Here is a 72089-nt window from a genome sequence, read left to right on the forward strand (position 1 = left end):
AGTATGAATATGAACAAATACTAACTTATAATCATAACATACTTTTCAAAAACATTATTGAACCGTAAAGTATCCGACATTTACTTTTGACCTATAAAGCATTCAATAAAGTATTTGGTTTTTAAAATTTGTTATACCTCTGGAGGTCACTTCCGGAAACTACTAGTTTTTGTCAGACAAGTCCTCGAAAAAAAAAATCCCTTCATTATTGAAATCTTCAAAGAACTATGACCTCCTTTCATAGGAGTATCAGAATCTTCAAGCTAGCTACAATGTATAGATAAGATATGTGACAGGCTCACATGATCTATTAGAGTGAATCTAAAATCTGACGATGATATCTAATTATCATGTTGATTTACGAGCGACCAAAATGACTATTTGTTTAGGTTCTGTCGTCTAGAGTTATTATAAATACCTCTCAACTACAATTGAGAGGCGATTCCTCGACTGCCTTCTTCACTCTTATATCCCCACAAGAAAGGACCAATCTAGAAAAATGAACTGTCAAGGTATATGAGACAAACATGTTCCATCAAGAAAAACAAAAATAAGTTAAATGTACTATATAAAAATTATTAATTATTTTTGAAATATTTATGAAAAAGTTAAAAAAAAATAACATATGTCAAAAAGCATAACTAAAGCTATTTTCGGAAAATTAATTTAAAAAGTTAATTTAAAAAATTAAAGATTAATAAATTAAATTAATTAAATTAAATTATTATAAACGTTTAAAATTTAGAAGAAAAAAACAAATATAATTGAATGCACCCAATTTTAATCTCCTTTGAGTCACTGATTCTGAAAGCACTTTAATTGCTCTTGTGCAAAACTAATACATATTGTCTAAGCTGTTCCATGTTGCGTATTAAAAGTTACTTATTGTTAATTATAAGTGCACCAGAATTTTAAATTTTATTACTGTATGGTTCTATGCTGATAAAAGAATTAGCTTAAATAGGTGAGTGGCTAAGGTTCAGATAATTAAGGTAGCATTTATCAGATTGGTGTAACTTTGAGTATTAATAGCTAATTTAAATTAAAAGATAAAAGTTTTTATAAGGTATGTTACATTTCGAAAGAAAAATCTAATTTCAAATAAAGAAGATATAATTGGCATAACATTAGTAAATTACAAATATAAACTGTAAATAAACATAAACTAATTGTTATCTCATGGATGTTTTTACCAAAAAAAATTTAATTAGTGTCGACCTCAACCTTAAAATCCAAAACGAAATTAAAAATATTTGAGGGTTATTTTTCTATTAAATCAATTTATAATTACGTAAAATTTTAAGCGAATATCTACATAAAAAATATTCCATTTATGGGGCCAAGGCTAATGCCTGGTCCCCTCTAGCTTTGTCACTGCATTTTTGTTTTTGACAAAAGTTTCGTCTTCGCTTAAACACTAGCGATTCTATGTGTAGATTTTATTTAGTAGGGCTAATTCATCAAAATTTCTAAACTATGCTTTACACATTATAATTGGCCTTTGGTTTTAAAAATTTTCAGATTAAAATTTTAAAATATTTTCGAACAAATTACAACATGAGATTAAAGTACTAGAAGATCATCGATGATTGTAAACCAGAATCGAGCGCAGTGACAAAACTATCATTAAACGCAAATGGTGTATTTAAACCCGATATGAGGGTTTAGAATATGAAAAATACCATGTATAACAAATAAGTGTTATCTTCATCAGTTGATATAACATTAAATCTAATCATAAGAAAAATAAATGAAAATATAAGCCAAACAACCGATAAATCAAACTGAAAATATGTTAAAAAGTAGATAAAAACGTGACATAAAGATAGAGTTATTAAAAAATTAAAAATAAAAGAAAAGCAAAGATGCAATATAAGAAAGTAAAGAAAATAAATAAATAAAATCAACGGTCGATGACTAACATTAAAAGTGTTGCCACTAGGGAAGGACACGTGATTTTAGAACTAATAAAATTTAAAATATAATAGAATTTAAAATTTTAGTTGGAGATGACTTCCTCACCTACTCCTTCCTCTATTCATTTGTGATGCCATCAATCAAATAAATATAAAAAGAGGTGATAAACATAGTAAGTTGAGATAACGTTTTATGGTTTTTTTATAAACATTTTTTACTGTCATTTTTTTATTAATATATGGTAATTATAAGTTATAATATAAAAATTATTAATCATTTGATGATGAATACTCAGATATCTTATAGCCGTTGACAATTGAACCCAAAACCTATAAAACCAATAATCATCGCTTTAACCATGAAATATCACTTTTGAAAATTACAATTAAAATATTTTTAAAATTTTTAGACTACCTATGAATATCTGTAGAACTAACCCTGTTATTAATAAAGAGGACGATTAGTGTTCACAAAAGTCGATGAAGATCGCGAGAATTTTGAAGTTAGATAAATTTTGTTTATTTATTATATTTCTTAAATTTAATAAGAGATGATGTGTTAATAATAATTTTAAATAAAATTAATTATACATTTTTAAATATGGCCATTGCCTTTGGGTTAATATATTTCTTAATAAAAATTCTAGTTATAAGAGAAGTTTTATATTTTTCTTAGTCATAGCTCTCATAGTCTGATTTTATTTTGTTATCAATGCAAGAAAATTGTGAAAGACGTTTTTGCCCTTACCAACTATTGCCATTCATGAATATACACAATGATTAGCTATAGTGTTTTGGTCATTTGAACGTATAGAAGGATGGTGGCAATTTGGATCATTGAAATGACTTTGTACTGACCTTATCTTTATTTTATTCCGTAGTTTGCTTTGGTTTCCAAAGGACGTCTTTTTAAATTACAATAATACCCCACCTTTCAGCGTAATAATTATTTTTAAAAATCCAACAATTAATTTCCCAAAACACACCCCTGTAAAATTATATTTAAAAAACATAATTATTTTTTTATAAAAATAAATTTAAAATGTTATCCTATGTTATTTTTACAAAATATAAAGTAACATTCTAAATTTATCTATAGAGTATTTTATTCTATAATCTTAAAAAAATTGATGAAATTAAAAGTTTCCACCAACTTATATTTTGTAGACTTCTATTTTTTTCTTATTAAATTTATTTCATTATCATATAGCAATAAAATTAATTAAATTATTTAGTTCTCAATTAATAAAAATAAATGAGGAAAAAGCACATAGTAGCATATAATAGTGAGGAAAAAGTGGCGAGTAAGAAAGAATAGCGTCCTCCTTTCTTTGGGGAGGGGCCAGGGTCTATTCCTTCATGTTTCTCTGAGAAAATAAATTTTCATGTAGTTTAATTTTTTTTACTGTTATAATCATTTTTGCCTCATATTTCACTTCTTTTGTTTTTAAGGTGTATTACAAAAGAGTTAAAATAAATAAATGATAGAAAAGGGGTCACAGCTGCAAAGGAGAGAAAGAGACGACAGACAGAGGAAACACACACATATACTGGGAAAAGAAAAGAGGGAGGGAATTGAAGAAGCTTTCAATACCATAGAAGAGACAACGATGTCTATGGGCTTTCATACTCTGCAACTCTAACAAGGTCTGCGGTCTGTCTATATATATATATATGCACACACTTTCTCAACATATTCTTTAAATATTTGTATATACCCGATGCTGAAAATAATTAGGAGGTTTACAAATTACAACAAATTCGAAATTATTAATAAACAAAAACCCATTCATAAATTTGTTCTTTTTCATTGTTTTCCTTAACTGAGAATTTGATCCTCTTTTCCTTTTTGTGATGAATAACACTGCTTTTCAAGGTGGGTGTTATTTGATTTCTTTTGTTTGTGAATTAACTGATAGACCCATTTTTTAGCAGCGAAAAAGGTGAAAGGAAGGTGTTGCTAGAGGGATCATGAAGAAGAAGATATTGGTATGGGAGTAGCGATTGTTTCTCGGCCCTACCCCAAGGTTCATCATCAAATTCCAATTCAGGAGGACCATTAATTCTACGAAATTCTATGTCCCAAGATTATCACCACCACCACCAAGCAGCTGGTATCTTCAGCTTCTCGAATGGATTCGAGAGATCAGCTATAAGCCACCAAGAACAGCAGCAACAGCAACTTCACTTAGCACAACAGATCCGGAGAGATAAACTGAGAGTTGAAGGCTTTGAGCAACCACCTCCGCCATTAGTAGGGATCGAGGAGGAAGAATCAAATGCTCTTCCTGTTTACGAAACGCCAGGCATGTTATCATCGGAAATGTTCTATTTCCCTTCGGGTGTGGCGGCCACCGCTGCCTCGACCGAGTTATTAGACCAGCCTTTACAGGGTAATTATCGAGAGCAAAAACCACCCAACGAGTGGTACAGCAACAGGCAGGGTGTTGTTGTTGGGGGTTTGGGACAGTTAGGTGAATCGAAGAGCCACAATAACCGTGACAGCTTAGCTCAACAGCAGTTACCAAGCATTCATGCAGACTCAGCAGCTGCCATGCATCTATTCCTGATGAATCCACAGCCAAGATCACCGTCTCCTCCTCCTCCGTCAACTTCTCTCCAAGGGTTTAATGTAACAGGTACGGGAGGGGCTTTTCCACCTCAGTTCAGTTGGGTTCCCAATAGTTCCCATGAAGGCGGTCACCCAAGTGAAATCGGAGGTAACCAAGGCCTTTCACTATCTTTATCATCTTTGCAACACTTGGAAGCCGTAAAAGCTGAAGAATTGAGGATGGGGGCTGGCGGGGTACTGTACTATAACCAAGGTGGAGGGTCTTCTGCCACTGCTACCCCTCATTTTCAGTACAAGCATTTGCAAGACGGAGTGGAACAAAACCACCAGGTTCACGTTGGGTACGGTTCCTCATTAGGAATGGTCAATGTTTTGAGGAATTCAAAGTACGCCAAAGCCGCTCAAGAATTGTTAGAAGAATTCTGTAGTGTGGGAAGAGGGCAGTTTAAGAAGAAAAAACTCGGCAGAAACCCTAGTTCTAATCCTGGCGACGGCGAAGGATCTTCTTCATCAACGAAGGATCTCCCTGCTTTATCAGCAGCTGATAGAATTGAACATCAAAGAAGGAAGGTCAAACTTCTATCCATGCTTGATGAGGCATGTAACCTAATCTCTTTTCTCTGTTTCCCTTCTTATTCTCTCTCCTTCAAGGGTCAATGACCCAATAATCTTTTTTTAACCTGTTCTCATCACTCACCAATTTTTTTATTAATAAAGAAAACCCAGATAGAGCAAAGCCGGCTGGTGCAGTCGGGTACTCAAAAGGATCTTATTGGTAGAGTTTCATTATGCCTTTTTCACTTTGATTTTTCTATTCCAAAAATCTGGGGCTATGCTTCTGTGACTATTAGGCTGGTGCGACGTTCCTTCTGATATGGAAGTTGAGTATTAACCCACCCATATTACATACAAAACTTATGGTGAAGCTACTGCAAATAGCAATATTGCAATGAAAGCCATTGATATATCACAAGTCTTTTGGCTGTGGCTCATTTTCCCTTTCTTTTTTTCTAGATTTTTTTTAGACACCCAAGCTTGTCATCAATTGGTTGTAGCCTATAATGGGAGAAAGAAGGTGTAGGATATTCGTTATTCCCACATCCCCATTAACAATCATTTCACCTTATATCAATCTTTGATTCATGCACCCACTTCTTTGGTGCTGGTTTCCTTAAACAGCAATCGAGTAATGTAAAAATGATTTTTTGGGTGTTGTAAAAATCTAAATTTGAAACTTGCTATTCTCTTCTTTTCCAATGTCATGTCATTTTTCATATTACTCATTTCATCGTGAACTGTGATTAATAACATATGTAAAACAAATGATGGTTGCTTGCAGGTGGACAGGAGATACAACCATTACTGTGAACAAATGCAAACGGTGGTTAACTCGTTTGATATAGTGATGGGCTTTGAGGCAGCGGTGCCTTACACCGCCCTAGCTCAGAAGGCGATGTCGAGGCATTTTAGGTGTTTGAAAGATGCCCTATCCGGACAACTGAAGCGTAGCTGTGAGCTGTTGGGTGAAAAAGATGGCGCTGGAACATCCGGCATAACCAAAGGGGAGACACCGAGGCTGAAGATGTTAGAACAAAGCTTAAGACAACAAAGAGCGTTCCATCAAATGGGAATGATGGAACATGAAGCTTGGAGACCCCAAAGGGGCCTGCCTGAACGATCTGTCAACATTTTGAGGGCCTGGCTTTTCGAACATTTTCTCCACCCGTACGTTTCCCCTTAACCTATAGTATATTATATTATATTATATCTGACACTAGTCCAACAATAGAATCTGCATCTTTCTTAACTCATTAGGTATTAAAATTATAGAAAAGGAAGCTAAAAGGGTTGAAAGACAAGCTATCATATAATTCAGTTTATGACATAATGACACTTTATTATCCTCACAAAATCCAGGTTTTTGTTTCCTACTTTGTCTTACTTTTTGGTCTGTGTTTAGAGAAAACAGTAATGCAGTGTCATTGGGATGTATGTGTCGTCAGACAAAAAGCTGTTAAAAAACACCTTCATTTCTCTCTTTACTTTGTCAATCAAAGACCGAGCAATTCGTTGTTTGAAAAAAAAGACAAACTTTATTAAAGCATCATATCACAGATGACACGTCTCCTTAACCATTTTTCTACCGTCTCATATGGTCATAAATATACCCAAATGAATGAAAAGAAAACCTCTTTTTTCTTTCCTTTCTGTTGTTAATGAAACTTACTCTGTTGATAAAAAAAAAGTTACTGTGGTCTTCTTTACTTCTGCAAAACCTGCTGCTGCTGGCGTGTGGGATGATCTTTCTTTCTCTTAGATTCTCGCTTCCATGCATGGTAAATAAGGAAAGGTTCAATCGAATCTATGGTGGTACACAAAACTCTAATAGCATTCACTGGTCTCTTTCTCAGGTACCCAAGCGATGCAGATAAGCATCTGTTGGCTCGACAGACTGGCTTATCGAGAAATCAGGTTGGTATTTTCTTTCACTTTTACTGCATAATGCATATAATATTATTAAACATATTACAGACGTATATATTTGCTAAATACTGAATGGGAAGAAACTTAGAAGATTGATTATATTAAAAGGCATAGTCAAAGTACACAAATAGAAGAGACATGAAGTTTGCAACTCTCTCTCCTATCAAATACTCAGTATGACACCCTCCAACCACATCATAAAGCTCTCTCTCTCTATATACACACGCATACTTACTAATTTGAAGAATTCGGTTATAGTTAAAGGTGGGTAATTCTTAGTAAGTTGGGTTTTCTCCTTTTACAGTATTTTAGTTTGCATGGACGGCAAATTAGACAGAAAAACGTGGGGGCAGAAAGGTGTGATATGAAAGACAAACACCTAATTCTAGTTCTATGTCTTTTGTAATTTATAAGTGGGTAACAAATACAGCGATTGGGTCATGAAGGGAGTCCCCCCCATTCATCACTGCTTTTTGGAGCTTTCTGTAAGAAGCAGACATCATTCAGCAACATGTGAGGAAAGATATTATAGCTAGCTGATGAGTAGTCCCCTCTTAATTATTTATTACTTATTGTTTCTTGGGTTTCCTTTTTGGACTGGTTCATAATAGAACACTAATCTTACGAAACTGGAACCGCTTGTTTAGATTAAATTACACTACAGTTTATAATATGCATGGTTTTGCATGTATTGTGTATCATCTTTTTTGTCTTTAATTGTCTGGGATTTTAAATGCATTGTAATGAAGATGATGATGTTTTTTTTTTGCAGGTTTCAAATTGGTTCATAAATGCCAGGGTTCGGTTGTGGAAACCCATGGTGGAAGATATGTACCAGCAAGAGTCTAAAGAAGAAGAGGGGATAATAAAGAAAGGAACGTAAAAGACAGCAACAATAATGCACAAACATCAACGCTTTCAACAGGCCCAGCAGGCGAGGCAGGTGGCACATTAACACCACTGCCACCACCACCACCTACAGCTTCTACAACGACGGCAGCGGCAGGCAAAAGATCCGGAATAAATGCCATAGAAAACAACATTTCATTCATCGCAATCAGTAAACAATGCTTCTCGGAAAACCAAGTCACCAACACCAGTATTAGTAGTATTCCTCCCACCACCACCGGTACTACTACTACTAATACCTCAACCGCCAACACCACTGAAACGGAGGTGGCGCCACCCATCTCCCAGCCTTTCACCACCACAACCCATCATGACTCGGATATCCACCAGAGATTATTAGCTGGCGTCGATGACAAGTGCCATCGTGGCAGCAGCATCGTTGCAGCAGCTGATTATGGGACCATCACTGGTAACAGTGACATTGGTTCAACTCTCATAAGGTTCGGGACCACGGCCGGAGATGTATCTCTCACTCTAGGGCTACGCCATGCTGGGAATTTGCCCGATAAGGCTTCTTTCTCAGTTACAGACTTTGGGGGCTGTTAATTTCAATCACATATCCCACAGTATTATTCTCTTGAAATAGAAAAACAACATTAATCTCATTCTCATTCCTTTTTTTTATAATAATTGTGTGGTAGTTTGCTTTTACTATATAAACATAAGATTTTACCTTTATGTAACATGGAAATATTCATTTTTTGAGGGATAGAAAGGGAGACATATGATTAGAACTGCTCTTTTAATTGTTAGGTATTGGAAGATGATAGATTATCCTATATGTTTTTGTTGTTTATGCTATAACGACAAACCTATAATGACACTGCCTATTTATCACCTACACACATGAACCAACACATACAAAATATGCACAACTTTTGGGGTTATGTATTATGAAGAGAAATGATAGCGACAAATCTATGACTGAAAAAGGTCTCACATACAATCCTGTGGTGTAACTGCAGCCCATGGATTGCAAATGATGACACTTGAATTTAAGGCACGTCCATTTGGTTAGGTATGAACATTGGTTGTATTAATGATTTTACCATTTCCAATGTTTTCTTCTAAGTTAATTTCTACTGTACATTCTACTTCAGCGGGAGACTGTTTATCCTTCAACTATTGTATCACCATTTTTATTTTTATTTTAAAAGTCGCAGAACAAAAAAGATATAATGGTCGGTTTTTGAATTTCAAATATATAAAAAATGTATCTTTCAATGATGGTTGAATGTTTCAAATTTCCTTTGTAATTACTTAGGTTATTTTTTATATTTTGGATTTGGATTTATATCTACAGTTGGTAATTATCTTTCTAATTGTAAAATTAAAAACACTTATTTCGTTTTAGAAGTGTAACGACTTTATCATTACATCAAACAATTGTTAATTCAATTAGGAGATCATTGAAGAAAGAAGAATTAACAGTTTGTTAAATGTTGACAAAGGATTCAACTCTTAATTCCAACAATCAAAATTATCAAATATTTATAAGCAAAAAGAAGTAGGTAATTAACTTTCTTAGGAATCTGTTGTGAAAAAAAGAAGTTATAATCTTCTCAGAAATTAAGCCTTCCTAAAGTAATCTTTGTTAACCTAAACTCAATTAGAAGCCAAGACGAAGAGGAGTGTATTTTCAATCAGCGAGTTCTGTCAGGACTCTCAGGAGACATTGTCATTACATAATGATTCTTTGTTTGGTCGGTTGACTGGAGAAATGACAATGACAAAGAAAACGAAAGAGTATAGAAAAAAAGTGACAGTAGCCATTGATTTGCTCAGAAAGAAATTTCCTGGTATAAGTCGTTAATATACATCCCCAAGCTAATTTACACACTGTGCAATGCCCTGGTAGCTAATCACACTGGTAGGCTTTCTTGTTGTTGCTGTAGGCATGTTTTTTCATTATTTTATGTAATCTACATATGGAATACATTATATGAGAAAAAATGGTTAGATTTTGGTTCCTTGGAATCCAAAACTAATAAGCAAAGCAACAAATACATTTTACCTAATGCGTTGCTTTTTCCTTTGAGAAAGCATGTAAACCATTGGATTCGCCTAGTTGTTTGTTCTGCTGCAACCATCAGTTCCATTTTAATCCACGATACTTTTAATTTCATGGGTGAAAAATCAATATTGTAGGACAGAAATGGATTTTAAACAATCAATAAAAAGGGACTTTTGATACGATATTCCAGCGGCCAAAATAATTATCTAAACCTGCAAAAATACAAAACCTTTTCAGCCCCTTAGAAACGTTTTACTGTCAAGACAGGTATGGCAAAGCAATGTCACTTTCAGCTATGGTTTCCATTTTCTTGATTCGAGGGAGAGAGAAGTGATTAAAAACAAAGTATTATGAGTAGAAGTATGATTTTTTTTATTAATATAAAATGATTATAAAATAATATTTAGTAAGAAAATTCCAAAACGCTCAAACGTTCCTTAATCACTTAATTCGTTTTTTAAACGAGTGGTTATCATTTTCTTTTGATTTGGGTTCATTTTTACCCCACATTCAATGCCGATAAACGTTTCTTGAGAGGGAGAGGGGTGGTCCAATACATACATATATTGTCTGAGGACTCATTCAATGTCATCTCATGATTCGGGCTTTCAATAGGCTCAATTCTCAAACCTTCTTTAAACGGACAGTTCAATGGGTCGCCATACAGTGCTGCCAAGTACTACCTCTCCACAATGCTTTCTTTATCTTCTTTAGTGCATATGAATCTACAAATTCAATGCCAAAGGAAACAGACGAAAAGTTTGCATGAATGCTTTCAATTTTCATTTATGGTTTAAACATAAATAAATGGGATAAAGAAAACACCACTACGAAAGGGTGCACTAGCATTTAGCACAAAATGGCAGTGCACAAGGCAAGCTGTCCAAGAACCGTCCAACTATGACTCTCCAGTTCTCGCCATCGATTTTGGACTTGGCGTACATTTTAGTTTTGAGTTTGATGACGTTGTATAAAAAAATTTATAGTTAAAAACTTTGTTTTTGCCCATAAAATCAACATCAAATGAATAAAAATTAAAAATATTTCGTGAAAATTATGATTTTAAGCTAATCACAAAAACTGAGATTTTTACCATTTTCATTTTCAACCGTGCATTTAGAAGTAAATTTATATTTTTACCGTTAATAATGCATGAGCTTCACTAATTTACCCTGAAAGAACTTTAGAATTCAATTTTATATTAATTATGTATTAATATTTCATTTCAATAATTAAACATATTTAAAAAATAATTTATTTTAATTACTTAAAAATAAATGTAAGTTAAGATTTATATATTAAAATATTAATGATGAGTTACTATAAAATATATTTTCATTATAAATATATTTTTTATATTTACTATAGTTTAAATTGATATATTTCATATATAATAATAATTTCTTTTTTATTTTTGAACTATTTAAGTATTGATAATATATTTTTTTCTTAATGAAACATTTTATGTACAAAAATATTACTAATGAGTTATTTTAAAATATTTTTTATATTTTTATTATAATTTAACTCGATATTTTTTATATATTATATTATTTATTAATAAGTGAAAATAAAGTAAAATTATTATATTTTTAATTTATAACATAATATCTATATCTATAATGAATATTTTATAAAATTACTTTTTAAATAATTTCAAATAATTAACTTTTTAAACTGTATTTTAAAAGAAATATTTTCAAGATTAACTTTTTAAGCAATTTAAAAGTTACTTTTAAGAAAAATTATATCAAATTAGCTTAATTTCGAGGCTTCAACAACGCACCCAGGGAATTGTGATAGGGTCATAAATCTTCATAGGCTGCATCAATGCTGTTACTTTCTAGCCCATGTAGGACTGTAGGCCAGCCTTAGCCTGGTACCTATAAACTAGAGACAGGGTACCACAATCTCTAGTTTTACTAGATAACTGACTCATTGTATTCTCTACTCGGCAGTCAAATATGTCTGATGAGTCTTTGAGGTAAAAAAAACATTTATCATATGTGTCATCAAAGATGGGAGTTTGGGGGATAAATATAGTAAAAGAAACAGTAATAAGAATAGTATGCATAAATGTAAGTGATCGGCATCCAAGAAAATGACGCAACTGTACAAAATTATTTGGCAATAGTATAGTGACAGTCATTTTTTTTCTTGTAAAATATAGATTAGAAAAGAAATTAAGTGCAATCAGCCGGCAAAATTAGTCCAATAAGATATATGAATTTTTTATTTAACGACAAGTCAATATTTATTTTGGGATTTATGATCTTTTTTATAGTGACATGTAGCTCGTTATAATGAGGTAATGAGTTCCAATAAAAAAAAATTATTCACTTTTTATCTTGATGTAATAGATTTTAATAAAAAATATATTTTTTATTAAAACTCGTCACATCTATGTGAGGAGTTTCAATAACACTGTAAAAAATATCGTAGATTCCAAAAATAAGTTTTGACTTGCTATAATGAACTAAATAAAAAAATCTGTTATATTTATTGGGCTAAATCAGCCCAATCAGCAGTATATATCATACAAATTTATTTGCTTTCCTCTCTCTCTATATACATCAATTAGCATCTAAAAATACGATTGGTCAGAAACCAAGTTGCTGTTGCCTAGTGATTTAGTGTGTTTGATAACCTGAATGTTTTCCGTTAATTGATACCTATAATTTATTTTACGTAAAACATTTTCAATCAGTATTTGATAGTTGTAGTTGATTTTTCTAATGTAATTCATTCCCTTAGTTCCTTTTTATTTTTTGTAAAATGTTTTACCATATACTTTTTCGTAAAACATTTTCGGACCTTTCACTTCAGAGTATAAGCACTCAAAAATATATTATTTTATTTATTTAATATTTATTTAATATTTTAGTATCATTTTAATAAAAAATTAATTATTAAAATATTTAATATTATTATAATATAATTTTAATAATATTATATTTTTAATATTATATTAATATGTATTCATATATATTATAATAATATAGCATGTTTAATAATTTAGTATTATATTAATAAAATACTAATAACTAAAATTAAGAAGAGTGTTCAATCGGTTAATTCGATTACATATTGAATTGAATTACTAACCAAATTAACTTAACCTTTTTGTTTTAATAGTTAATCAAATCAATTTTTTAAATATTAACCTAACTGAACTTTATTCTATTTGTGTAAATCATTTTCTATAAAATGAATTATAATGTATCAAACAATTAGTGAAAATGATTTACACAAAATCATCAAAACTCCGTAAAATATTTTTCGAAAAGTATTTTTCAGGAAATGTAATTTATTTTACGTAAAATAATTATAGGTTATTCATTTTATGTAAAACAATTTTCACGTAATTTATTTTACGTAAAACATTTTTGATGAAAACACTGTCTATTCCAAATATTCCATATAAGGACAATTAACGTAGTGAACCCCTCATTGTCCAACCTACTGGCACACCACTCAATCCACTCTTTGCAACTCGAGCCTTGCCATTCCAAGATAAGAAGGGGAAGTTACCATGTTAAAGAATGGGGCGCACGAAGGGGCAATCCTTAAGTGCATGTATGGACGTCCTAAGCTGATTACCACAAATCATAAAATCCAATCAGAAATACGTGCATTCTTCAATCATTCCCTAGAGGGTAAGGCGTTGTGACATACTCTCCATCCAAAGATTCTAATTTTGGGGAGAATTGGGAGCTTGGCCATTATCCCTTATATAGGGCTCCAGTTAGGAGGTGAGAAACCCCTGCAGAGCAACCAATTATATCCTGAACATGTCAAATAAGACCATGAGCTATGGTGACACCATAAAAGTTGATCCTCGGAAGAAGGAGCAATGAGTTTACTTAAGACCTTTTCTCCATCTTCGGTGTGGAGAATAGTTCTAACTTTCCTCTTATCCCAATGAAGGCAACCCAATATCATTATTTTAGAGCAAGTGAAAGGGAAATGGTCATTGTCGACACAGGATAACGTCTATAGGATAGAAAATGAATCTACCCATTGATCATGAAACATCCTAGTCTTATTATCAATCTCAACCCTTCAAAAGAAACCAGGTTTGAGAGTCTCATTTGTTTTGAAAAGGCTCTTCCACACATAGGTGGAGTTATCTCCTTGTTTGGCATCGAAGAAAGACTATTGGGGGAAGTATTTAGCCTTAAAAAACTTGGAACGCCAAAAAAGATTCATCATCAATGAACCTCTATACCTGATTACCGAGTAGAGCAAAAATAAACATGTGTAAATCCATGAATCCAAAACCTCAATCTTTCTTTGCCCGACACACTTTTTCTCATGCAACCATCGGCCAACCACGAGCATCCTTCTTACCCAACCACCAATAAGTAGGGATGGCAAACGGGCGGGTCGGGTGCGGATACCCCCTCCCCCATCCCCATACCCACCTAATATTTTTCAATCCACCACCCATGATGGGTACACATTTTCAAATCCACACCCGCCCACGCGGGTACATTCTCAAATCCATCCCCACACCCACTACTCACTAGCGACGTACCCGTCTAGACCCGCCTGACAGCAAACTTAAGTTATACATAAGCAACAAACATAAAAAAAACATGTCCATTAAGAAACATAATAAAATAATCCAAGGATTATCTAAGTTAAGTGTTAATATAGATCTTAAAATACATAAAACACCATAATAAAGGACATAATTAAAGTCTAGAAACATAAATGACAAGCATATAATGTTTTTGTTCTTTGGCACAACATTCTAAAATTTCAGGCAATATTTGTGACATATAATACTCCAGTATTACAATCATCATTCTCTATTTCCTCCAACTGAGAGCTCTCCAATTTAAATTCACTACTACCTACATATATAATAGAAAGTAAAACTAATATAAGTTAGTAACTAAACTTTAATAAGATAATTAAGCATAATTTGACAACTAATATAAACTAAATAATAATATTACCTTTAATATCGGCCCCAAAGCCAATTTTGAGCATACATTAATGCTTCAATCGTCTCCGGAAGTAGTCGACTACGATAAGGACCAATTACTCTTCCACCTATACTGAATGCAGATTTTGATGGGACAGTGGAGACAGGAATGCCCAAAATATCCTTTGCTATTTGTTAGAGAGTTGGATAAATTACATGTTATATCTTATACAATATTAGAATTTATAAATTAGTCTCTAAAATTACACCTAAATTCATAATGGTCCAAAATTTAATGGATATTTAGCTGGGCGGGCAGATGTGGGGCGGGCGGATGCGGGGCGGGTAATGTCTCAAACCCATTACCCGCCCACCACCCGCGACAGGTACCACTTTCTAAATCCACACCCGCCCACTACCCGCTAAAATTATACACATCCCCGCCCCAATTAGAGCGGATGCGGTGCGGAATCCACAAAATTGTACCCGTTTGCCATCCCTACCAATAAGGCCAGATCTGAGAGGTGATCTCTTCAATCACACCGTCTGGAAGAAGATAATATGACATATCATAAGTTGGGAGTGCTTGAGTAATGGCTTTAGTAAAGACTTCTCTATCTCCGAAGGACAATAACATCTCTGTCCAACCTTGGATTCTCTTAGAAGTGAGATCTTTGATAAAAAAATTGAAGGTTTTTTCTTTCCCCTTTTCTTACCATCAAAGGCATCCCAAGATAGTCCCCAGGTTCCTCATTTTCCTTTACTCCCAAAATGGCTTGAATAACGGCTATGTCCTCATAGAAGTATTAAGGATGAAGTAGATGCTATATTTATCAAAATTAATCTTGCGAACTGAAGCTCTTTCATAGCGAGAAAAAATTTCTTTGATCCTTATGGCTTCTTCCTTTGAGTTCTTAATAAAAAAAGGTTGTCGTTGGCATAAAGAAGATGCTAGATTTTAGGTCATCTCATGCTAGCTCGAATTTATTTTATAAGTCCTCATTGTTGAGCATCATCAAGCAATATGTTTCATCCGCCTCCAAGAGTTCTTTAACTTCTTAGTTTTCTAAAGATAATTGAGGCTCGACCACCAACCGGGAGGTAAGGTCCCTCAACCATAACTTCCTCCTCTTAGCATCCCTTCTTTTCATCCTTTGCCACCTTATATGTCAGTCCCCAACCCTAGCCATATTTTTTATCATTGATCCTGAACCACCCTCCTATGCTTCATGAACAATTCTTCCACAATCTGCCTCATCTGCCCAGAAACTATCAAACTTAAATTAATGCTTGTAGGAAGCGGAGCGATGGGCCTGAGAGCAATGACCAATTTTGAGCCAAATGGTTGTTTGGTCTGAGTTGATAGTGTGCTCAGTTATTACATTTGCCTCTTTGAAAAAAAGCCTTTAGGAGGGGAAGCCACAAAATGATCAAATATATCTCTATTGTAGAAAGTAGCATTTCTTCTACAAGTTCAATTATACCAACCCAAACTTTGTCTAATGTCCCATAGGATCTCCTTTTACCCCCTAATTTTTCATTTGGATGAAGGATCTTGTTAAAGTCTCCACCCACCAAGGTAAATTGGAGCAACTCGTAATTCTATTGGTAAAAAACCATTTGTTCTTTCTCCGAGAACTGGTACACCACCTGTGGAATCCCATAAAACATAACTGAGTTTCTTCCTATATATCTTCGACATCAATGTGGTTGTTGGAGTAGCCAATCAGGTTAATCGATAGCTCTTCCTTCCAAATGAGCAAAAGGCTTGCACAATCCTTGGATCTTTTCACCTTGAAACATCCATCCAACTTAGTATGTACCCTGATCTTTTCTGTTTTATTTTTTAGAAGTTTAGTTTTACTGAAAAACACCAAAAATAGGTCCTTCTTGGAGATAAACTTTATAAGCTCAATGGGTCCAGCATAAGGCAATTATTCAGCTAAATGGGGCTGCCCCGTAGCTTCCACCAGTGGGCCAACATTTTCTCCCATGACCCTTGGGGATTCACTCTTTTCACCTAGATCCTCTTCATATGCGAAAAGCGCTTGGGAATTCATGGTTGTGAGGGTGTCAGTGTTAGCATGATTCTTCTTACTCCTTTTTCCCCTCTACTTTTATATACATCATTTCTCTTGCAAGAGCTAGTAGATACGAGATCCACAACTCTAACCTTATCCGACTGATCAACTTAGAAGCTAGGGAGATTAGTGGCATGTCCCTGAGGGGTTACATTATTAGTTTCATTTTCTGTTTCCTTCGTGGTGCTCTTCTTAATGTCTTGAGAATAGCCAATTCTTATACCGACCTTGAGCCTAGACCGAAATCAAAGATTCCGACGTGAACTTCCAGAAGAAGAACCAGTGTCACCATCCGTTTCCAAGGACTCTTGGTCTAGTTATATCATACTGCTCCTACGTGGTTCCCCATTAGTTGTTTAGAGTTTGGTTGGGAAGCTCATCCAATCCCCAAATTCCAATTGAACATGTTGTTAAGTCGTGTAGCTTGGGAAATCTACCAAGAAGTGACCAATTATTCCACACCAGAAACAAAAGGTATGTAAGCGTTCATAGCAAGCATTGCCTCGAGGAAGCATCTGTCTTCATGGTGATGAATCTTCATAGGGGCCTGGTAATGTCAAGCTCTACTCTAATACGGAGGTAGTCTCCATCACGTCCTTTCCCTTGTCTTAAGTCAACTGCTATTGGTTTCTCCAGCTTGTTTCCGATCTTGAGTCCAGTAGCCTCGTTCATTAACCCTAATGGAAGTTTAAGAACCCGTATCCATATTTCCATTGGAGAGAAGTCATATTCCTCTAGGCTTAGTGTCAGGTCATAAGGGCGGAGAGATGATGTGCCCGTCAAAGCTCCATGAAGAGCATCGCCAAATTTATTATTTTTTGTCCCAAGACACACACTTGAAGAGAAAGATGTTCAGCTGGAGAACACTTGCTTCAATAAGGCGTTGATGACCCCAAAAGGTTTTGAAAACTTTCATAAGAACCTCCGAACAACTAATTTATGGGAAATCAATTTCCCTATCATCCATCCATCCATCCATAACTTCAAGATCACTCTGTTGAAGAACCCTTGATGGCTCGATGTTTATTGTTTCACCCTCTGTAACATTGAGTTTACCAAGAAGATAAACAACTTTCTCAGACATTGTTAAGGCATGTGAGGAAGTAACTACAATGGTGGAATATAAACCAAGATGCATGCCATTTATTGAATTCTAACACTGCTTATATACAAGAGGATACAACCACTATAACTACTCATAACAACTAACAACTAACAGTTAATAACTGCCCCTAACAGTTTTCCTAACTACACAACTAACTGCACACATTAGCTAATAACTTCATCATTCAACATTCTCCCTACTTTTTCTTCTTTCTCAGAAAAGATTGCACATTCACCCTGGCTTTAAACACTTCAAACCGAGTAGTAGCTAAAGGCTTTATGAATCCACCAGCAACCTGATGACTTCCTGGCACATAGTTCACCAACACTTGTTTCAATGCCACCTTCTCACGAACAAAGTGAACATCAAGCTCTACATGCTTACTCTTTGCATGATAGACAAGATTAGCTATCATGGCTACAACACTATTGTTATCACACCAAACTATTGGAACTTTTTACCTTGTAACACCCAAATAACTCATAAGAGTATCTACCCACGTTGCTTCAGCAGTAACAACTGCAACACTTCTGTACTCAGCCTCCATAGTCGACCTATAAACCGAATTTTGTTTCCTCGAGTTCCACATCACAATATTATCACCTACAAACACACAATAGCCAGAGACAGACTTATGGTCATCAGTGTTTGCAGCCCAAACAACATCAGCAAAGGCTACAACATTAAATCCTACCACTGCAGGTGCTATGATCAAGCCATGATTAATCCTCTTAACTGCAACAATATGTTCTTGTCTTGGAGCATGCATGTACTGTGATGCCTTATTAACACTAAAGGTAATGTCTAGACGAGTGTGACAAGCATATAACAATGCACATACAATGCTTCGATACTTATAGGTATCCTGAAGCAACACCCCTGCACCATGACAACCGGACTGAATGTTTCACCAAAATCATGTCCTGGCACTTGAGAAAAACCTTTAGCTACTAACCTAGCTTTATACCTGCTAATAGAACCATCAGGGTTCTTTTTAAATTTAAACAGCCATTTACACCCAACCAATGACCATCTTTCGGGTAGTTTCACTAGGGTCTATGTACCATTCTTCATTAAAGCTTTAACCTCTGCATGCACTGCTACTCTCCAATGATGAGACTGAAGTGCTTCACAAACTTTCAGAGGTTTCATGTCATTATAGCTAGCCAAATACAACTTAGGTTTAAATATTCCACACTTACTTCTTGTCAGCATCAAATGTCGATCCAAAGAGATTGCATCATTTCCATCTCTTAAAGAATCAGTCAAACCACCTTCACCACCATTGTAAAAAGAATCAGTCACTGCCACAAATTGCCTTTGACTTGCTGGTTCACTAGCTTTAGTTGAATCGACTTCACAACCTTCTTTTCCTTTATTTTGTGGGACTGCAACTTCTAGGGAAGTTTCACCCATGTCTACTGTGACCTGACCATTATGGCTAGAGTTTCTATCCACACTGTCTTCACCTGCACTAACTACTTCTAGTTGAACACCTTCAGTTAAACCAACATGATTTATATCACCAGAACACATTCCTTGATATACACAAGCCCTGTTGATTCAAAATTGCCTTATATCAGTGATATCCTCAAGTTATGCAAACTTCTATTTACTAGACACAGATGTATTACTCGATCCCTCAATCCCTGCAAATATAAAGGTATACTCATAAAAAATCACATGTCTAGAAACATATATCCTGCCACCAGCTGCTATACACATGTAGCCTTTGTGCTGAGGGCTGTAACCAAGAAATGTACATGGCTGGGAACAAAATTCAAGTTTGTGCTACTGAAACAACCTCAAGTGAGGGAAGCATTTACACCCAAAGACCTTCATGAAATCATATTCTGGTTTCTTCCCTCATAATTTCTTATAAGGTGAAAGCCCATCCAAGACCCTAGTAGTAAGTCTATTGATAAGAAACACTACAATAACAATTGTATAATACCAATAACACAAATGCATAACAACTTGTGCTAGCAAAACCAAGTAAGCTCAATGATGCATCGATGTTTCCTTTCGACCACACCATTCTGCTCGGATGTATGAGGGTAAGCTACACGATGTACAATCCCCTCTTTTAACAACACAGATGATAGACTACGATACTCTCCACCCCAGTCACTTTGCACAACCTTCACAGATAACCCAAACTAAGTTGCAACCATTTGTTGAAACAACTTAAATGTATTTACTGTGTGGGACCGTGTTTTCAAAAAAATAAACCCATGTGTGTCTTGAATAAACATCAACAAACGACAAGTAATATTAATATTCATTTAAAGCTACATGAGATGTCCCCATATATCAGTGTACACAAGTTGAAAAGGTTCAGTATACACAGACTTGGAATGAGAGAAAAACAACTTATGGCTTTTGCCATTGTAACACGCTTCACCAATCTTATTCACATATTTATTAACTTGTACATCAATAGTTTTGCATACACTTGCAACGGTATCATATGTTGCATGCCCTAACCTTCTATGCCAAATACTGTAAACATCATCAACCACAACAGAATTTACATAGGCATTTTTACAAACACTTGACATAGTAGCACTAGGAAACATATAAAGTCCCTCTTGCATTATTCCTTGAAGAAATACCTCTCCATTAACTGCATCATGAACACATCAACCTTGTCATAGAATTCAAATACCACATTGTTGTCCCTAATAAACTTGGACATAGATAACAAATTTTGTGTTATGCCAGGTACATGAAGTAAATCATTAACTAGCAGTACTCTAGAAACAGACTTCTTGATCGTACTACCAACCAAATTAACAGGTAATGAAGCACCATCAGCCACAACTAGCTTACCTGGACCACTGCAGCCAGTTCTGCAAGTTATAACATTTGCATCTAGAGTGACATGGTGGGTAGCTCCAAAGTCAACAACCCATTGATCCTGCTCAGCCACTGATGTATCAGCAGTGATCGAAGCATAAATACGAGAGCCCTTCGAAGAACACATACAAACACACTTATCATACGCAGTAGTGTGAGTTTGAGCAGGTTCTTCATCATATCTGGGTTGATTGTTACTAACAATCTGAAATGTTTCATCATAATGGTGCCAACAACGATCAACTAAATGCCCAATCTTACCACAAAGCTGACACTGAACACACGACCTACCTTGTCCTCGACCTGCTCGACCACCAGACCTACCACCTGACTGAGCAGTGGTTATATGCTCTCTATTATAGTTCGAATAAGACAATTTAAAGTAATCAATTGAACCAGCTCCACGAGCAAGATGAGCTGCAACCTTCACAGTTTCTTCTTGAGCAGTAAACCCAACAATCTGTATTTATGTATCTATAAGCATGGTACAAACCTTATCTAAGGGTAACATGTCACCGCTGGATGTAATAACATCCATTAACGGTTGATACTCACGCGGTAACCCCTTTAAAATTCTAGCAATATGTCCTACAAGAGGAATCAGACTTCCACATGAAGCCAAGGCATCACAGATTTCTTTGTCTTTGGCAATGTAGACCCTCATAATGTCTTCTCGCTTCTTGAGAGACTGAAGTTTACAATGTAAACTCATCACCGAGTTTGAAGACCTAGTTGCAAAGTATTGTAACACCGTAACCCATATCGATACAGCTGTCTCAACTCCCACAAATTGAGATAAAAGATGTGGACTAATGGTAGAAAGTAACCACGATGCTAATACACTATCCTGGGCTACAAAATCATCATAAGCTTCATTGAGAACAAGATTACCATCTTCACCAACAACCATCTCCGGTGGAGATTGCATACCCCCAGTGAGAAGATGCTCAAGCCGATGACTGCGAACAATAAGTAAAACTTGTTGTTTCTACAACAGTAAGTAAAACTTGTTGTTTCTATAACAGTAAGTAAAACTTGTTGTTTCTACAACAAGAAGTTTTTTTCATCCAATACCACATTTATTTTCTTGTTAGTGAATATTGAATCATAGCACACAGTAGAAAAACAAGCAAGAAACACATAAAGATCTGTTAATCAAATAGAAACACTATACCCGAACTACTAAGCAACCACCTTCAACACCTAACAAGCACAATGAACTAACACGAACGCCCTAAGTTACGCAATAAGAAAACATGAGGCTCTAGGAACTTATGACGATTGATACCATGTGAGGAAGTAACTACAATGGTGAAATGTAAACCAAGATGCATCCCATTTATTGAATTATAGCACTGCTTATATACAAGAGGATAGAACCACTATAACTACTCATAACAACTAACAACGAATAGTTAATAACTACCCCTAACATCTTTTCTAACTACACAACTAAATACTCACATCATCTAACAACTTCATCATTCAACAAGATAAAGAACACCTTAGTACAACAAAGTAAGTTCAATGAAGATGGAGATTGAATGTTAAAGGAGGTGAGAGAATGAAACGAGAGGTAAAGCTCAATGAAAACCTACTTCTGAGATAGCTTGTTATATTTCTTTTTTTCTAATAAGGTTGACAAGAAAAACTTAGATGAGACCTTCCTACGCCTTTCGTCCTTCCCTTTATCAATAGGTTGTTTCCAAAGTATTCCTAGATGGTACCCTTTTCTTTCAATAATAATGCCAATGTACTTCGATTTGACTTGGGCTTCCAATTTTCCCCTTTCAGTAATTTGACAGTTGTTCTTTGGAAAAAATAAATTAAGAAAATTACAACAGACAACATCTATTTTGTTCTAAATATACCCTTGCCTTGTATTTCAAATCGTCATTGTTTCCTCAAAAATCTTCTATCGGGCCTGGAGCAACCAGCTCCCTCGATCCAACGGTTACTGGGCATATTAACTTCGGTGTATAACCGTCCGGTAAAGCCTTGCCTACACCTTACCATACATAAGCGGTCATTTATGCAATCTCCCATGCCATGCTCTCTATTCGAACCCACAGTTCTATCGGGCCTTGTATAAACAGTTTCTTGAAACAAAAAATCTATAGCAATGTTGACTTTTGTGCGGATCCAGTGGGTAAAACAATGCCTACTTTTGTCAGTACTTTGAGGGTCAGCCACTGGATCTCCCCTATCTTGTTCACCGTATAATAACTCAGGGATTTTCCTACCAATAGTATGTCTTTGGGTATCCCACCTCCATGGATCCTCGTGCCTGATAAAAAAAGGGTTGATAATATATTTTTTATCATCCTAAGCTGTCCTACCCGTACTCCTTCCATGGATGTTAAGGATCTTCCTTGTACTAATAATATTGAGAAATTCAAAGTAAGGATCTTGTAAATCGTCCTCTTTTATATTTTTAACTTTCTTGAAGATTCTCCTATTGATTCGCTCCTTGTACCTATGTTTTTACCTACATGTCATTTTCATTTTTGGCCTTTTTTGGAAAAACGTCAACCACCTTCCCTATGAGATTTTCAGTTGTTCTTCCTCACACAATTTCCTTCTCCGGCGAAAAAGAACACCTCTACTCTTACAAAGAACAATCTCAACTTCCTTTAATCTGCTTATTATTATTATTATAATGCCAAGGGAAAACAAGATTCTGCCCCCATTGGACAAAATCGTTGGAGATCATGAGCAGTAATTCCTCTGGAATTCTTCAGGTGTTTTTCACTCCTTGAAGGAACTTTCAACCACCATATTAACGCATCAGTCATTAATGAATCCAGTACAAATCTTTCATTCCATTTAAACTTCCATATTCTCATTCTCATTCCCTTTATCTGATCTTTGATAGTTGAACAAAAGGCTCCTACCTGTTGGAAATAAAACACTCATACAAACAACTTTTATTGAAACTTAAACAAATATTACAAGAACACTCTCACTCAAAAACAAGATACTAAAACTCACTCTTATAAGACTTTGCTTCTTCACTCACTTAGAAGCTCTTAATTTTTCTTGATACTTAAACTAAAATGGAGAGGGGTATTTATACTACTTAAGAACAATTCTACACCACACAAATAAAATAATTTAAACCATTAAAAATAGAAAAATACCTAACTCTCACCTAACTCTTCACCTAACTAAATTGATGTAATCAATGACATCAATTTAGTTTGGGTTTAGGTTTAGACTCCCATAATGGATCAAGTTTATGATCCAACACCCCCTTAAACTTGATCTTGTGACCCCTAGTAAGTTCCTTAATCTTATGAAGTCTTTACTTGTCAGTGGCTTGGTAAAAATATCGGTAACTTGATATTGTGACTTCACGTATTCAACTTCCACATCGTTTCTTGCAACATACTCCCTTATATAGTGGTAGCAAATATCGATGTGCTTGCTTCGATCATGGAATACTAGATTCTTTGCTAAGGTAATGGCTAACTTGTTGTCAACACAAACCTTGGTAGGTTCTTCTTGTATCAAACCTATCTCATTCAATAGATTTCTAAGCCAAATTTCATGACAAACGCATGAGGTAGCAACAACATATTCCACTTCATAAGTGGACAATGTGACAATCGATTGTGTCTTTCACATCCATGTGAAAGCAGTATCTCCCATGAAAAATACGAATCCAGTAGTGCTCATTCGATTATCTATGTCTCCACCCCAATCACTGTCGTTATATCAAACAAGCTTTTAATCATTAGAAATTGAATAGAACAAGACAAAGTCAATTGTACCTTTCAGATAGCGAAGAATTCTCTTTGTGGCTTTAAAATGGGTGGTTGTTGGAGATTTCATGTAGCGACTAACCAATCGAACTACGAGAAGAATATCGGGCCTCGTGCAAGTTAGATAGCTTAGATTTCCCACCAAACTTTTGAAGAATGTTGGATCTACACTTTCTCCTTCTTCATGTTTGGACATCTTGATCATGTATTCTGTCGGTGTCCTTATTGGCTTACAGTTCTCCATCTTGAACTTCTTCAGGATCTCCTTTGCATAGCTTTCCTATGAAATGAAAATTTCATCCTTTTGTTTCTTAACTTCAATGCCAAGGTAGTACGCCATGAGCCCCATGTCTGTCATCTTAAATTTCTTCATCATCACATCCTTGAATTTATTAAACATGCTTGGGTTGCTTCCGGTGAAGAATAAATCATCCACGTAGAGGCACATGATCAAAATATCTCCATCTTTGATCTTGATATATAGAGTGTGCTCGTAGGGACATTTGTTGAAGCCATTTTCTTGGAAATACTTGTCGATTCGGCTATTCCATGCCCTTGGTGCTTGTTTTATCCCGTAAAGAACCTTCTTCAACTTCAACACCTTATCTTCGTGCCCTTTGAATTCATAGCCTGATGGTTGCTGAATGTAGACTTTCTCTTCAAAAACTCCATTTAGGAAGGCAGACTTTACATCCATCTGTTGTATCTTCCTCTTATTTTGAGCTACCAAAGAAATGATTAGTCTGATAGTCTCCAATCGAGCAATAGGAGCGAATACCTTGTCATAGTCAATACCAGCCTTTTGACTATAGCCTTTAGCAACTAGCCTCACCTTGTGCCTTTCAATCTCTCTTTTGCCGTTTTGCTTTGTTTTGTACACCCATTTGACACTTATTGCCTTATGTCCCTTGGGAAGTGAGGTAAATTACCATGTGTCATTCTTTTCGATGGCCTTGATTTCTTCGTCCATCGCATCTCTCCATTTTTATTCTTGTACTGCTTCTTGAAATATCACTGGTTCACAATCGACAAACAGATAAAATAATATAATATTATCTTGTTGTTTCGTTACCTCATAGAGATCTCTAAGGCTTCTTGTACGTTGCATAACTCTTTCACTTTGACTCCCACTTGACGATGACGAAAGTGATGAGTCTCCTTGAGGGGATGAAGTTGGTGAAGTGGGTAGAGTTTCAAGCTATTGTTGAGGTTCTTATTGAGGTTCACCTAGTTGTTCCCTCATTTTCTGCTCATCTTGTTCAAACTAAGGAAGGAAATTTAAGTCATCTACATGAGAGTTAAAATCTCATTCTCCTTTTTTGTTGAAGACCACATATCGACTTATCATAATCTTCTTATTGTCCGGATTGTACATCTTATAGCCTTTCGAATTAGCATCATAGCTGATGAATATAAAACTCTCCCTTTTATCATCAAGCTTCGTTCTTCTCTCATCTGGTACGTGAACATGGGTTATACTTCCATAGGTTCTCAAGTGGGAAATGCCAGGCTTTCTTCCACTCCATGCCTCTTGCGGTGTCTTTCCCCATACACTTCTTGTTGGATATCGGTTTGACAAGTAGACTGCATACGCTACTGCTTCCACCCAAAATTCATTGGGTAGTTTCTTACTTTTGAGCATACTTCATTCCATGTTGAGGATTTTTCTGTTCGTTCTTTCTTTCTACCACGTCATTTCATTGGGGGGATCTAGAAACTGTCATTGGTCGATGAATTCCATTTGCTTCACAGAACTCTTGAAACTCCCTGGAAGTAAATTCTCCACCTAGGTCGGATCTCATGGCTTTGATCTTTCTACCGCTTTCTTTCTCCACTGCTACTTTGAACTTCTTTAAGACTTCGAAAACTTCTGACTTCTATTTCAAGAAATATACCCAGGTTTTCTTGAAAAAGCATTAATGAAGAGAAAAAAATAATTACTGTTACCGAGAGAGCTTGGCTTGATCGGTCCATACGCATCGGTATGGATGAGCTCGAGTGGCTTCTTGGCTCTTGTCTCTGACTCCTTTAGAAAGCTTTTCCTGAATTGTTTCCCAACTAGACACCCTTCACAAACCTGGTTAGGATAGTTGATGCGAGGTAGTCCCTTCACCATCTCCTTCTTAGATAGCAGCTCTAGACCTCCAAAATTGAGATGTCCGAATCGAAGATGCCAAAGCCATGATCATCTTTGTAGCAAGATATTAGGCACTTTACAACATCATTTTGTATGTTGATCAAGAACATTCTATTATTTGATATAGGCACTTTAGCAATGAAGTTATTTTTATCATCTTTTATAGAAAGATTATAATTATTCATATGAATATCATAATCTTTCTCTACCAGTTATCCTAAACTTAAGATGTTACTTTTCATATTGGGCACATAGTAGACATTTGAAATAAATTGATGTCTCACATCTTTCAAACGAATAAGGATGTTACCTCTCCCTTTCACTACTATTATGGAATCATCTCCAAACGAAACATTTCCGCTTATTGACTCGTCTAGCTCCACGAACATGTCTTTGCTTCCATACATGTGATTGCTTGCACCACTGTCAAGATACCAGGAATTTCCTTGGCCACTTCAGTTTCTTTTCGTGCTAGAAGAAGAGTTTCTTTGCCATTTGTCTTTTCCTCCACATAGTTGGCATTCTCCTTAATTTTGTTGTTGGGAGCTCTACATTCTGAAGCAAATGCCCAAACGTCTGACAATTATAACATCGAACTTGAGATTTTTCATACTTTGAGTTTGGATTAATTCTTCCACGACCTCGTGTTGAGCTTTCTCCTTTCTCATAGTTGTTGGAATTATTATTATTGTAATTTCAGCCTCGTCCACGACCTCGACTTCCACCTCGTCCATGACCTCTATCTCTTCCTAGGCAACGTTGGTTTCTATCATTGCATTGGCTTTCATGCATATCCTTGAGTTGCAGCTTGAAGAGTTGCTCAGTAAACCCATGCTTCTTCTTATGCTTCTCTTCGTATACTTACAATGATCCTTGGAGTTGCTCGATCGTCATTTCTTCCATGTCTTTAGTTTCTTCAATCGTCACGACGATGTGCTCAAATTTGGGATCCAACGAACGGAGTATCTTCTCTATTATCCTCACATCTTCTAACTTTTCACCATTTTTTAATTAATTAGAAACATCTACTACTCTTGAGAAATAATCTAAAATAGACTCGGATGCTTTCATATGTAAGGACTCGAATTCACCTCTTAATGTTTTGAGACATACCTTCTTCACTAGCTCAGATTCTTTGTAAGAGGTTTACAGTTTCTCCGACACTTCCTTGCTAGAGCTTGCACTCGAAATCTTTTTAAAACCATCATCATCTAATGCTTGATAGATGAGGTAGAGAGTCTTCTTGTCTCTCTTTCTTGAATCCTTCAAAGTGTCTTTTGATCTGGTGTAAGAGTAGCAAAAACAACATCATCCGCAGGCTTGTTATAGCCTTTCTCTATGATATCCCACACATCTTGTGATCCAAGAAGTGTCTTCATTTTGATACTCCATTTGTCGTAGTTATTGTTGTTGAGTGTTGGAACTTGGAAGGGTACCATACCATTTGTCATATCTCTCAATATAATGAGAATTTGCAAAATCTGATTGCACGAATGAATTCGTAACACCAAACAACCTTGGGAGGGACTTGGAAAACTCGGTCAAGGGGCTCTAACTTGGCTGACTCGGCTCAACTCAGTGAGTCAACTCGATTTTTTGGCAACAGTCTTCCGGCGGTACGTGGCAGCGCGTCAGAACTCAGATTGGGAAGATTTTAGTGGCGTTGGATTCCTCTCGTCAAGATCTTCGATCTTTCCAATTCGCTCTGATACTACTTTGTTGTAAATGAAACACTCACACAAACAACTTTTATTGAAACTCAAACAAATATTACAAGAACACTCTCACTCAAAAACAAGATACTACAACTCACTCTTATAAGACTTTGCTTCTTCACTCACTTAGAAGCTCTTAATTTTTCTTGATACTTAAACTAAAATGGGGAGGAGTATTTATACTACTTAAGAACAATCCTACACCACACAAATAAAATAATTTAAACCATTAAAAATAGACAAATACATAACTCTTCACCTAACTAAATTGATGTAAGCAATGACATCAATTTAGTCTGGGTTTGGGTTTAGGCTCCCATAATGGATCAAGTTTATGATCCAACACTACCTGCCAAGACAAACAATGACAATCATTAGTCCCAAGAAACAAGACCATACCTTTGCAAACTTCCCTCAGATGACTCCTACGGCTTGTGAACGTCGCCTTTGGAAAAGGATGAGAAGATGTTTTGACACCAATTTTAGAGAGAATACTCTCCGAAAGACCATTGTCAGACTTGGGATAAACCCTAGTACTCGGGAAAACCATGATAAAACCTAGACCTTCCATCTAGCTAGCTTTAAATATAGAAAAAAGAGACATTTAACAAATACGTACTACATATATTGAATTTTTTTACTAAACAGGTGTAGGATAAATGGGTAAATTTAATTTATGGAGTTAATATTTATTTTAAATTTTAAATTTTTATTATTATAAATTAAAAGATAATTTTAATTAAAATATTAGTAGATAATTAATTTTTATATATTAATTTAAAATATATTTGTAATCTTTTTAATTTTATTTTTTATATTTCAAATAAAATAATATTTATTTAAGTTTGAATAGTAAAATAAATTTATCTTTTGAATATTTCAAATTAAAATATACTATTGTTTATTTAAAGTTGAATATTAAAATATGTCTGGTTGGATTAAATATCTCTTGAAAATCCCATATAAATAATGAGTTAACCTACTAGGTTAAACACAAGTTTCACAAGTTTAATTCTGAATAAGTTTTTATCTCATATTTCAAGAACTTATTTTATCTTGAAAAAGTTTTCTCTTCTACTAGTTTTTCGGTGATAGTCAGAGGCAATGATAGTTCATGATTTCTATTGTTGTGCTACTGTAGTTGATCATTTATTTATTGTATCATGGGAGACAAACAAACAACGAACTCGAGTACTAAATGATGTGCCGAAAATATGTCTTAAGAAAATTGTGTAGCGACAAGCCTCAACTATTTCCTACTAATAGATCAAAATAAAAAGGAGTATTTTATTTTCATTTATTTTATCTTATCTTTTAAGAAGTTTAACTTCTTTGTTTTATTTTCTTATGATTGATTTCGTCTCATATTGTTATTTTGAATAACAATCTCAAGATAGAGTAAACTCGTTATATCCATTTGATATTTTATAATGATATTTTTTCATTATTATTTTTTATATTGTTCTAGGATTAACACAATTTTTCTAACTCTTAAAATATATTTTATTTTCTTATTTTTTTAGATGATGTCGAATTTATTTGAGTTTAATCCTTGTTGTGTATAAGGAAAGTGAATAAAAATTCGACAAAACAAATATTGGGTGAAAATCAAGAGGAATTTACGCCAAAGATAGATTTCCTTCATTTTTTTTTAATTTATGAATTTTAAATTCTTTGAGGAATAATATTGAGTTTAATTTTTAGTGTGAGACATGGTTCCAGTAATTTCTGTGTAGGGATTCAAATAATTCGATTCTAAAATATTTGCAAGATCTTTGTGGTTGCACACTTTGGGGGGCATACCTCGAATCTTAAAGGTTTAAGTTTCAATTAACAACAGTGAAGTTAATGATCCATAATTCAAACTTTTGGTTGACAACGATGAAGTCAATCAGGTAGGTGAAATTTGAATATTTCTCTTTAATCTGAAATGATTTGGAACCCTTTCTTATACCTTTATTTAATCTGAAACGGTTCAGATATTGTGGGAAAACAAGATAACAAACAAATTTATTTCAGGATTTATCCTACCATCTTAACGGATTTGCTAAAATCTCAAAGTGGACAAATTTGTTTAGCAGAAACTATCATTAAGTAACATTAGTTATTGATTTTGTTTCGAAATGTTGATTATGTCTAATAACAAAATAAAAAAAACGAGAAGTAAATTTCTATTTACTGGAATCTTTCATTTCGTATTTGAAATCAATTGAGATTTTACTTGTCGCATAACAAAAATCGTTGGGATGTAACCACTCTGATACTGATTTGTTTCAGAATTTTAGTTTATGATTAAATTATGTTGATTGGACAAATCAAAATTTAATTTTGGTTTATTGATGGAATTATTAATAATTTTAATTTCACGTTAACACAAATAATGGGTAAACTAAGTGATTCATCTAATTCGTGATTTGGAATGTTAGTTTCTACTCAAACTTTGAATTTAAATTCAACGGTGTTGATGCTTGTAAGCCACAATGAGAAACTTGTAAAATTCTATGAATGAAATTTCAAGATATGATAACATAAGATGTTTTATTTGACTATGTTAAATTTGATCAAATATCAGATGATCCTCCTATTATTAGAGAGGATGAGTGAATGTTGTTATTGTATTCACAACTTTTAAAATTTGGAAGTATTATGACTTCCTATATTGGAAATACATCTTGAATGTATTATTGGATACACTATATAAGGTGTACAATATCTATAAAAAGATTATGAATAACATTAGACCATAGATATGGAACGAAAGATGTTGACACTGATGAATTGTTAGTGACCAAGTTCTTAAACTTTGTAATGATGGCACAATGAGGGAGAATAAATACTTTACTATATTCGTTGATGATAACAAAAATATTTCTATGTATATTTGCTAAAAGTGCAAATACGAAGTTAAAGAGAAATTTATTCTTTATTAACAAGAAGTTGAAAACCAACTTAATAAAAAGATTAAGATGGTAAGGAGAGATACTGATGGTGAATATGTTAAATCATTATGCACAACATGATATAATTGATGAAGCGACATCATTATACTCTCTAAAAATAATTGGAGTAGAAAAGCAGAAGAACTAAACCTTAAAAGAAATAATGAACACAATGCTAAAAAGTTATGGGTTGTCACAAAACATGTGGGGGAGAGAGAAGTTGTTCTGTCAACTAATTACCTTTTAAATAAGGTTCATAGGAAAGGAAAATGACAAGACACCATATAAGTTATGAAAAAGTTGAAAACATGTGTCATACAAACACTTGAAAATGTGGGGTATCTTGAAAAGGTAATGTCAATATTACCCAAACAAATGAAAATAAATCCTAAATTATAAATTGAATTTTCTTTGACTATCATACTATTTTAAAAGGATAGACTGATACTTGTTGAAATTTGATTTTTAAGATATCAACGACACAAGTGAATATGTTTCACATTGGGAAGAGAACTCGTATCATGGAAATCCTTAAGAAAAACTGTTATAACCATATTCATAATGGAATCTGAGTTTGTAGCACTAGATAAGTCTGGAGAATACATTGAATGGCTTTGGAATTTCTTGGAGGATGGTCTTAAATGGATGAAACATGTTCCCACAATATGCATATTAACAAGCTTCGTAAATTGCCAAATAAATTACCCTTAATCTCAAAATAAATAATTAAATATTGTAGTAAAGAGAAGAAGGGTCGATCCATAGGGACTAAGAAATCACTGATGTTGAGAGGTTCTGATTTTGACTTGGTAAGAAAATAAAGAAAATGGGGGATTTTTAGATGAGAGATAGTAAAAGAATAAAATAAAATAAAATAAATCAAGACTTTAAAGAGAACAAGATTTGAGATATAAAGTAAAAGAAGTAAAATGAAGGTAATTTTTGAGAAAAAAAATATTAATTTAGTAAAACATTACTTTGCCTCAATTCTAATTGATCATCGAAGATGATTTTATTCCAGATATATGTTGGTTACAGTCTACAAGGCCTAACCCTTGTAACTTGCTTTTCTTTTTGGTAAACCAACAATTCAAAGCCAATATTTGGAATTCAATCCTTATTCAGACTAACCACGACTATCACCGCTAACACCAATCTAGTTTAAGTACCGGAAAAGTCCGACTCAGGTAATGTTGTCTCAATGAGAATTGAATACGTATATATGCCGCTAAGTGTGTTCATAGAAAGTCGAATATGCTACAAGCCAGGTCCTTCTTCCCAACTTTAAATCAGAAGAACATCCAAGCCAATGCACCTTTTGAAATGAAAGTGTTTTAATTTTTAAAGAAAATCCCAATTGTGTATCCAGGTTTGTAGAAAATTGAGAAAGATATCCGAAGATATTATGTGCTTTTTAATTCTCATGATCATAATTGGGTCATCGCTTAAGCCATTGGCCTATTGGAAAATTAGCTAAGTATGATAGAAATCATACTTAGCATTTTTTAAAGAAAGTAAAATAAGTACGTAAAGAAAAAACTAATATGAAAAGATGAAAACTTTTATAAAAATAAAAAGCAAAGAACAAAAATAAATCGAAGTATGTTTCAAGCTTTACCCTGAGAGAATATTTATACCTTTTTAAAATCCTAAAAATAATGAAAACAACTAAGGATAAAATCTTAAAACATTCATATAATAAAACCATAAAATAAGTGATAATTCAAAATTCAAATTCAAATGCAATCTAAAATCATAAGAAATTTCCACTCATCTGACTTTCTAGATGATACTGACTAGATGGCCTTCTAGAAGCTACTGCTAACTGGACTGCCAGAATCTGCCATATCGAACATCATTATCCCCAAGTCATGCCCATGTATCCTGACTTGATTCCAGAATATAAAAAAAACTACAAAATTTTCTCTTTAAACATTATTTTCTAGAAATTAAAGCCTTGCACATAATTAAATAAAAACAACCAAAATCAACAATATCAAAAAGACAAAAGGAGTATTAAATGAAAAAATAACAACAAAATAAATCACTCATCACATATACTATGACTAGCATAGAATTTCAAGTATAATGGTAAATCGAGACGTATGCGTCGTTGACATAATACCATAGACAAATGATCTCAAATTAAGTTATCTCTGTTGATTTTGTAAGATCAAAGGATAACATTGCGTATTTGTTAAACAAAGGGTTAAATCGAGACCAAGTTTAGAAAATATCTAAAGGACTGAGACTAAAGCCCTGAAATTTAATAGTGTTATGTGAAGAAAAACCCTACCTTGTTTATTGAAGATCCCAAGATATAGGTTCAAAAGGACAATCTAATTGCATAACATGTGTACAATCACCGTGGGAGTTCTTATCCCAAGTTCATTCCTATAATGTAAACAATGATCAAATTGGTATACGCTAAGCAAAGCTTTTAATTACCATTGTGTGATGCAGTGACTCGAACAACATAAGTCACCTATGTGAGAGTGAAGTGGGGCCACTTCAAAGAGACTATTGGACATAGTTCTTTCAAACTCTTATAGAACCAAGTGGATGTCCATGGCTTTAAGGACAAACCTATGAGAAATAAATTTTTGTCAGAGGAGTAGTTGTGTGAAGTATGTCATTGTTTACACAAACGACATAATAATTCAAGGACATCGCGTCTACTGTTTAGCTAGTAAAATAAATATATTATCACAATGGAAGGTTCAAAGAAGGAAATCTACATATCCTATTCAACTATCAATCGTAGAGACTATCACTAAACAGAGTCAAAATGTTTTTGATAAAATCATCAATTTTATTCATGTGGGGGTTATTAGAAAAATGGTGAATTTAGTTGATGAATTTAATATATATATTAATTTCATATTCCTTTTGACTATTTTAAATCAAAAGATAATTTTAATTTGAATATTAGTAGGATAATTTCTCTTTTTATATGTCAATTTAAAAAAGTATTTTCATCTTTTTAACTTTGAATATTAAATATAATTGTATACTTTTGTATATTTCAAATTAAAATAATATCTATTTAAGTTTGAATGATAAAATGAGTTTATCTTTTGAATATTTTAAATTAAAAGATATTATTATCTGTTTAAAGTTGAATATTAAAAGATATCTAGTTGTATTAAATATTTTTTAAAAATCTCATATAAATAGTGAGTTAACCTACTAGGTTAAACACAAGTTTCACAATTTGAGTTTTTAATAAATTTTCACCTCAGATTTCAAGAATTTCTCTTAGCTTGAAAAAGTTTCGACTTCCACTAGTTTTCCATTTATAGTCGAACGTAAGGATAGTTCGTGATCTCTACTGTTTTGCTATTGTAGCTGATCATCTAGTTGTTGTATCCTAGAAGACAGACGACCAATGAACTCGAGCACTAAAGGTGTGGCCGAAAATCCATCTTAAAGAAATTGTGTAGCAACAAGTCTCAATTGTTTTCGATCGATAAATTAAAATAAAAAAGAGTATCTTACTTCTATTTATTTTTATCTTATCTTTTAAGAAGTTTAACTTTTTTGTTTTATTTTCTCAGAGTTGATTTTATCTCAGATTATTATTTTTGAATAACAATTTTAAGACAAAATAAACTCGTTCTATCCATTTGACATTTTATAATCATATTTGTTTTATTATTATTTTCTATTTTATTCTTTGATTAACACAATTTTTCTAACAACAAATTCTTAGATATCCATCAATGTCCTAGTGGATTTTCAACAAATATTACATAGCAAAACAAATTAGCAAACCACATCATAGGATATGGTAAGCTAGAAATCCCCAGTACACAACCCACTTGCCAAATTTTAGGCATATTAATAAGAGCAAAAGAATACTATTGACAAATAATATTGTAAGAAGTCTGCAGAGTAAATCCAATTAAAAAAATACAGGGTCTCAAAATAACAAATTGGACACAAAGTGCAGATATACCTTCAATTGGAGCTTGAAACAGAAGCCTTTTCACTGACATTTATTAAGTTCAAAAGAGATATGATAATAGTTGTACTCAACATAACAAGATTCAGCTCATAAAAATAGAAGGGTTGTAGTAGGGATGTAAAAAATTGACTTACATGTAAAATTGATTGAAATCGATCAGTAAAATTGACTGAAATCGGCTTGAGTCAAAATTGTTTATGACATGAGGTGGCGGTGATATGAAACCGATTCAAGTCCGAACTGGTGTTAACTTGAACACAAGTTGGACCTGAAAATTTACGACCTACACCCTACCTGAGAACGACCTGAACCTGAAAACGTGATAACCGAATCCGACCTGCGTCCGACCTGATATGAACCCGAACTCGAGATTAACCCAGTAAATAACTGATATTACCTGTTCTGTTATCAATCTGACCTATTATAAACCTGATTTGTAATTTGCTCAACATGTAAATGATCCGACTTGTTATTAAACTGATTTGATATTTATCTGACTTATAAATTATAATTGATAAACTTGTGAGATTTTGAATTTATAATAAACCTTGATAATTAATATGATTACTTTTTAAAAGTTAAAACAAATTGTTATTTATGTTTATTTTTTTGACAAATAAATAAACTATGATAATTAATATGATTACTCTTTAAAAGGTAAAACAAATTATTAGTTATATAATTAAATTAATAAATTTACTTTATATATATTAATTATAATTATTATATTATAAATCTTAATATAATCATTAAATTAATTTTATTAAATATTTTTTATTTAACATGATTTTATTAGATTATATAAAATTAATTTAAATATTTATAAGGTGAATTTATTTTGTGTACTAATTAATTAATAATTTAAATATAATTTAACTTAAAATTTTAAAATATATATAAAAGATTAATTTATTTGAGATTGAAAATTTAAAATTTAAGCATCAATTTAAAATAAACAATATACTTATATATATTCACATGTGTGGCGGGAGAACTTTTTAAAATAAAGATTATTTTTTGAGGAAAAAATTGATCTTTTAGGAATTTAGAAGAGGGAATTACAAATTTTGACAAATTTGATTTTTTGCCAAAATTTAGAAGATGGAAAATTGATTTATTTATTTTTGGGAATTTAGAAGTTGGAATAGGGAAAATTGATTTTCTTGGGGAATAGGGAAATTTTTGATTTTGCATATGTATGAACAAGCGCCCAATAGATTTTTTGGGTTAATTAGGGATACAATACTCTAATAATTAGTGATTTTTATTTTTTTAATTTAATTTTTAATTTCATTCATTTCAGTCATGCTCTAATTATAATTTTTTTTTGAATTTTTTAATTCAATGCAATTTAATATTGTATACATTTTAATTATTTTTAATGTTCTCTTCTTTTTTTAATGTTCTCTTCTTTTTTTAATGTGCACAATTATTAAATGTAAATATTAATTTTAGAATATTTTATTTTAGTCACTTATGTTTAATGATAAATATATATACACTTATGTATATACTTACATACATTATATATATATACTTATATATACTTATACATGTATATTTTTTTTGATACAAATAAAGTGGCTATGGATAATAACTTACCATTTTTTAACACATTCTCCTTCTAAATCACTTTCTAACAACTTTATTATTTCTTCTTTTGAGTTTTTTAGAATGTGAACTCCCCTCTTTCTCAAATATCATATTAACGAGACGATCAGCACATCGATTACCCTCTCGACATATATATGTCTAATATCCTCTATCCAACCCTCTTTTCTTATTTCTTCACATTCCCTGTAAATCATTTCCTTTTGACTATCATACACCCTCTCTTTTTGTTAAGAGCTTCGATTACCCATTTTACATCAGTTTCCACAATGATTTTATTAACTCCGGATTCTTTGGTGAGATTTAGACCCTATCCCCCCCCCCAGTTTTGCCATTACGCTGGTAGTTCTCCCTATGTTTATCATAAACCCTTTTATCCAATTCCCGTTCTCATCTCTAATTAATCCTCCTGCTGTCGCTTGACTGGTGTTTTTTTTACAGGCTCCATCCGAGTTTAAAATCCAGCAGTCCCGAGATGGCCTCTTCCATTTGACCCATCTTGGCTCCTTGGTGATTCTCTCCCGTGAGTTCTCTTTTGCTGTTTTGATATTTCTTGCGAGGTTTATGTTGTAATGAATAATTTGGTTTGGGTTCTTGTTGTTTTTGTTGAAGACTAATTCATTCCTGCCTTTCCATAATCCCAAAATGTTGTTGAAAATAAAGATCCCCATGGAATGTCATGTTGTCCAGTCTTTCTGGATCTACAATTGTTTTGGAGACAATCTTTAAAATCTCTGTTATCAAATTGATTATCATATTGATTTGCTCCGATTCCATCCCATACTGCTTTTGCCATAATGCATCTCCTTAATACATGTTCTATCGATTCCGTCTCGCCTTGGCAACTTATGCAGTCTGAGTTCTATGTCATGTTCTTCTCCATTATTATATCATTTGTATTCAGTCTGTTTAGATAGCAAAGCCAAATGAATACTCGATTTTGTTCTGTGGTCTCCATCTTCCAGATCCAGTCGAGTTTTTGGTTCTGTTGTTCCCTCGGTATACTATTCATAATGTCTTTGAAATCAAATTTCACTGTAAAACTACCATCCTTAGAGAATCCCCAACTAATTGTCTTGCTCACCCCTATCTCTTGTCATTTGAATCGGTATACTCTTGATTTGGTCGATAGTTTCTCTCGACATTACATTATGTAATTCCTGTATATCCCATGTTTTATCTTCTGTTATGATTTGAGCCACAATAATATTTTCCTCGTTTTCTCTCTCTGGATAGTCTTTAATGAGAGTTGATTTTCCTACCCACCAATCATGCCACAGTCTAGTTTGATATCCTGATCTAATGTGATGTTTGCATCATTTCTCTATTTCTCGTGTCTTAAGGATGCCTCTCCAAGTATTTGAACTCTTGGCACTGTTTCCAACTTTCATGAAGTTATTTTGTTTCAAGTATTTCTCCTTAAACACTTTACACCAAATCGCGTCTTGTTTTCTAAACAACCGCTATGCATTTTTTGCCATGAGGGTGAGGTTCATGTCACATGCTTTACGTAATCCGAGTCCCCCGGAATCCTTTGGCTTGGAAACAATATCTCAGCTTACCAGATGGTTATGCGAATATTCTATCCCACCTCCCCATAGAAAATTTCGGTTGAGGCTATCTAATTTATTGTTCGTCCCATTTGGTAATAAGACTGTCTGCATAATGTGGACCAGAATTGCTGCCGAAACTTCCTAGATGAGTGTTTTTCTTCCTGCCAATGAAAGTACTTTCCCCTTTCAACCCGACAGCTTCTTCATAACCTTTTCAAGCATTGGTGCGTAAGTTTCCGTTTTACTCTTTTGTGAATGATAGGGACTCCCAAATAAGTTCCCAAGTTATTTGTTTGGGGAACCCCGCTAAGTTGGCTCAAGTAATCTGCCGCCTCGATGTTCATATTTGGCGATAGGAAAATTTTTGATTTCTGGAGTTTCATTTCTAAACCCAAGGCATTGCTGAATTTTGTCATGTATTTTCTAACCTCGATCACTTAGTCCGCCTTGGCCTCAAAAAATAGTAGAAGATCATCTGCAAAGAAAAGATGGCTTATGTTAGCTCCATTTCTTGTCATTTTAAAAGTTTTTCATTTTCCCTTGTCCACTTCTTCTAAAATCATGTGTGACAGTCGTTCCATAACAAGAATAAAGAGATATGGGGGATAAAGGGTCTCCCTGTCTAAGGCATTATTTTGGGTTGAAGCTTTCGGTCGTTTCTCCGTTCCATAACGGATCAATACTGCTGAATCTGACACAGAACACGATGATGGAGATTGTTTCTTCGGGAAGATTGAAATCCTGTAATGTTTTATATAGGAAGTTCCAATTAACTTTATCGTAGGCTTTCAAAAGGTTTATTTTCATGATTGCTACACTTTTCCTTCCTTTAAGTTGCATGATGGTATGAACCGCTTCCTGTACCACCAATATGTTATCTGTAGTGGTTCTACCAGTAAGAAAACTATTTTGATACGGCCTTATCACTCTTTGTAATATAGGTCTCAACCGGTGTACAAGAGTTTTAGCCAAGATTTTATAAGAAGTATTGAACAGACTTATAGGACGAAATAATGTTAGTCTGTCCGCCACTTCAGTTTTAGGAATAAGCACCAAGTACACTTTCAGAATCCTTGTGTCGATTTCACCAGTAGACATGGTTGTTTTCACAAATTGCAGCAATGTTTCCGTAACCGTGTCCCAGTTTGTTTTGTAAAAAATAGGTTGGATTCCATCCGGACCTGGGGATTTCAAACCCTTGAAAAAACAGCGGATTTGATTTCTTCACTCGTTACATCCTTAACCAGGGCATCTTTTTCCTCGTCCTTAAGCCGGGGTTTGAATTTGTCATAACTTTCAGTGAGATCACCTATTACTTTTCTAGAGAAAAGATTTCTGAAAAAGTTTACGATATTCCTGACGAGACTCTATTTATCAGTGACCCAATTGTCTTTTATGAATAACCCAACAATTTTGTTCTGTTTCCGTCTAATCTTAGTAGTAATGTGGAAGAGTTTTGTATTACGTTCCCCTTTCAAAACCCACTCTAATCTAGATTTTTAAAGCCATAAAATCTTTCATGGTTTAAGATCGTTTGATATTCATCATTGAGACTCTTTTCTAAATCCTGTAGTCTTTTTGAACGAATATAATTCGGGGATCTCTGAATACCTTTTAAACGGCTACGCAACGATCGCTTCTATTTGAAGATGTCTTCAAAAGCTGTTACTTTCAAGATTTTAATCTCCTTTCCTGTTTCTTCAATAGCCTCTACAATAGATTGTTTTTTCCTGTTCCAAGTTGCGTTGAAAATAATGTCAAAATCAGGGTGAGTTAGCCACAAAACCTCGAATCTAAAAGGTATTTTATCCTTCTCCATAATATGAGTCAGACTTGTGTTAACCATAATTGGGTGATGATCTGAATAATGTCTGGGGAGTGTAGACGTTTGAATGTTTGGGAAAAGATCAAAGATATCTGTGTTATTTAACGCTCTATCTAACCTTTCTTGCAGAATAATCTGTCATTTGTGTCTTCTCACCCAGGTGAATCTATTGTCCGCCTATCCCAATTACAAAAGATTGCATCTGTCCCAACGATCCCAAAATTCAATGATCCGGTCAATGCAGTCGGAATTACTACCTTCCCTGTCGTCTAAAGAAGCAATGTCATTAAAATCTCCCATGATGATCCACGGTTTATTAATGGTATCCGAATAACTACCCAAATCATTCCAAAATTCTTCTTTTTTGATTGTGTGGGGTTGCACATAAACAAACGACGTTAACCATATTTTGTCCTCCTCCTTTAACTCGCAATGAATAGCCTGCTCAGTGTTATAGCATGTCTACAAGATTCGAGTTCCAAAGAATGATGATCCCTCCACGTAAACCACTAGCCGACACTTCGAAGCTGTTGTCAAAACATAATTTTTTTGTAGCATTTTCCCAATCCCTATTGTTGCTTTTGTTTCCAGTAGACTAATAATAGCTGGTTTCTTTTGCCGGATAATTGCTTTGCAGTTTCTTATAAAATCTTGGTTACCCACACCCCTGCAATTCCAACTTATCATCTTCATAGAATTAACATTTTATAAGTGTTATGTCCTGTAGATCAGGCTCCTCTCCATCTGTTATCATTTGACTAGTCATATCATTTTTTTCAACACTTGGTGTCTTCCTATTTTGTTGATTCGGTTTTCCTTCATTTTCCTTTATCGCGTGACTTCATGTTTCAAAGCTTATTCCCTCCATTAACTGGTTGTCTTCGTGACTAATTATCCTGCTGCTTTCTTGATTATTTGTAGCTTTATTTCTGTAATTTGTTCCAGCGACTTTCATGTTGGTATGTTCGTCCCCTCTTGCAGCGATTCTGTTTTTTCCTGGACTTACTTTCTGTATTGTTACAGCTTTTGTTTGCTCCCCTGAGATGAATCCTTGCTTCCCATATTTTTTGTTATCTGAGATTTTCTTTTTCCCTTTGTCTTTATACACTACTACTTTGCTATATTGAGAATTTTCTTCTGTACTGGGTTGATTATTGTTAAGGAGTTGTTCTTTGTCTATTCCCTTGTCATTTTCCATTTTTTCCTCCCCTTGATATTTTCGTTATCGTCTCTTTCTCCTAACGCTTGAAAGCGATTTCCTTTCCAGTCTGATCGATTAATGTTGTATTCATTCCTGTTACTTCCGCGTGTTGTGTTCCTCTTTGGCGCCTTTGGACCATCATCCAAGGTCTATATCTCTCTTCTTTACTGTTTTTTTTCTTCTTGCTCTTGTTCTTTGTGTAATTCTTCTTCTTGGGCTTCTTTTGGCTCTAAGGCCTGTTGTATAACTTTTTCCTTTTTTGTTTTGGGGTTTTCGAAGTGTTTGATAGAACAGGCATCCGATTTATGACCCACTATTCCGCATATGAAACATATTAAGTGTAGTCTCTCATACTCGATGTTAAAGATCGTGTTTCTTATTCTTATTTGAGAAAGTAATGGTTTGTTTAAGTCTACTTCCACGCAAATTCTTGCAAATTTTCCTCGTGTCATCCATTTTATTTGATAGTCTACTTTTAGAGGGGTACCCACGAGTTTTCTAATGTTGACGTGAATGCCTTCGTCAAAATATTCTATGGGGAGTCCCGGGACATGGACCCAAACTACTGTCGAAGGTATGTTTTCATTTTCTGCAAGAAAATTTGGTTTCCATTTTTGAACTGTTAGGTAGTGATCCATGATTTTCCATGGTCCTTCAGTCAAGACTTTTACTCTATCAATCATGTTCTGGAATTTAACTGCATAGAACCCATTTCCCAAATCAATGCAGCTGAATTCGCTCTCAAGTTTCCACATGGATGTAATTCTACTGACTAAGATTTTTTAGGCAATGTTCTTTCCCAAGACTTTGATGATCAGAGCTTTACGCCATGGTTTTCTGATTCCTTTTTCCTCTGGGGGAACCTTTATTGTAGGTATACCATCATCCTCGATCTCCTCTTCATCATCCGATTCGAAGTTTTCTTCTTCAATTCTTGCAGAACTATGAAACATTCCGATAAAGATAGGTGAGTCTGCCACTGTGTCTCTCCAAGTTCTAGTCCATGTACTCTCCTCGGTCGCTTCTTCTCTTGCTGACTGACGAGCCCGTTTATTTCTATTGCCTGCTGCTGTCATAGTTTCTCCCACCTGGGTCACCTCTGTGACCGGCAGGTTAGCCTCTTGCATAGGGTCAGACTTTAGTTTTCAATAAAGCTCCAAGATATTGATTTTCGACTTTTCTTGTTTTCCATTCATATATACTTGTATATATTTATATATTTGTGTACATACATCATACATATATACTTATATTACTTATATATATTTATATATATTATACATACTTATATAGATCTTTTATATACATATATATATATGTGTGTGTAATTATATATATAAGTATACATATACATAAATATAATGTATACTTATATATATATTATACATATACTTATGTATAATGTATAATATATACCATAATGTATAATGTATACTTATATATATATATATATATATATATATATACACACACACTTATAGTTACAAGTATAATGTATATATTATAAGTATAATATATACTTAAAAGTATTATGTATATAGTTTTATGTATTATATATATATATATATTAAAATTGTTTTAATTGTTTCCTCAATTTTAAAATGAATGCATTTCAATCTATTTTTATATTAATTTTAGTTTCATATTTTACAATTATTTGAATTTGGTCCCTACGTGTTGTGCAATTTAGTTAAATATTAATTTATGCAATTTAGTCTTTAAAATTATATTTGTATATGAAATTAACACATACTTATTTATATTTTTGTAATTTACTTCAATTTTGTCCTTAAAATTATTTTTGTATATGAAATTGACCCATACTTATTTATATTTCGATTTAGTCCCGCATACATGTGTGTTGTTTAATTTATTTAAATTTTTGTTTGTAATTTATTGTTTGTTTAATTTTGTCCTTAAAATTATATTTTAATTAAAATTGACTCACAATTATTTACATTTTTTGTAATTTACTCCATATCATATACAATTAAAAATTACTATTCATCATTCATGAAAAATAAAAAATAAAATTACCTGACTTGAAGTCAATCAGTACCCGATAAGATCGAACTAAATTTTATCTATCAATGATGTGACTTGATTTGAACGAAATTCGACCTGAAGTCTATATGAACATGAATTAACATGGAATTTAACTGATTTGAACCTGAACTGTTTTGATTTTAAATGGCATCGATTCGAATTGAAATTAACATGATCGACCCGAACTGAATCTCATGGTAAAATCAACTAGAAAATGATTCGAACTTATTTGACCTGGATCTGACCTAATCCGAATTGAACCATCAAATTAACCTGACACGATATTTACTTTACCTGACAAGAACTGACTGAAACCGGATCGATTACCTGATTTTACATCCTTAGGATGTAGCATGAATGTGCAAATTATATTGAGAATACGGAACACGCGTGAAACACTTTGTTTCATTACTCATAGTTTCATTTCTTTGTAGTAGAACATAAATCCTCTGCCCCCTCTACGTGCTCTTATTTATGCCCCACCAGTAATCTTTTTACATGTCTTTTTTTTATATAGCAACACTCATAAATTTCTAAAATTAATTATTTTCTATTTAACTTCACAAATAATCTTTCATTTTTCTAGCAAAGTTACGTTTGAGAAGGAGCCCTATCTAGTGTCTTAACAAATGGAGGATGTCCAACTTGTGGCTTTTGATTTCATAGGAATGGGCGGTGACATTTGGGGTGTTTGGTTAAGGTAATATGAGATTATCGGGGGAATGAAATCTCATTCCCCTGTTTGGTTGACCAACATTTTCAACCCCCAGTAATCTTTTATTACCAACAATGAATTTTTTGGGTATATTATTGGGAATGTCATTACCTTCATTCTCTTAGGTATTGTTTGATTACCGGCGTTTTGGACTAAAATGCCCTTAATTTTTTTCTCAAAAATATCCTTCTTATGTTGTGAATAATAAAAATTCTACGAAGGTTTAATTACAAATTTATCCTTAAACTATTTTAGATTTACAAAAATATATATAATTAGAATTTTATATGAAGTTCAGGGGTTAAAATAAAATTTTACTCTTTCATTAAACCTATTTATCTTTTCAATTTTGTAAAAAAAATTCCATAAATTTTATGAATTTAAATTTTTTAAAGAAAATATATAAATTAATTATAGTAATATTATAGTAGAATTTAACTTGTTAAAAAAACAAATATATAATAAAAAATAATTTGGTAAAATATACATCCCAATAATCTTTTATTATTTTAACCAAACATGGTAATCTTACATTCATACTAAACCAACCAAACACAAAATACAACATTACCAGTAATCCTATTCCCTAATAATATTTTATTCTCATTGGTGATCTTACATTCTGTGAACCAAAAGCACCCTTGGAAGTTCGTTAGAGTTGTCTCTTTCTGGTGATAATATGTCCACTGGAACTTCTAAAACTGATAAGGAAGAACACGTGATTAATTACAAAGAAATCGATGATCGATATCTAAGAAACTTGGATGCATATAATATGATGTGTATGGAGAAGAACAACGATGCTTTGTAGCAGGAAACGAATGATATCTAAGAAACTTGGCAATGATCCATGGTGTATAAAGAAGAGGCTTTTCAAGAGTGGACAGGGCGACAATTCAAGGCTGCTATTGACTTTAAATTTGGTCGAATCCCATATCTTGCGACATTGGGACGCTGAATAGCACATATTCATAAAGGATTAGAGGTTTGGGTTTATGACTGTGATTCAACACCTTTGGAGTAGGAGAGATTTAAAGCTTTGGGAGCGTTGAAGCCTTCTTTATAGACGGTAGAAGATGAAGTAAAATAGGAAAGTAATTAATTTTAGAAATTTGTATGAGTGTTGCATAAAAATAAAAATGACATGTAAAAAGATTATTAGTAGGGCATAAAAAGGGGCACATAGAAGGGGTAGAGGGTTTCTATTCTTTGCAGTACATCAATCCCACAGTTTCGACATAACTTTCTACATTCTCACAATCATCAATTTCGAGGCAAGACTAACCAGAATCTTGTTCGAGAAGTAGAACTTTCTTGTGGACGCTCAATTTCACACAAAAATCTTCCGAAGTAGAATCACCATCATATCACTGGTTTCCCGTTCACCATATCCAATTGTCATATTTCGAGGCATATGTCAAACCTTAGGCCTCGGTATCCTCTCCGAAATAATCGGTGCACTAATACCATGATTAATAAGAGTAGAAGTTCTTTGATAATCATAGGTAACTACTGACCCTATCAGGGTGGTCATTGGCTTATTCTTATTGGAATTTGATTCTTATGAACAGTAATCTCGAATGTTGGCAAGGAAGAAAGTTTTGTTTAGAGGTTTTTGTGATTTGAGTCTCTTTTGGAACAGAACAAGAGGTGGACAACACCAAAAACCTTCAGGGGTCACTGCAATTGGGACATTTCTAATCTTGGGTTTACCTTGCTTTACCCTAGAAAATTCTAATTTCAGCCATTTTCAGTACCAACCCAATGCATTATTTTAAGAAAATAAGACACCGACTCCCTAAAGTTAAGATTTGGTAAAGATTCTTATACAGTAATAAATTGGCTCTTTCCTAACAAAAAAAAACTAGATGAAGCTGCCTAAAATAAAGAGTCAATTTTTATTTTCTGAAATAGATCTGCCAAAATTGAAAGCACTCCAACTTACAGCTTTCCTAAGAACATACTTTAACAATATTCTAAAATAAGCATATATTAGCACTACAAACAACAAGGTCAACGATAAATTCTAGAAAGTCAAAGAAAGAAAGAAAAATCTAAAAATAAACTTGAAACAAGCACAAAGAATAGTACTTGTTATACCCAACAAAGGCAAACTATACGTCCGAATAGATTTGAATGTATTGACAAACAAATCATAATATGAGATCAAATTACTAAAATATCAACAACAATTGCAAATCAAAGTTGAACGTCGTTAGAAAATTATCTCCAAACACAAACCGCATATTCAAATATAATCCGATGATCCAAAGCAGAGAAAAGATCTGTAGGATAATATATAAGTGTCATCTTAATTAGTCGAAGCGATGTTAGATCTAACCCAATAGAAATTAAACAAAAGAAGGGACAAACAATTAACAAAAAAAATTGAAAACGTACCAATAGATAGAAAATATGTTATAAAGACATAAAAAATGCCATAAAACCAAAATTATTAAAAAATAAAAAAATAATCAGGGAGGAAAAGGTAAAGCAACGCATTTTTTAAAAATATGTAGGTTTTTGAAAAATGAATAAATAAATTAATTGAAGAATATAAATAAGATAATCGGCATTTTTCTCGAAATATCATCGGTGACCGATATATTTACCGATCTAACACCGGTCAGATTATATTTTTCGATCTAACACCCGTAGCAATAAAGCGCGCCCCTTGACCCGCGCTATACGCTGATTTGGCGCCACGTGGGGTATAGCGCGCCCCCTGGACCACGTTATATTTGTCTATCTAGACAATTATATTTAGCGCGGACTCTGATCCGCGCTATACCATAATTACATATATCGCGGTGCAGGTACCACGCCTTGTATGGCTATATATACCCTTCTCCCCCGGTTATGTTCCTCACATCTCTCATCTCAACTTATAAATTAATACAATAATTCTGTCAACGAGTCAATAATTTTGGCAATCTTCTCATATTTAGTTTAGAAGTTCTTGCGATTTTTCGTTATAAGGTAATTTTGTTACAAATTTTTTTTATTACACACTTATTATTTATTATGATTATTTGAAAAAATATTATACTAATTATTTTCAATTAATTTTTATGTTTGTAAAATTGAAAAGCGAAAGTATACGTCGAAATAGTTTTACGGTGCAGGTAATAATATAAAATTATATTATTTAAATTATTTACGTTGTGTGTAAAAATTTATTGTGTTATATTTTTGTTCATATATAATTTATTTAATCAGGCTTGTTTCAGTTATTTTTTTTGCAGATATAATATTGTCGTACTTTTAAACTCAAAGAATGGCGCGACTTTCAGCTATTGTTTATTATGATGGTGAAATTTGAGAAGATGAAACCGGCGTTGTTTTCGTATCAAATGAGCGTGTTAAAATATTATTCAAAAGAAATATAACTCTTGAGGAGTTGATAACGAAGATTTCGAGGAAGATTCATGTTGGAAGTAGTAGAAGAATGTCGTCGTTGCAGTACAAATTTCCAACATCATTGTTGCCATTAACTTATACAGCGTTCAAACTTTCGAACAATGATGATGTTGAAATGATAGTTGAAGCTCAAAGTAATTATTCAGATGCCGCTATTGAGATGTATGCACATTTTGTTCAAGTGCGTGCTGTTCGGGGTCAATCATTAAGCTCCCATTATGGGCTGGCTGAATAAGTTGATCAAGTTGACAGCCCGACTACAGTAATGTGTAATGATTTTAATGCCATAATGGGGAGACATTCATCCGCAACTCCTTACGATATGTACCAAGGTGGGTCCATGAACAATCTGTATGGCAACACCGCGTCCAGTTCAAGGGGAAGGCATTCATCTGCAAATTTCTTTGACCATATGGAGATGCCATCGACGTAACCATCTATGCAGTTTCCATTTGACACGATGGCATCAAGCTCCAGGGGGAGGCATTCGACTGCGAGCTTTTTCGATCTCAATGTCGATATGCCTTCCAGTTCAAGGGGAAGGCGTGCAAGTAGTATGTTCTTCGACCTAAATGTGGAGAGCATGGAGGAACCATCATCTCCACCAGAAGAACCGCTTCGTGAGCCTGGTGCTGATTGTGCTGAGATTGGACTATTCATTCAACCAGAATCACCGTAATTCAACGCCGATGATGATGAAGTTCCATGAAATGTGGCACAAACTGACCCTCTTGCACACATGTATGAAGCTGATTATGGTGCAATGTACGGGCCAGAATTTGCAGATATGCCTCATCTCGGTGACTATGGATATTACTCATTAATAAATAATGGTGAGTTATCTTTAGGCATGGAGTTTTCAAGCAAAGAAGAAGCGGTGATGGCTATAAAAATTACAATATCCGTAATTCTGTGCAGTCCAGAGTAAACCGATCGACGACCAAAAAATATGTATGCTACTGTGCCCGACGCGAAAACGGATGCAAATGGATGGTTCGCGTATCGAAAATGAAGAGGAAAAACAATATATAGGAACTAACAGTATACAACGGTCCTCACACATGTTGTGCTGGAGGGGTCAATCAAGATCATCCCAACTTGGACTCTGAAGTGATATACCAAGCCATCATGCCCATGGTAATAGAAAGCTCTCATATAACTGTTGCAGTGTTGATTTCAGCTATACAATCGTAGTATGGGTACACTGTCTCCTATAAAAAAGCTTGGTTGGCAAAACAAAATGCCATTGTCAAACTTCATGGCGAATGTGATGCATCTTACAACGAACTTCCAGGCTGGTTTAAGCTGGTGCGGAGGTTGAATCCTGGGACAATTGTGGACTTCGAAACCTCCTATGCATACCATAACGATCGAGTTCTCCGTGATCGATGCCAATTCTACCGGGTTTTTTGGACTTACCCACAATGCGTTAATGTTGTCAAATACTGCAAGCATGTGGTCCAGATCGACGGGACTTTCTTGTATGGAAAATACAAGCAAGTTTTATTATTGACAGTTGTCCAGGATGGAAATCGCAAAATTCTTCCAGTTGCTTTTGCTCTTGTCGAATGAGAAGATACAGATTCTTGGGATTTTTTCCTCCGAAATTTACGTGCACATGTTATCACGAGGGGAAAAATATGTGTCATTTCTGATCGCGGATCTGGGATCAAAGCAACAATGGATTCTTTGGGTCCAATGTGGCAACCACCCTTTGTCCAACATAGGTATTGTCTCCGATACATTGCTGCGAACTACCATGGAAGATACAAGAAGAATGATGAGCGTCAATTACTTGTGCGCATGGGTAAGTGAAACTGATGTAGTTTGTTTTCTTTTGATCCTTTTGATCAGGTTAGTAAGTTATACATTTTTTGATCAAGTTAAAAAACTTCTTCCTCGAACTTTTGAATCAATGCTTCAAGATTTGCGGGCGAAGAACGAGGAATGATACGATTATATTAACCTCATCGATAAAGAAATGTGGACGAACGCATATGATGGTGGATATCGATATGGACACATGACGACCAACTTGACTGAGGTAATCAATTCAACCTTAAAGGGTGCACGTCACTTACCTGTAGCGGCTTTGGTAAAAACTATATATTTTTGTTTGGGGGCGCTTTTTGTGAAGCTCGGGGGACAAGCTCAAACCTAGATGCAAGGCGGTCATGTCTATCACCCTAGATTAGTTGCAAATCTACAGAAAAAAAAATTACTGCATCAAATGGAATGTCTGTAACAAGCTTCTTTAGAAGGCATGAAATGTTTCGTGTCACAGAGTTACCGCGACCTCTTCAAGGGATTGAAGTTGTGTCGTTAAGAGTAAATCTAAGGGACAGAACGTGCGACTACGAGTTTTTTCAAGCTCTGAAGTATCCATGCTCTCATGTGATAGCATCTTGCTCGCATACACGTCAAGACTATAACCATTTTATGGATCCCGTATACCTACTATCTGAAGTTTTTGAGGTATACGAATTTGAGTTTCCCCTATAGTTAATGACAAAGACCCTGATGAGGTTCAAGATTGGCTTCCGATTGTACCAAATCCGAGTTTATTGAGGGAGCGTGGTCGTTCAAAATCCAATCGAATTCATTGCGATATGGATATTCGAGAAATATCTAGACAAGACAGAAGATGTGGGCATTGTAGAAACCCATGACACACTATAAAAACATGTCCACTTATGTTGTCATCAAGTAACAATTGATGAGGAAATGATGTATTTGTTTATCAAATAATAATTCTTGTACTTTAATTTGCATTTACTTCAAGTTAATGTCATTCGATAATCGATGATGAAGATTAAAAAAACGAACACAATCATTAAATTTTATTAAACTAATAACAATTTGGTATTTGAATATAATTTTAAATACAACAAACTTACAATAAGTATTAAATGGTAAATGATAACCAAATTACAATAACTTATATTAAATTGTAATAAACAAAATGAACTGAAATACATTAAAAAAAGTTTAACAAATTTAACAAAATAAAGTAAGTATTAAATGAGAAATAATAAAAAATTACAATTTAACAAAATAAAGTAAATACAAATATAATAAAAAAACAAAATCTATCGATGTCTGCGACGCAAATGTGTTCTGCAAGGCGGTGGCTGTCGGTCTCGATGAGGATTTCTTTGTATCACTGGTTCTGACTCCTCGCTGTCATCATCATCACCATCATCGTCGTCGTCGTCGTCGTCCTGAGCAGGTACATTAGGTTGATGAGGAGCTGATGACGATGAAACACCTCCATATAATAAGGACCCTGGAGGTGTATGACTGACTATCCCACCGGCCTGCGAAAACTGGGAAAAACTCATAAAACCCAGACATCGCTGAGTGTGAAAACTGTACATGAGGTGTCTGTGCTGCAGCCATGGTGATGAGGCTGAACCCGTCAAATATCTAGCATATGAACCCCAAGTCGGATCTACAAACATAGACCCATAATAGCCTCCAGGAGGGGTCATCTGGTGACGGGTGGCGTATCGGCGGTAATGGGAAGGCGATGGTGGCATCATGTATGGCATCACGTCTCTGTTGACGTTGCGAAAAGGTCTGCCCTCGTGCATCCTCGGGAAGCAGAAACAATTTCTCGTTACTGTTGAACCACTCATAATAACCTTCAGCAACACTCAAGAGGTCAAGTAAAATGGGCTCTCTACGAGGAAGGCGCCGATGTCGATCCTCCCACAACACGACCCACTCATGATGCCTCACCAGCCAATCTGTATCTGTCTTGTCGCGTCTATCTAAGCCATGCAACTCGTCCATATTGCGCGGTGCATCCGGAATTGGTTGAAAACAACCAAACTGCCGGAGCACGCAATCAGTGGAGTGCCACTCAACGGTTGCATAACAGATCAGAGGGACCATTGCCATCCAAACATCTTATGGACCCCTCAACTCAGGTGGGATCACCGCCCTCACATCATCAGTAGAATATGGTACCCATTCAAACTAAAACAAATAATATATAATTTTTATCAAAATAATAATCTAATTATATAACTATAATTTAAAATCGATTTTTAAACATTAAAACTCATACTTGTGTGCCAGCCTTCTGATCGATTAGAACCCTAATTTTTTCTAAATCATCAGGTAGCTCCTGATGATTTTTCCTATCAGTAGACCACCTATTCAAGGAAAAAAATTTATTATAAGTTGTATAAAATTATTAATATACAAAATCAGTTTTATAATTACCTCAGAAGTAGTGGAAATACGAATGGGTTCTTCACAACGGGACATAAAAAGTGCAATCGATACCATGCCCAAGACTGCAGTAGTATGAGACATCTGCCGATAGCATTACGCCTGTAGTCAATGGCTCCACACATCTCCCTGTACAGCAAAGCCAAAACTGCCGAGCCCCAACTAAATGATCCGGCGAGACGAAAGTCGCTAAGATATCGCAACCACATGCAGTGAACTAGGTTGCGCGATTTGTCCGGCATCAACAACCCTCCTATCAACTGCAATATGCATGCCCGTGCATACATCTTAACCTCATCCTCAGAGGCGTCTGCGCTCAACTCCCGAAAATTGGCATCTAACCAATTTAACGGTATCCTACCTCCGATAAAACTTTTCGGGACACGTCCTAGATTTTCCCGGCACAAAGTATCTACCAAAAGCCCCAGGTGCATAGAAACATCCTCAAGCGTCCACTCTCCGCAGGCCTCCACCGGAAGCTATCCCTGATATCACATCTCCATCTACCAAAAGCCCCAGGTGCATAGAAACATCCTCAAGCGTGATCGTGCACTCTCCGCACGAAAGATGGAATGTGTAGGTCTCCGGCCTCCACCGCTCTACTAAGGCAGAAATAAGGTCTAGTTCTATCTTACAGTGACCCTGATATCTACCTATATAACCAAATCCAACCTCTACTAAATACGGCAAGACACGACTAGGTATCACTAACTTAAGATTCCTAATAAAAGGATCTAATATACGGTCATTCTCCTAAAAATAATAATTACAAAAATTAATTCTTAATCTAATAATCATGCATTAAATAAATCAACAAATTATTACTAATAATTTAAATTAAATTAAAACGTTAAAATGTTACCGTATCAGCAAAGTGTCGAGATATATGATTTCCATCTAAGCGAAATAGACTGTCTTCCATTATATATCTGCAAAAAAATTTATATTAGTAAAATATTAAATAAAGTAAAATACTAAATAAATTAAACTAATATTAAAAATATTATAAAATATACCTTAAACGAGAGTATTGAGAGAATTTGAGAGTGGTATGATGAAGTGATTGAGGATGAGGTATTTATAGGGAAGAGTGGGGTGTGAACGGCCGAGTAATTAAAGCTATAGCGTGCCCCCTGCACCACGCTATACCTCACGTGTCAGATAAATAGGTATAGCGCGGAGTAGGAGGCGCGCTATAGCGACGTGTAACCCAGTCAGTATAGCGCGGTGCAGGGGACGCGCTATACCCACGTGGTGCCAAAATCACATATATTGCGGGTCAGGGGGCGCGCTTTACTACTACGGTGTTAGATCGGAAATATAATCTGACCGGTGTTAGATCAGTAAATATACCAATCACCGGTGATATTTCGAGAAAAACGTCAAGATAATCCTGATTCTTTTATTATAAGGGGAAAATAAAACAGGCTTGTGTATGCAAATATGCCCAAAAAACCCTACCCTAGAAAAGAAAGTGATTTGCAGAGAAAATAAGCAATTATTAATATATGCAAATATGCCCAAAAAACCATGCCCTGAAAAGAAAGTGATTTGCAGAGAAATAAAGAAATTTATTAATATATATATTACTACAAAATGTGGTTAGTGCATTGAATGATGAAAGAAATATAAAAAAGTCAGGAAACTCAGAACCTTAAAGCGTTGACTATAGTAATTGGTTGCATATCATCTTTACGTATGCACATAGCATAGAAAACTTGTTTCCATGTTCAGATGCAGAGAATGGTGAAACCAGAAAGCTATTCAGCTGCTGCTCTCTGTTAATGGCAATCATGTTTGGTTTTTCTTCATCTGTTCAGTTAAATGACCCTGGTACCATACATCCTGATTGTTGTTTTTCTGTTTAATAAATTGATTTCAATACATGATAATTTATTCCCATTTTTTAATTGCATAGATTGGTACTTCTGGCTTCCCCTCTATGCTTGTGTGTTGTTAATCTGCTAAATTGGAGAATCTCCTAAAGGGTCAATCAAACATATTGCAAAAGTAGAACTGTGCCTTGGATGTTGTTGTTTCTTAAGGTGTGGTTGAAGATTTTGTAAAAAGGAAGCTGGATTCTGGTCATTAGATTTGGCAGAGAGTCTTCAGGGAAAAAACTGGAAGTTTGTTGGTTATTATCTCTATGATTTTGCATCTGTTATCTTTATCAGAACCCATGGATCACAGGCCAGGAAGAAGAGAATGAGGGGAAAGCTGTCGCATATGGGAGATGCTTGCTAGAACCCAGTTCTGTTTCCATTTTCATCAACTCAACTTTGAGGGTTGAATGTTGAGTGACTTAGTGGGTTTCAGTTACGGGCTTCCTTTTGTGTTCTTTGTGATTCAGAAAGGGGAAATGCGCTTCAGTTGAGGATTCCTTGTCCTAATAGTGAATGAATAAATCACTGTACTTGTCATAATAATGAAATAAAGCCTCAATGCAAATGCCTCAAACCAGACCATTTTTACACAATATTTGCATGCATTCGAGCTTCAGGGGCATGAAAATTTGGTAATAGAAAAAGCTATATCGAGAAGCAATTCTTACCCAGTTCTAACCAAACTCAGCAACCCACAAAAGCTAATATCCAACATTAACTGGTTAACATCTGCATACCCATAAAACTAAAAATCAAACCTGAAAGAAACGAGGAAAACTGAGCCAGGATGAAGCCATTGAAGCAGCTGTTTCTTCCTTCGTCGGGAGGAAAATTAAAAAGAACATTAGTGCAAAACTAGTTTCAGGCGTGCCATGAGTTTGGATATTAAAAAAAAAAAACCTAGAGGTGCTTGTATTTGATACTTCGGTGGCGTTTGGTTCGTTGGAATAAATTATAATCTGTGAAGGAATTGGAATCTGAATCTGAAACCTGTTTGGCTGGAAGGATCAATTCATATTCTGTTTGGTTCGCAGACATGTCAGATGAATTTGATTTCGAAATGTAAAATGATAGAATTGCCCTTTTTCTTTTATTTTTATTTTTTTGCTTAATTTTAGTTTGTTTTAAATTACATATAGTAATATATTATAAAAATTTAAAAAATATTAAATTTTCATTTATTGATTGATTATTTATTTTAAAAAATTATAAAAATCATACTAATAAACAACATAAGTTAAAATCATTCAATTAGGATGGTCATGGGTCGGGTTAGGTCGGGTTTTTTGATCTACCCAACCATCCGAGAACAGGGAACCTCTACCTGAGACCCGACCAGACCCGAAATAATAAAAAAATTATTTTTTTCAATAAAAATAGTGGCTTAATTGAAAAAAAAAATATATATAGGGGGTATTATTGTAATTATTCCTAAATATAAGGTAAAATTATATTTTTTTCGGTCGGCTATTTTTCACCCTAAACCGACCCGAATCACACTTAAAAAACCCGAACAGACCCGACCCGAACCCGAAATTTTTTAAAAAATCTGTCCGATCAGGAATTTTTTGAAAAAAACCCGACCCGAATATCACACTTACAAAAACCCGACCTGACCCGACCCAAACCCGAATTTTTTTTTATAAAAAAGTCCAACCGATCCCGAATTTTTTTAAAAAAATCCAACCCGAATATCAAAAGATTGATAAGGGCATATGATCAAATTTCACTTCCTCCTCTAAAGAATTTTAATTTCATCATGTTTATGTAATTTACTTTCCTTCCCTTGATGGAATTAGATTCTAATTCCTCCTTTGAAAACTTGAACCAAACATAGGAAAGTGATGAATTGGATTCTAATTCTCTTTAATTTCAAGAGATTCCAGCGAACCAAACGTCACCTTAAAGAACAGACCTGAGCATAACTGAAGAATGTGGGATTTCAGGCTCTCGGCTTCTATGTCTCCTCCCTGAATAGGCCAGGTCCTTTTTCATTAATTCTAAGGCCTGTTAAAATAATCTTTTGAGTCTTAAAAATCACCCAATGAAGGAAAAAATTGACACTAAAGGAGTTCCAATTATAACAAATTCTTCTATTTTTTAATACATAATTATATTTCTTAAAAAAAAAAATCAATTAAAAATATAAATTTTGATATTTTAATAACCAAATTACTTAATTTTTAAAGTTAGAGAGAAAATTAAAACTTTTCAGAGAAACTAATTCATATTTTTTATTTTTGTTTATTAAATTAATCTAATTTTTCAATAATTAAATTTTTATATCTATTATAGGCATTTTATAAGATTCAAGAGTTTAACTTGCTAGTGCAAATTATCTAAGATTTCAATGCCCAAAACTAAGTTCTGTGGCTTGATTTCAAGTTTTGGATGATCTTTATACTAAACAAGTTACTGAGATTGAATTGATCTACTACTCAGATTTCATTATTAGTTGAATGATCATTGTATCCAATTTCTAGGGTTTGATACAACCAAATCACATTCACTGATAGAAAAATTATGACCCAAGGATGCAAATTTGTTTATGATTTTCTAGCGACTTTAACACTAGAATGAATCATGAGATGTCAAAATTAAGAAGGCGAAGGTGGGTATATTCCAACACCTTTGTGTTTACCTGCTCTCTATCCCTCTTTGCCCCCATACATTTTTCTATCGATTTTTCTATTATCTTCCTTTGAGGGAAAAAATGTTTCAAAAGCTTAAAAAGAGTTTAAAGTCACCCTAGATTTTATTCTTCTCGTTTTAGCATTTTCATCAAAATTAGTGAAATAAGCAATGCTTCAAAATAGATCTGATACGGGCTTTCGAAATATATGTTTACTGGGTTTCTTTCCATTGATATAACTTGTAATAACAAAACATTTGCTTGCACTTTAAAAGTAGTATAAAAGAGAAAAAGGAAAAAAGAAGAAATCTTGCTTCTTTTTTCCCTTTAGTTGAATGTTGGGAAAGGAGAGTTTTATGTAAAGCAAATTTAGCAGCCTACCAGGTTGTCAACCTTTCTCATTCTCTCTTCAAAAGAAGTTACATTAGCTTTTCTCGGAAATTTTCAATCTGCAGAAATGGTACTGCTGGCAATGGCTGCTAACTTTCACATGTTCTTTTTGACATAACCCCATTCTCTTTTATCATAGTTTATTCCTTTTTTTCGGAACATGATTTTTAGTCCTTTCTTAATCTATGAGACATGTATCAGGACATGACAAGTAATACATATGCTAAAAAAGAGTCCTGCTTGTGGACCTTGATGATGGTACACTGCTCCTCTGTATTTGTTTGAACTCTAAAGCAGATGATTGGGTACACTGAGAAAATTCAAGAAAGAAAACAAACTGAGGTTAGATATTGTAAATGGGATTTCATTGCCTAAATGTTCTTTTTTACACTGCACTGCATACCATTATGGGTGATTAGGACCATGACAACACAGAAATAATAAGTCCCTGAAGACGATTTATCTCAAAAGAAATCAGACATGTTGCAAGTTGGCGGAGATTGATAAGCCTTCATCAAGGATTAAAATAGTACCTCAAAGCGAAGTTTTGATGTTTTAATTTGAATTTTTTTTTTGTAAATTAATGGCATATTACATCAAAAATATGTTAAAACTACAGCCTATGTCCTTTGTTTTGATCCCTATAGGATCCATATGAAGAGAGATGGGAGTGGGGACAGAAATGGGGATAGGAGAGATACTTTTGCAGGTTATGACTTGCATTGACTCCCTTGTGCTAATGTCTTTGGAAAGTTCACTTTTTTCGGTCACACCTTGTAACTACCCCCATTTGCCCATAAGCTCATTAGCCACCCCTTTCCCACTTTCCCACCACTTAACATAAATAACTGGCTGTTTTTTCGTGTTACTGGAAATTGTGGGTTTGTTTGCCCAAATCAAGGCACTGTTTTAGTCCCTCCCCATACTCTTTTAGCTTGACAGATGCATGGAGACTAATTGCCTTTATGTTCTGAATCATGTTTAGGAAATGAAAAAGAGAAAAAGTTGTGTGATTTGGGCAGTTCTTTATTGCTTATATGTGTTGTCGTTTTCTTCTTATGGCAAAGCTGGTTTTATGTGCGGAATGATGGTAACAACTAGAACGTTTGATAATCTCTGTCTACATGCATGACTTAGGGGGCCAAGAGTGATATATATTATCATTATCAAATAATTTCACCCCAGAAAATTACTGGCATTGTTAGTAAAGAAGCATGAATAATTTTGTAGGAACCAAGTAAAAAGTTCCTTTTTAAAAAACTGCTGGTATGATTATCTATGTCACTTGAAGTAGGATAAGAGTAGTTTCATTTTATCATGTTATTTCATGTATTTAGAGGTTTATATCTTAATACTCATATTCAAATATGTGTTTAAACATGAATATCTACATACATGCTTCAAATAAAACGAAAAGACGAACATCAGTTTGGTTAGAGATTTTGTGGTGAGCTATATGAACAACATTTTATAACAGGACAGATTGAGTTATAGTCTATTTTGTAGGAACCAAGTAAAAAGTTCCTTTTTAAAAACTGCTGGTATGATTATCTATGTCACTTGAAGTAGGATAAGAGTATGTTTCATTTTTATCATGTTATTTCATGTATTTAGAGGTTTATATCTTAATACTCATATTCAAATATGTGTTTAAACATGAACATCATACATACATGCTTCAAATAAAACGAAAAGACGAACATCAGTTTGGTTAGAGATTTTGTGGTGAGCTATATATGAACAACATTTTATAACAGGACAGATTGAGTTATAGTCTTGTTTCTACATGAAACAGACAATAATGGTAGCAGAAAGAACAAAGAAACACCTAATAGCAGAGTCCTCCGTGTCTGGGTCCTGAATTTTCCAAGCTTCCATTGAAATCATGCATATTTTGTTTTCATTTCTAATTTGCCTTCTTTGATCACTTGAGTTGAATATTTTAGTAAATGAATTTGAAATAAAACTTGGCTGATTCAAAAACTCTGGAGAGACCTGGGTAATCTAACCCACATCTTGTGCTTATAAACTCACCACGTTTCCAAGAAAAAACCCCAGTATTCAATTAAGCATGGAATTCCGTGGATGTTAGATTAGGGGATGTTGATTATCGTAATTCTCAATTGAAGAATATCATTAATACAACATAGTTTTATTGATCTATATGAAGTATGTCTGTCGGTTTCATTTGATTTTTTTAAAGATTCTCTTTACTTTAAAGGCCAAATTGTATAAAATACCATGTTTTCTTGGTAATGTCATATCTTTGTCATTGAGCAACAACTCGATGATCTTGACTTATATAAAAATCTGGATAATAAGATAAAATAGAAGTTTTTTATGATTTACAAGGACTGCAAAATTTTCAACCCTTTGTTTGTGAAGTTTAAAATATCATAGATTCACATACATCCAAAAGCTCAGTTCTGGTTCTCTCTTATTAACCCAATGGAAGAATAACTTGGCATGAAAATATGATGATGATTAAGTTAGATACCCAGATAATGTTAATCAGTTTCACAATCTTTCATATGCATTAATGCTTATAATCTCATATTAATATGTCATTACTGATAATAGCAGTATCCAATTGATTGATTAGCCAAAAATTTCAGTTAATATAAGTCATCATGAATCCTCAAGCTTAATCATTTAAGACATCATTTCTTTTTCTTCTTTTTTTCCCCTTCTCAAAGCTACATTTGTTTATAGACTAGGCTTTTCGATTTTTCTGCAATCTCAATATATGATTTTGGATTATTGTTGTTGTTGCAGTGATAAAATATACTTTTTCTAAGAATCTGTGTATGAAGATAAAAGATGAGACCATGCCACCTTACAATTACACACTCAACCCAATATTTCTTTAATATTTACTGTATTGATCCTTGAAAAAGGTCAAGCCCCATAAGCATTTTTATAATTATCTTAGTTCAAGTGTGTGGATTCTATGACAAACATTAGTCTCTTTGGTACTGAAAGACAATCTGGGTATCTGCCTCTACGCCTATTCTCTCAAAAAAAAAAAAAAGATTTAAACAAAGAGAAACCACAACACTTCATTTCCTTTTAAGCAGTCGATGTCTCCTTTAAACTTCTCTTTTCATCCTTTTGAGGTGAGAGTTTTCTTTTGTTTTGAGCGTTATTATTTTTAACAACTTACATTTGGACATAAACGCGTTCTTGATTAGTGTTCAAAATACTTTATATTTTTGGAAGGGCTTGCCTCAGGCCTTTTATATCATGACCAGTTAAATCAACAAAAGAATTGTGATTGCTTAAATCGGACGTTAAAATGGGTTGGACGTTTGATGATATTAATCAAATGCAAGTTTGCCTACGGGTAACATAAATTATTTGCTACATAAGTTTTGCAGATTAGTTGAAAACCAACTTAATTACAAGGTTTTTTTCCAAGTGGATTAGGCTAACTGTGACTCTTTATTTAAAACATTTTAACTATTGATCAAACTAACCCATCATTCCATCTATGATAAGCAGGTTTTTTTTTACTATAGTAAGTCTAAACCTAGAATGGTCAGCAAACTATTAGTATTTAATTTCCAAGGACAAAACTTTATCTCACTGCAATAAAAATAACCAATGCCATAAAATAATGAAAGGGTCAAACCCCATAAAATAATGAAAGGGTCAAACTCCATAAAACAAATACAAATTATTAGCCAAAATAATAAGGTAATTTGAGTCTTAATTAGAGGTGGGTATACGGGCTACCCGTCCGTTTAGTCTGCGGGTTTTGACGGTGTGAGCTTAAACGGAGCGGTTTAAAAAGCTCGTAATCATAAATGGTTTTAAATTTTAAAGCCCGTGGCCCGTCCGTTTAACCCGCGGGTTAAAAGGCTTACTCACGGCCCGTTAAATAAAAATAATTTTAAATACTTTAAATGCAATAAAAAATAATGTTCTAACTTGCTACACCTTTAAAAATAATTCAGTAACTTGAAAAGGAAGGTAGCACCGTTAAAATAATAAATAATATTTAAATTTTATTTTAAATAGCCGGAAATGATTATAAAATAATATTTTTTTAATTTTTTAATCATTAATATATATAATGATATAATTACTTAAACTCAAATTAAAAAAACAATATTCACTTATATCACCAAATTAAAAAACAAATAAAACAGTAATCACATTATACTTTTATAAAACACGATTATTTAAGGTTATAATATGAAGACACAGAAGTGTCTGCAAGTATAAATTCAAACGGAAAAATTCAACAAAGTCAAACATTATACAAATCTAACAATTTTTATTTTGTAAAACCCTTTAAAAGTTGAAAAGTATGTTTTCAATTTTTTTTACTTTTCTTTGTTATTTTTAATCCAAATTTTATGTGCCATTTAATATATTATTAAAATATCACGTGACTTTTTTTAATTAAAGAACGAAATAGATAACATACTTCATGAAAAAAATAAATGTCAAAATTAAATTAAAAAATCTTTAAATACCAAAGTGATAATGATGTAAATTTTATAAGACTAAAATATTATATAAATCTTTTAACTTTTATTTTTTAAAATGAAGAATAATTTGATACATTGTAAATGAAAAAAATATCAAGCAACGTTAGAATTATGACAAATGCCCTAATAAATTTAAGAACTACAATGGTTATAAGTAACATCATATTTATAGGTAATTTATTTTCTTTTTCTATAAAATTCTTTAAGTTTATTTTCTCAAAAATTTTATAAATTTTAAATTAAGCGGGCTATTGCGGGCTTCGTGGGCTACCCGCGGTTATACCCATTAAACCCGCGAGTTTAACGGTCCGGGCTAAAAAACCTACAATTTAAACGAACTTCAATTTTTTATGTCTAAAACTCGCACGAACCACAGATTAAACGGGTAACCCGCATACCTTAACCTATATACTGACCTCTAGTCTGAATGGTTAGTATCTTACAACTTACTTATAATCTATAGTAGCAGTATGACTGTATGAGACAGTGCAGTAGAGACAGTGCAGTAGAGACAGGGCAGTAGGGACGGTCACCAACTCCCACTTGCTTTCCACCATGAGAATGACTATGGAAACTAATGGTATTCATTGATAAATGCTTTGCTTAGACTTTATATTAAAATTTCTTTATGCTAAACTATTACACACACAGTCGTAGCCACTATTTATCTTCGTCTCATGTGTCTACTTTTGACTTTCTGCTTGAATGAAGAGAAGTAGAGAAACACTGCCCATTGCCCTTTGCCCAAAAGCCATTGCCCTTTGCCCAAAAGCCAAAAAAAAAAGTCTCATATTTTCTGAGCCATGCTAGTGGGATTTTTAATGCAAACGCAATATCAGTCCTCTGATAAGTTTCAGGATGCAGCAAAATGTTCAGTTTTTATGAGTAGTTCCTGGAAGTCCCAGTAGTCTTGAAAATGCAATTAGACAAGTTTAGTTTTGGAGTATAATCACGGGTTTCTGCGCACTAACATTTCTTCTCTGCCTCTCTCTTTACAATTGTTTACCTTCTCCGTCTTCCTCAGAACCCTTTTCTTGGCCATCCTTGTTTTTTCTTTTAGAGACTAAACTTGTAAAGTCCTCTACTTTGTTCCATTTTCTGCAGTCCGTGTTTCAAATGAAATGTTTTTTTTTCGTTGGTTTTTCCGTGTTTCAAGGCAGCGCATAAAGTAACATGTTGGGAATAAGAGTGATATCATTAAGGCACAAGCGATCAAAGAGGTGACTATTAATCTTTTGTTAGTTTTCCATCAACTTTGTTGTACTTTGCTGTTATGAGTTTTCTCTAACTGGAAGGGTTTATGGGATGAGGTTTTGCTTGAGAAAACTTGCAACTTTGAGCATTTTTCAGAAGTAGAAAACCTGAAGAGGAATTTGCCAATTCTCCTTCATTAGTTTGGCTCCATGTCCCTACTCCCTAGTTTTGGTTTGTCATTAATGTTTTGATGTGATACTAATAAATATGGAGTAACAAAGGGAAGTTTCGTAAATCCTAAAGCAACTTGAAATTTGGCTTCTGGCATTAAACTTTACTTTACTCTCCTTACAATAACATTTGCAATTAATATGCCATTGATGAATTGCTTAAAGAAAAGTTAGGGTGAAAGCCTTGGTATTCTTGCTTGTAGATATATGTTAAAAGAAAAAAAAAGGTTGCCTTTTTTGCTTGAAAGGGCTACGAATGACAACCCTCAAATCTTGCCTTTAGCAAAAATTATCTTTTGATTCTTGAATTTTGTCACATGGCATCTTTTCTGGAAAGAAAAGAGTTGAGGAAGATGGCTTGGATGATTCCCCTGAAGCATCAGATCGTATAAAGCTGGTAAATTATTCCCTTTTACCTTTAACTCTTACAAGTAATGTGTAAGATATTACTTTCTATATTTGGTTTGAGACTTTAGAGCCTAAGAACATATGATAATTTGATTATCTTATTGTTACTTTAACTAATAACTTATTTCTAGGATCTCTTTTTCCCTCCCTCCCTTTGTCATGTTCTTTTCTTTGTCTCTTTAGCTCCTCGCTGCTGCATATGATGGTAAGAGTTGGTGGTTCAAAGAAGGAACCATATAATAAAATTCTTTATTTTAAATTATTCTTTTAGCTCTGAATCAAAATGGAGTTGAATAGTTCTTGCTATGGACTAATTTGTCAACATTAATGTGCTCCTAGAGAATTTTTTACAATTGGAAAAGGGTCTGATTTCTATATCTGGTTACCAGGATATGGAGCACATGAAGGACTCTGTTAAAACTCAGAAGAAACAATCTTCCGCTCCCAGCACCGAGGTCCAAAAGTCTCTGAAGCAAGAGGTGTGAAATTAAACTTGTTTTTATCATTTTTACTAATCTTTAGACATCACAGGGCCTTAATTCAATTTGGGAGTGGTCCAATCATCTCTTTTATGACCCAAAATTAGGCCACAATTCAAAAGCAACAAAGTTCTATTGCTCATATGATTTATTTTTCTCTTGCCAAAAAACTCTTGTGTAGATTTTACAGCTTGAGAAAATATTACAAGATCAATTTGAGGTTCGCCGTGCATTGGAAATCGCATTGAGTTATAGAACTTCTTCCCTTGAAGACATAAATGAAACATCAGTGTCCATAACTAAGGTAGTTCCTCTAAACACTTATTTTCTTGGAAGGAGTAAGTTGTTTAAGACTTTCTGTTGTTGTTTAGTGTTTTAATGGTATTGTTCCCAGATCTAATGCTTCTAGCCTTAGTGGACTAATGAATTTTCATTTATGCCAATGTTTACCTTAAAATTTAGTTTTCAGCTCTACTTTTAGCCCCTTCTTATATGTTCTTCATGCCTGCCTCTTGACAATTGACAATTGACATTGCTTTTCTGCAGCCAGTTACCGAGCTAATAAAGAAAATTGCCGTGTTAGAAATGGAAGTTGTATATTCGGAACAGTGCCTTCTCTCGTTGTATAGGGAAGCCTTTGATCAACAAGTGTCTTCTATATCGCCATCTAAAAGGTGTGAGGATTAAAACTGTTTGGAATTAACCGAGAACGAGTAATTTCTCTATAATCAGATTAGTGAGAATGCGAAATAAAAGCGAAAAAATAATACCCGAAATTGATAACGAAGTTCAGCCAATTTTGCTTACGTTTCCGGACTGTTGCAGATCTTTTATTAAAAAGAGAAAATTTACAGATGTTTACAAAACACTCACAACTCACAAGAAAACTCTCTAAATTCTTTAGTAGTGGAAGAAAAAAATGATTTAGGATGATTTTGAAGTTAAATGGGTAACGGTATTTATAGTTGAAACTTAAGGACTAATTTTGTAAATATCCTAAAGTGTCTAGTGATTAAAATGTAATTAGTCCTATTATATTTTTAATAAAAAATTGGGGCACCGAATTCGGTGCCCCTTTTGTTGATTTTTAACGCCCCAACGTTGCCCCCCATCTTTGACTTTTAACAATCTCTCACTTGAAGACTAATTTTAATCTGTCTTCACACCTCAATCAATGCCGGATTTGAGCTCCATTAATTTTTTCAAGTTAAAATCATCTTCCAGAAGAGACTGGATAAAAGATATTGCAATTATATATGGTTTGTCCTGGAATGAAAAGACGGATTCTTCGCTAGATGGACAACACTTTGACTATCACAATACAAGACATTATTTTCTTGTTTCTTGCCTAACGCTTCCAAGAAACTTTGGAGCTAAACCATATCCTTGCTAGCTTCTGCAAAACGACATATTTTGTTTCAGTTGTGGAGAGAGCAACTATCTTTTGTAGTTGAGAAACTCAACTCACTGCAGTACCTCCTAGAGTATAGACATACCTTGTTGTATTTCTTCTAATGTCAACATTTCCGGCTAAGTCAGCATCTACATAGCCTGTCAGTATCGTATCTCCACCTTTGAAACAAAGTGTTTTGTTTATGGTACCACGTAGATATCTGAGGATCCATTTGACTGCTTCCTAGTGTACCTTGCCCGGATTATTCATGTACCTACTAACAACTTCCACTGCATGAGCAATATCTGGTCTAGTACAAACCATGACATACATCAGACTTCTAATTGCTGAGGCATACGACACCTTCACCATGTGTGCACATTCTTCTTCCGTCTTTGGTGACTGTTCTTTGGAGAGTCTAAAATGAACACATAAAGGTGTACTTACTGGTTTAGTATCTTGCATGTTGAACCTGGAGAGTACTTTGTTGATATACTAAGCCTGTGATAATATCAAAGTCGACTTTTTTTCTCTTAATCCTCATCCTAAGAAACTGCTTTGCAGCGCCCAGATCCTTATAGCAAACTGCTTCGACAATTTTTGCTTCAAGTTTATAATCTCTTGCATGTCTGATCCTGAAACGAGCATGTCATCAACATACAACAATAAATAATGAAGTTATCGAACTTCTTGATATAGCAAAAATCTGTTGGCATCTGGTAAAACCACTGCTACTCAAACTATCAAACTTCTTGTACTACTGTCTAGGAGCTGTTTTAAACCATACAAGCTCTTCTTCAACCTGCATACAAGTTTTTCTTGTATGCCTTTATGAACCTTCTGGTTGCCTCATATAGATTTCTTCCTCCAAATCACCATGAAAGAAAACTGTCTTCACATCTAACTGCTCAAGATGTTGATTCTCTGCAGTTATAATTTTCAACACCAGTAATTGTAGACAGTTTCACGATTGGAGAGAAAATTCATTATAGTCAATTCCTCTTTTGCTGAAAACCTTTGACAACCAATCTTGCTTTATGCTCTTGCTTTTATCGTGCTCTTTTTGATTCTGTAAATCCACTTGTTAATCCTCACGTCTGATTTGACATAAGCGAGTCTATCTCATCTTTCATGGAAGACTCCCACTTGATTGAATCCTGCACCTGCATTGCTTCATCATAGCACTATGGTTCACCATTGTCAATCAACACAAGTGCAAGAAGGCGAATAACGCTGGGTTGGTTTAGGAATTATGAAGGAGCGTTTCAGTTCTGGTGTGCCTGGTTCTTCTTGGATTTCTTCAAGATTGATCTGAACATCATTTCCAGAAATATCCTCAAGCTCAGCAAATTCTTTTGTTTCAGCTTCGGTATTGGAGCTACTTGATTCTACGGTTGACCTGTCTTTGTACATCACATTTTCATTGAAAATGACATTTCTGCTTCTGATCTTTTAATTTTCGTAGTCCCAAAACTGGTAATCGAACTCATCACCAACATAACCAACAAAGATGGATTTGTTGGACTAAGCATCAAGTTTACTTCTTTCAGCAGAATTTATATGAAATAAGAAATACAACTAAACACTCTTAAGTGTAAAAGGTTTATTTATTTCTTGCTCCAAACATCCTCTGGTATTCCACCATCTAAGGGAACTAAAGGCCCACGGTTGATCAGGTAAGCTGCAGTGTTGATAGTTTCAGCCCATAGTAATTTGGGCAATCCGGCATGTATCCTCATGCTTCTGGCACGTTTATTTAGAGTTATGTTCATGCACTATGCTACGCCATTCTGTTGCGGTGTCATGGGAACTGTTGTCTCCATCTTGATCCCGTTGCTTGCGTAAAAATCTCTGAATCTACTGTTTCTGTACTCTCCTCCATTATCAGACCTCAACCGCTTGACTTTCAAAGCAGTCTCATTTTCCACAATAGCCTTCCATTTTCTGAAGGTATTAAAGACTTCTGATTTCTTCTTAAGAAAATAAACCTACACCTTTCTTATAGAATCATCGATGAAGGTGATATAATAGAGTGAGCCCGCAAGAGATGGAACTGGAGATGGTCCCCATACATCAGTATGAACCAACTCTAACTTTTCACCCTTGGGTATCTTGTCAATCTTTGCAAAACTGACTTTTTTTTGTTTGCCAAATATGTAATACACTCTTTAGATCCGACAGTTTTCTTTTTAACAAAAGTGTCTTCATCTCTTTCTCGCTCATATGACCAAGCCTTTGGTGCCATAAGTTTGATTTTCCATCAGCATCTGCTACTATAATGATATTCTCTAAATTTAAAGTTACATAGAGAGTATCAATCTTCTTACCACGAGCAATGACGAGTGTTCCTTTGGTAATCTTCCATTCACAGTCTGAAAAGGTTGTACTATATCCTTCTCCATCAAGTTGTCCTAAAGAAATCAAATTTCTTTTGAGGCTAGGAATATGTCTTACTCTTTTTAGCTTTCAGATGGTCTGGTTTGGCAACTTTAATCGGATGTCTCATTTTCCAACGATCTTCAAGGTTTCATCATTAGTTAGATGAACCTTCCCAAAATCACCACTAACATAGTTCTCCATGATTTCTTGGCATGGGGTGGAGTCGAAAGATGCCCTTAAATCCAAGATGCATGATTCAATCGGACTGTTGACATTTAGAATCATGACATCACATGTTTCCTTTGTCATGTTGGCAAATTCCTATGCGTTGATATCTTTCTTCAGTGCTCGGTAATCTTTTTTAAAGTGACAATTCTTGCCACAATTATAACAGGTAAAATATTTCTTTCCCGTTCTTGATTTTCCGGTTCTGAATTTCGATCTGTCACGATTTGAATTTCTTTTTGAAGTTCTCCCTGTAGACTCTGTGTGTAAGGCTGAAGAGCTTGATGCTTAACCCTATTCTCTTTGTCGAATTTCTTCACTTAATACCAGATCTCAAACATCGTCGAATTTTAATTTGCTGTTTCCCGACGAGTTGTTGACTACTGTAACAGTAGCATTCCAACTGTCTGGTAGAGATGATAAGAGAATTAAAGCTCGAACTTCATCATCGAATTCAATTTCCACGGAACTCAACTGAGTTGTGATTGTGTTGAGTTCATTTAGGTGTTGAGCCACTAATGCCCCTTCCGCCATCCGCAAATTGAATAATCGCCTCATCAAGTAAACTTTGTTTGAAGCTGTTGCCTTCTCATACATACTAGAGAGAGTCGACATAAGACTCGCCATGGTCTTTTCCTTTATTATGTTGAAAGCAACATTTCGGGACAATGTCAGTCGGATAACTCCGAGGGCTTGTCTGTCGAGAAGAGCTCATTCTTCATTCTTCATGCCCTCTGATTGCTTTCATGAAAGAGGTTGATATAGATTTTTCTGGTACAAAAAATCTTTAATCTGCATCTTCCAAAAGCCAAAATTCGTACCATTGAACTTCTCAATTTTTACCTTCCCTTCGTCTGCAACCATTGCTCCCACTCGAATCTGGCTTCTTTGGATCGTTTCTGACAATTTTTGCGAACCGCCGTGTATTAGAACACCTCCGTCGACAAACTCGTATCGCCGACCGAATTTCACTATTTACATGAATAGTAAACCATAAAAAAATTGATAAAATTTACTACCAAAAGCTCTGATGTCAGTTGTTGGGAATTAATCGAGAACGAATAATTTTCCTATAACCAGATAAATGAGAATGCGAAATAAAAGCGGAAAAATAATACCCGAAATTGATAACGGAGTTCAACCAATTTTACCTACGTATTCGGACTGCTGTAGATCTTTTACTAAAGAGGGAAAATTTACAGGTGTTTACAAAACACTCACAATTCACAAGAAAGCTCTCTAAATTCTTTAGTAGTAGAAGAAAGAAATGATTTGTGATGATTTTGAAGCTAAATGAGTAAGGATATTTATAATTAAAGCTTAGAGATTAATCTTATAAATATCTTAAAGTGTACAGTGACTAAAATATAATTAATTCTATTACATTTTTAATAAAAAATTGGGACATCGAATTCGGTGCCTTTTGTTGAATTTTAACGCCCCAACGCTGCCCCCATCTTTGACTTTTAACAAAAACACCAACAGATTCACTAAGAGGGAGATTTCCGGAAGTTTCCAAACCTGATGATGCGTCAAAAGTTGAAAATTCAGCTCTACAGTCTGGTTATCTTGACAATTCATGCAAGGCGCCTTGTGGCTTTGGAGAAGAAAAACTATTAGATTCTGGTGTTCACCGATGTCATTCCTCACGATGTCAACATTCAGTATATTCAAGTAGAGCTGTACCTCCGGAAGAGAACTTGGGTAAAGCCATACGGACCTGTCATTCACAACCTTTGTCCTTGATGGAGGTAACTTACTTTTAGAATGTAATATTCTCAGAACATTTCTATTAGATTTAGTTTGCATTTTTGGTTAGTTACGGGTTATAGTGTATCACAATAAACCATTAGTCATTTATAAAATTTCAGAACAACTGTTCAGTTTATGGGAGAGCAATCTCTCATATAGGTATTACAATAGGTATTACAATTTGACAATCTTTTCTTGTGGTTGTAACTTTTTCTTGGTTCTCTACAGTATGCTCAGAACACATCGAATGTAATCAGTCTGGCTGAACATCTTGGCACTCGCATTTCTGACCATGTTCCAGAGACCCCAAACAAGCTTTCTGAGGATATGATCAAGTGCATCGCTGCTATATATATTGCAAGCTTGCAGAACCACCGATCCAAAACGGATTTTGATGTACAGTTAGATAACCCTTTCCATGTGGAAGGACTTAAGGAGTTTAGTGGACCATATAGCACTATGGTTGAAGTTCCATGGATTTTCAGAGATAGTCAGAAACTAAGTGATGTTGAACATTTGCTACAAAACTTCAGGTGTGTCTTTCTGGCATGAAAATGTCACAAGAAAAAAACTCTCTCACAGTTTTTCATGCGTTCATTCAATTGCTTTGTTATAGGTCACTTATCTGTCAACTTGAAGAAATTGATCCTAGGAAATTGAAACATGAAGAGAAGCTGGCTTTCTGGATAAACATACACAATGCGTTAGTGATGCATGTAGGTGTTCTCATTGACGAAAAGAATCTGATATTGTAGTGTTGATTCCAATTTTAATGGAATGGATTGTATTCAGTCTTTTCTTTTCTTTTCCTCCATAATAGGCTTTTCTGGCTTATGGTGTCCCACAAAACAATGTGAAGAGACTCTTTCTACTGTTGAGGGTAAGAATAACTTGTCTCATTGTTGCATCTCTTGAACTATGAAACTAGATTGGTACATGTTATCTTATACTCTTCTACCATTCAGGCTGTATATAACATCGGGGGTCACACCATCGGTGCAGATACGATACAGAATACTATCCTTGGATGTCGTATATCTCGTCCTGGACAGGTAAGATCTTGTAGAAACTGGACTCTAGATTGAAATGCCTATTGAGCTTGATTTAACTCGTGTTTTAAGATGGTGCTGATGAAGCTTTCCTGCTTGCAGTGGATTCGGCTATTACTCTCTTCAAGGACAAAGTTTAAAACTGCAGATGAAAGGCAGGCATATGCAATTGAACATCCGGAACCTCTTTGACACTTTGCCCTTAGCTCGGGAAACCATTCTGATCCTGCGGTACTATTTCTTCTTCCATCAATGTTATTTTCCTTACTATTATATTACATATGAGAAGATTTCTACGAACCATTTGAAAGATGTTAATTTTGGTTTCCCATGGTGTCTTCTTTTTATATGAACATTATCAGCCTTGTAATTATATTTAACCTTTTCTTTAGATCCGTGCCTACACACCAAAGAGAGTATTTCAAGAGCTGGAAACTGCAAAAGAAGAGTACATCCGTGCCACATTTGGTGTCCGAAAAGACCAGAAAATTCTGTTACCTAAGATTGTAGTCGTTTGCAAAGGATTCTAGGTTGTGTCCGGCCGGTGTCACCGAAATGATCCAGCAATCTTTACCCGAATCATTTCGTAGGATCTTCAAAAATTGTCAACTAGGAAAACCACGCAAGAGCATAGCATGGATTCCTCACAATTTTACCTTTAGGTATCTATCATCCAAAGAACTACTAAGATGATTTGCCCGTATACTGGTGTTTCGGCATGATGCAGTTTGCAAGTATTTCCATTTCGGAAGATTTCGGAGTTTCCCTTGTACAAAGTTGAAATGAAAAGGGAAAACGTAGGATATAACCATGTAGCATCATTTTGTAATGTAATTGTTATTGTCCGTTTTTCTCATGCGAGAGGAAGAACCAGTGATTTATGTAATGTGCATTGAGATTTGTATATAACTTTGTGCTGGTATACTTCTATTAGTGAAGCCATCACTCAACTTGAACACCAGGCTCCAAAAACTCTTGTTCTCGACTTAAATTTAGTTGGTTTCTATCATCAGCACGTGACCCCATATCATAATTTGACTTAAAAATATCTTGCCATGTTGGTGAAATCCACAAGGTGGGGCTCAAATCTCACACCATCTGTCATTTGTACTAGCTACAACGTGCCATCCAAGTCTTGCTGAGGACACCCGTGCTCCTGTTTTGTCGGTGGATCTGCATCAGTTTTAGCTTAAGGACCTGCTCCTTTTCAGTTGCTCAGAACCTAAATTATTAGATAATATTTTGCTTGTCCTGTGATTCAAGTTCAACATCATGCTTAATAAAGACGTCAAAAAAAATGTGTACAGGAAAACATTTCCAGAACTGGTTTTATTTAGATCCAAAGTATGGATTTTGGATGATACAACATTGTTCCCCTACATGCATCCAGAATCAAGAAATTACACAAACTTTCAGATCAGATCCTGCAACAAGCTATATATAGAGCTGATTTTTCTAGTATGGCTTCTCTCCTACATAATTTCCAGGAGGATTATAGAAGCAAATGGTTAAAGAAGTTTGGTCCTTGCATGTAGCTTGTGCGCAGCCAAGGTCAGATGAGTTCTTCCAAACCA

General features: G+C 34.3%; 1 protein-coding gene, 1 long non-coding RNA gene and 3 pseudogenes across 2 annotated transcripts in view; 4 read left to right on the forward strand and 1 right to left on the reverse strand.

Annotated features, from left to right (window-relative positions):
* Nucleotides 1–3400: 3400 nt before the first annotated feature.
* Nucleotides 3401–8507, forward strand: LOC120216376 (annotated as a pseudogene).
* Nucleotides 8508–37199: 28692 nt separating this feature from the next.
* Nucleotides 37200–42711, forward strand: LOC120216344. The gene is made up of 3 exons (XR_005525044.1): nt 37200–37348; nt 37448–37529; nt 42460–42711. It is a non-coding gene; the product is annotated as an uncharacterized LOC120216344 (long non-coding RNA).
* Nucleotides 42712–51284: 8573 nt separating this feature from the next.
* LOC120216491 lies at nt 51285–54379 on the forward strand (annotated as a pseudogene).
* Nucleotides 54380–62579: 8200 nt separating this feature from the next.
* Nucleotides 62580–71208, forward strand: LOC120216327 (annotated as a pseudogene).
* A 609-nt stretch (nt 71209–71817) lies between these two features.
* LOC120216377 (STS14 protein-like) overlaps nt 71818–72089 on the reverse strand; it is an 816-nt gene continuing 544 nt past the window's right edge. Inside the window, exon 1 of the mRNA XM_039213823.1 lies at nt 71818–72089. This exon is cut by the window's right edge and continues 544 nt beyond it. Within this exon, the coding sequence (XP_039069754.1) occupies nt 71971–72089 (119 nt within the window). The 3' untranslated portion in view covers nt 71818–71970.

The sequence above is a fragment of the Hibiscus syriacus genome, unplaced genomic scaffold, assembly GCF_006381635.1.
Source record: "Hibiscus syriacus cultivar Baekdansim isolate YM2019G1 unplaced genomic scaffold, ASM638163v2 tig00110160_pilon, whole genome shotgun sequence".
NCBI classification, from domain to species: domain Eukaryota; kingdom Viridiplantae; phylum Streptophyta; class Magnoliopsida; order Malvales; family Malvaceae; genus Hibiscus; species Hibiscus syriacus.